The sequence below is a fragment of the Solanum lycopersicum genome, chromosome 6, assembly GCF_036512215.1.
Source record: "Solanum lycopersicum chromosome 6, SLM_r2.1".
NCBI lineage: Eukaryota > Viridiplantae > Streptophyta > Magnoliopsida > Solanales > Solanaceae > Solanum > Solanum lycopersicum.
Window position 1 is genome coordinate 50,695,313 of NC_090805.1, and position 70,049 is coordinate 50,765,361.

At 31.6% G+C, this 70,049-nt stretch overlaps 9 protein-coding genes, 1 non-coding gene and 1 pseudogene across 15 annotated transcripts in view; 3 read left to right on the forward strand and 8 right to left on the reverse strand.

The window, feature by feature from the left end:
* The first annotated feature begins 542 nt into the window (after nt 1-542).
* LOC101245372 (uncharacterized) lies at nt 543-3,406 on the forward strand. Its single transcript, XM_004242433.5, has 5 exons — nt 543-1,520; nt 1,844-2,283; nt 2,746-2,939; nt 3,029-3,095; nt 3,178-3,406. The coding sequence occupies exons 1-5, from the start codon at nt 845-847 to the stop codon at nt 3,214-3,216; spliced, it is 1,416 nt and encodes a 471-aa protein (XP_004242481.1). The 5' UTR covers nt 543-844; the 3' UTR covers nt 3,217-3,406.
* A 2,506-nt stretch (nt 3,407-5,912) lies between these two features.
* Nucleotides 5,913-15,791, reverse strand: LOC101245071 (B3 domain-containing transcription repressor VAL1-like). Of its 6 annotated transcripts, none has more exons than XM_026031764.2 (15): nt 15,736-15,791; nt 15,378-15,481; nt 15,153-15,273; nt 14,032-14,113; nt 13,815-13,931; nt 9,938-10,548; nt 9,753-9,849; nt 9,441-9,615; nt 9,195-9,271; nt 9,027-9,104; nt 8,683-8,907; nt 8,517-8,566; nt 8,141-8,254; nt 7,680-7,747; nt 5,913-6,897 (listed from the first exon to the last, which is right to left on the reverse strand). In XM_026031764.2, the coding sequence occupies exons 3-15, from the start codon at nt 15,263-15,265 to the stop codon at nt 6,167-6,169; spliced, it is 2,538 nt and encodes an 845-aa protein (XP_025887549.1). In that variant the 5' UTR covers nt 15,266-15,273; nt 15,378-15,481; nt 15,736-15,791; the 3' UTR covers nt 5,913-6,166. The 6 variants fall into 6 exon arrangements, with proteins under 6 accessions (XP_025887549.1, XP_010323114.1, XP_025887548.1 ...); XM_010324812.4 differs by having other exon boundaries at nt 15,153-15,286; XM_026031763.2 differs by having other exon boundaries at nt 15,623-15,791.
* Nucleotides 15,792-21,131: 5,340 nt separating this feature from the next.
* LOC101267321 (scarecrow-like protein 30) lies at nt 21,132-23,375 on the reverse strand. Its single transcript, XM_004242499.5, has one exon. It carries the CDS (start codon nt 23,235-23,237, stop codon nt 21,210-21,212), a length of 2,028 nt encoding a protein of 675 aa, XP_004242547.3. The 5' UTR covers nt 23,238-23,375; the 3' UTR covers nt 21,132-21,209.
* A 2,565-nt stretch (nt 23,376-25,940) lies between these two features.
* Nucleotides 25,941-29,601, reverse strand: LOC101244196 (trans-cinnamate 4-monooxygenase C4H2). Its single transcript, XM_069299501.1, has 3 exons — nt 28,704-29,601; nt 27,844-27,977; nt 25,941-26,783 (listed from the first exon to the last, which is right to left on the reverse strand). The coding sequence occupies exons 1-3, from the start codon at nt 29,486-29,488 to the stop codon at nt 26,185-26,187; spliced, it is 1,518 nt and encodes a 505-aa protein (XP_069155602.1). The 5' UTR covers nt 29,489-29,601; the 3' UTR covers nt 25,941-26,184.
* Nucleotides 29,602-32,656: 3,055 nt separating this feature from the next.
* On the reverse strand, nt 32,657-35,833 carry LOC101244496 (trans-cinnamate 4-monooxygenase C4H2). Its single transcript, XM_069298854.1, has 3 exons — nt 34,775-35,833; nt 34,127-34,260; nt 32,657-33,425 (listed from the first exon to the last, which is right to left on the reverse strand). The coding sequence occupies exons 1-3, from the start codon at nt 35,614-35,616 to the stop codon at nt 32,827-32,829; spliced, it is 1,575 nt and encodes a 524-aa protein (XP_069154955.1). The 5' UTR covers nt 35,617-35,833; the 3' UTR covers nt 32,657-32,826.
* Nucleotides 35,834-40,824: 4,991 nt separating this feature from the next.
* On the forward strand, nt 40,825-45,453 carry LOC101267034 (chaperone protein ClpB1-like; annotated as a pseudogene).
* A 145-nt stretch (nt 45,454-45,598) lies between these two features.
* TRNAR-CCU (transfer RNA arginine (anticodon CCU)) lies at nt 45,599-45,671 on the forward strand. Its single transcript has one exon. It is a non-coding gene; the product is annotated as a tRNA-Arg (tRNA).
* A 297-nt stretch (nt 45,672-45,968) lies between these two features.
* On the reverse strand, nt 45,969-51,745 carry LOC101244780 (protein NETWORKED 4B). The gene is made up of 2 exons (XM_004242431.5): nt 51,228-51,745; nt 45,969-46,955 (listed from the first exon to the last, which is right to left on the reverse strand). The coding sequence occupies exons 1-2, from the start codon at nt 51,328-51,330 to the stop codon at nt 46,096-46,098; spliced, it is 963 nt and encodes a 320-aa protein (XP_004242479.1). The 5' UTR covers nt 51,331-51,745; the 3' UTR covers nt 45,969-46,095.
* Nucleotides 51,746-53,253: 1,508 nt separating this feature from the next.
* LOC101243901 (eukaryotic translation initiation factor 2 subunit beta) lies at nt 53,254-59,098 on the reverse strand. Its single transcript, NM_001309904.1, has 10 exons — nt 59,032-59,098; nt 58,216-58,268; nt 57,151-57,259; nt 56,894-56,946; nt 56,394-56,448; nt 56,229-56,317; nt 55,582-55,727; nt 54,427-54,569; nt 54,182-54,267; nt 53,254-53,518 (listed from the first exon to the last, which is right to left on the reverse strand). Exons 2-10 carry the CDS (start codon nt 58,252-58,254, stop codon nt 53,441-53,443), a joined length of 798 nt encoding a protein of 265 aa, NP_001296833.1. The 5' UTR covers nt 58,255-58,268; nt 59,032-59,098; the 3' UTR covers nt 53,254-53,440.
* Nucleotides 59,099-65,357: 6,259 nt separating this feature from the next.
* Nucleotides 65,358-66,826, reverse strand: PTI6 (pathogenesis-related genes transcriptional activator PTI6). The gene is given in 1 exon segment (NM_001247062.2): nt 65,358-66,826. A coding segment is annotated over 1 exon segment (747 nt). The 5' UTR covers nt 66,441-66,826; the 3' UTR covers nt 65,358-65,693.
* Nucleotides 66,827-68,980: 2,154 nt separating this feature from the next.
* The window catches only part of UBC3 (ubiquitin conjugating enzyme), a 4,502-nt gene continuing 3,433 nt past the window's right edge, over nt 68,981-70,049 (reverse strand). The window contains exon 6 of the mRNA NM_001247318.2: nt 68,981-69,475. Coding sequence (NP_001234247.1) covers nt 69,332-69,475 — 144 coding nt within the window. The 3' untranslated portion in view covers nt 68,981-69,331. The remainder of the gene's footprint in view (nt 69,476-70,049) is intronic.

The following is a 70,049-nucleotide window of genomic DNA, read 5'->3' on the forward strand; positions in this document are numbered from 1 at the left end:
CCAACTTAGAAAAGCCAAGTAAATGGTTCTTGTTTATTAGTTAAATTAATTAATCAAAATAAATTAATTTATATTTATTTATTGAAAATTTAAGTCTAAAAAAATTGATTAAGTATAAAGATAAAATTACATTATTTTTAAATTCAAGTATAAAATAAAAACATGACATATAAAATGAACTAAAGAATTACAAATAACAACCATCCAAAAGGTGTTAAAATAATATTTAAAAAGAATGAGAATATTTAAATATTCTGTTATTCTTCTACTAGTTAACTAACTGTTCGTATACAGAAAATCAAATATATTTAATTATATAAATTAAGTGTTATCATTATAATTTATTTCAATTGTAGTTTATAGAAAATATTTTTTTTATCATGATTCGATATATAATTAGGCATTTTCAATATTTAATTAGTTATTTTATATATTTTTATATAAAATATATTTATGTTTGTATAAAATGATAGAAAAATATATATATAAATATATATATTTATATTTTCGTTATATACACTTATAATTATATATATATAAATATCATTATACAAATTACCAGATGAATTTACATAAACGTAATATAAAATTAAATGTTTGTGGCGTATAAAATATTCTGTTACAAATTACGAAACAGCGTAGTCAGGACTCGACGATTCTATTTGAAATTTGAATCAAACGAAGGAGCCCTATATATAATCGTAGCATCGCCGGAGTATATTGTTCAGAGCATTTATGCAACCGGCGAAGAAACCGAGGATCACCTGGCCCGACCCGAATATTGATTTCTTAAGGAACCCTAGCAATAGCTACGAAGGATTTTGGGTTTTTAGGGTTCCAGTTCATGCTTTTACGAATGGATATCGACACTGATATTTCTCATTGGATTCTCGAATTCATCCTCCGGCAACCGCTCGACGACAGCGTTCTTAACGGCTTCATTCACGTTCTTCCACTTCCAAACGACAAGCCGAATCTAAAAAAGGCGCTGCTTATCCGAAAAATCGAATCTGAGATTTCTAACGGTTCAGTTAATGAGAAAATCCTCGATTTTCTGGAGCTGATTGAGGAACTAAATCATCAAGATGGGATTGAAGCTTCAGAGGTTATGAAAGCTGCGTATTGTGCGGTGGCAGTGGAGTGTACGGTGAAGTTTCTGAATAGTGAAGGGACAGGAGGTGATAAAGGTAAGTATTTTGACGCAGTAAGGAGGATATGGAAAAGGAAAATCAATTTAACGGAGAAAATAGAGAATGTAGGGTTTGTATCGGAAGAGTTATGGAATTGGAGGGATGAAATAGAGGCGGCTTTATGGGATGATAAGTGTTCTTACAGTGTGATAATGAAGAGTAAAGCCGTAGTTGCTGTTGAGTCGGTTAAGTTTTTTGTTAGAGAAGCTAAAGAGAGAACGGGGTCTCCTTTTCTTGATGTTGTGGCGGAAGCTTACCAGTCTGATGAGACAATGAAGACACTTTTTGGAGGGTTGAACAAAGAAGGAGCTCGCCGGGAAAATAACAGAGGTAGTGTGTTATTAAACTCTATGATAAGATCAAAATTTGGATGATAAATTTGTACCTATTATCTGCTTATTTCTCCAGTCCATGAATGATGACCAAATTCTGTATGTTGGTGTTAAATGCTGAATTATGTGTGTTTTATCTGTAGTTAATATGGGCACTCTTGATTAGATATTATAAAGGGGAGTACTTTTGACATTTCTTAGTAAGACCATTATCAGTTTATCCTTATTAAGGGGTAAAGGGTTAACTTTTGACATTTTGCTTGCTGAACTCGTATAAATCTCATGAGTTTTATGTTTAGATGATTGTTTTTCTGCTTGCAGAAGTGTCCAAAGGAACTGCATTGCGCAGGAAGAAGCATGTTGCTTTCAAACGCACCAGAGAAGGTGTCAGGATCAATGATTCTATTGAGTTAGAACTTAAGGCATCTGGTGGAGGTGGACAGGATGGTTTACCCTCTTCCGCCGAAATACAGAAAGCAGAGAAAGCACTTAAATTGAGTTCATTGGAGCTGCGTGCTATGGTAAAGGATCCTCTACCTGAGGCACTACGTTATGCTGAGACTCTGTCTCATTTGGCAAGGGATAATATGGGTCATCAGCCTGCTGGGAATCGCAGTGACAGAGCCCCTCCTCCAATGTACTCCAGTAGCAGATTGTTTCAAGCTAGTGGGGACAAATGTGAGGCGCAGCATAATTTTCATCAAAGTGCTGCATCCAAGCCAGACCAAGTGAACCAAAACACTACTGCCAATCCAATTGAGGTATATGCATCAAAAAAAAATTTTGCCTCCACCTGCTTAAAAATACACAGTCAAATGCTCTGCTTCTTGGCATGTATTGATGCACAATGCTCTTTAGTATGCTCTTGAGTGTATAGTAACTTGAAGTCTTCAATGCAAGATAGTATTTGTTTATCCTCAAAATCAAAGCTTTACTAGCCTAGTCACTAAATGATTATTTGTAACCAAATCCGCAAAACTTTTTGCCAAGTCAAGTAATGTAAATATTCTTTGTATAGTAGAGATTAGAGGGGTTAGATCAGATATTAGCTCTAGATTTGGTTTTGCCAAAGGAATATTATAGCATAAACATTAAAGCATATTATTGTTTGAAAAAAATTGTCCTAGGCACCCAAACTTTATTTGAGAAAAATATCCAAATTGAGGGAAACGAATTTGTAATTTTATGTGTGCTAATGGAAACAAACGCTGAATTGTATACAGTTGGATGATTTCCTAGACAAGTTAACTGAAGGATCACCATCACCAAGTAAAGCGAATAGGGCTACATTACCTACGCCAAAGACGGTGAGAGTTTCTCCCCTGAAGAAGTATGAATATAAAAAGATCACCACAAGGAGAAAGGTTACGAAATGGAGTTCGCTGGAAGAAGAAACTTTGAGAGCTGGTGTACAGCAGTATGAAGCATCTCTTACTTCCTCTGATTTTAAAGAAATAACGACACAAGGTTTAGTGCTCTAATTGTTTTCCTTTTTTTTTTTTGTAGGTATGGTATTGGAAACTGGAAGTTCATCTTAAACACTTATCCTAACATATTTTCAGCGAGGACAGCAGTAAGTGTTTTTTGATACTACTACTATTTATAGACTGGTCTTATATTACTCCTACTTATGAAGTCTAAACAATTTTGTGCAGGTTGACTTGAAGGACAAGTGGAGAAACTTGATATCGTAGGTATTTATTTTGAAGAAATTTCGCTCTTGTATGAGAGCCTTTTGTTTTCTTAAGCAGAGGTATGGCCTTGTATATTTTTTTGTATCATGTAAATGTCAAGCTTCCTGTGTATTTTGTTAGATACGTAAACTTCAGATGAATGTTATTGTACATCATGTCTTTGTGGAGAAAGACATATTTACTCTAGAAATAGTTGCTTTTTTAGGTCCCTTGTATGACTGATTTAAATCAGTGGATACAAATTGCAAGCTAAAGGATAGTAGTTAATGGTAAAACACAACAAAAACTGTCACCTTTTTTGGCGAGTTTCATACCTCAACCCTCTATTGTTCTATTTACCTGTCTAAACCATCATTTTTTCGCGAGTTTCTCTTAGTACCAATACACATCTTGATGCGGAATTGGCCTAATGCATTTTGTGCTTTATTATCAATGGTGTTTTAAGGGATGAGAACAATTGATAGTTAAGGTATGAAATCCGCGAAAAAGTAATAGTTCGTGTTTTCTGTTTTTAATTATTAGTTCTTTCAAATTATTTGTACATGTTTTGTGACTATCATCTATCACAAGCTTTCCTGTCGGTTGAGATCAAATATTTGGCCAATTCATCACGGAGATGCATTTTAATACAAAAAGAAGTGATGGTTTAGGCTAATAAAGAAAATAATGGATAGTTGAGATATAAAACTCGCAAAAAGGATAAAGTTTAGATGCGATCTTTAGTCATTAAATCTTTCAAATATTAATAATTGATGTTAACTTAATAACGTTAATTTGTTTCAGCTGTTGTCTGAAGTTGATTTTGAAGCAGCCAAAATCCAAAAACCTTGTAAATTTCAGCTAGTATTTTTCAAATAGGGCTATTAAAATGGTTATTATTGCATTTCGTTGAGCTGTTCACTCAATTTATCTGTGTGGTTTTTAAAAGTTAGTCTCAAATTGTCATTTTAGAAGTTAAAGACAACTTCTCTCATTTATATAAGATTACAAACACCTCCCTAAAACAAATAATGAAATTTGCACTAATAATATAAATGCCTTTAAATTGTATTTAACAACTATAGTAAATATAAGTATAATCAATACTTAATATAAATGTCGTTAAAGGCTTTAGCGATGACATTAACTCAATTATTGTTGAAAAATTTTGTGGTCGCTAATAGAAAAACCTATTACAACTACATGTCTTTTTTATTGTAGTTGATCAATCGAGTAAATATTTAATGAAGAGAGGATGTATCTTAAGAAATAAATAATAATCATAAAAGAAGCTTTCAAATAAATGTTTTCTAAAGGAACGTGTAAAAGAGAAATATGATAAATTATTTAAGACGAAAGAAATATCAATCACTTTTTTCCTTTAAAATGGTGAATTTGGCATAGGGAGATTTTTCCTCCACTTTAAACGTCTTCTCCCTACGTATTCAAGGCACTAATAAGCAGATAGAGTAGAAGAGAAGGCTCAGAACTAGGTTGACTGAAGTTGTCAACGACAAGAAGAGCGGAAAGCAAGTTAGAAACTTAACGAAGTAGATGTCATGTGCTCTATCAATCTAGTCTCAGCCACTCCAGCAAGTGAGCGAGTGAGACTGATGAAACCAAGGTACACCGAAGACAAAGCAATTCATTGCATAAATCTTCCTCTGACTCGATTTATGTGACATCATTTGACTTGACATAAAGTTTAAGGAGAACTTCTAAAAATTTGGTTTTGTCTACTATATTAATTAGAATTATGATTGATATCCTCGAGGCGCTTTTCCTTAAGAGACGGGATAAGAAAGAGAGAGAGCTCTGTCTAAAATATTCCTTGATTATTTGTGTGAGAGTGAATGTAACTATAAATCGTTTCATTAGGACAAATAAGAAATTTTAAAGTCAAATATAATTATAAAAACACAACATTCTTTTTTTACACAGACTTAAAAAATAAACATGTCACGTAAATTGAAACATAACAAATACTATTTGGAGCTAGGTGCGTATCAACGGATTTTGTCTAATTTTATATACTATTTATCAATTTTTGATTTGTGAACACACTAATGTGATTATCAAACCACTAAGATATTTATTATCTATTGTCAATTAAGTGATTTTGATCCTTAATAGTTTGATCGATAATCAACAATACAATGCTCATATAATCATGTATACAAGATATTCATAAAATAGAAATAGAAGCAACAATATGTATACAAAATAGTCATAAAATAGAAATAGCAGTAAGAATATAAATTTAAGACCGTATTATTCAAATTTGTTCTCATTGCGATAATAACATTAACTTGCATGCCTTTTGTCACAGTCAAATCTAATAAAATCTAAAATTAAAAAGAGAGGATGTCGCAATAGAAAGACTAAATTGAGTAGCCATGGTCAAAATTAATACTAAAATTTAGGAAATAAAGTTGGTATAATGTCAAAGTCATTGTTATATAATTAGGAATGAAATAGTAATTTTAATATAATCATATAGGATTATCAACCAAAATCATAAAATCGAAAACCGAACCAATAACCCACTAAATTTTTTTTTTAGAAAGAATAACCAAAACCGAGTTTTTCTCCGTCCGATTCATCGGTTAAAACCAAGTTTTGCACACCCCTATAATTAGAGCCCATAAACTTTAAATCTTGGATCCGCCATATCAGAAGATAAAATATTGGTGCAACCTAAAAAGAAGTAAATGATGTGACAAACATCCCTGAACTTTGGTAGTTTTTCCTTGATAAAGTACACATTAGGTAAAATAACAAAAGTACATTTTCCAGCAGAAGGTACAAGTGAAGGAATTTAAGACACAACAGACTCCTTCAACTGTGAGTATGTGTATAACACCTCAACAATGAGGTTGTGAACAACACTATATATCTTAACAAAAGGCTCATATAATATAACTGGAAAAAACACAAAAGAAATTACCAAACTGAAGGGTAGAGACTTAATTTACGCTTTGGCGCCTTTACCCCCTGATTCAACATCTGCAGTTTTCCCGAATCCATTATCAGGATGGTGCCCTTCACTCTCACTGGCAGCTTGTGACAGTAAAGAGTTGCCCAAGCTCTCGAGCCTATTCTGCGTTAGATACTCCAGGGGTAGGTTGGTAGCATTAACAAGGGAGGTCATGCTCATTCCAGCAGTGGCCTCAGCTAGCATGTCGTCATCACGGTTTGGATGGCAGTTCAGGTCCAACTGACCCTTCCCAGGTCCGAACTCCTCCACTTGATCCCCGTTTGAATTCCTTTCATTGTCAGAGTGATTCATGTGTTCATTCTCGGAATGATTCATTTGAAGCAACTCTACTCCACTCGTCATCCCGTCTGTTTCTGATTCATCTTTAGGAGGGACCTGATCTTTTGCCTGTGCAAGTTCTGCTTCTCGTTCTGATTGTTTTTTCTTCTTACGCAACATGAGTGTTTTAAAACGACGTTTCACAGTCAAACAGACATTGCACTTACACGTGGGGTGGTGCTTGCCCTTCCCACTTGGAGGCTGAATGCACACAATGCAAGTGCAACCAGCGCGATGCCGAGGATGTTTTGTTGTGGCTCCAACTGATGGCTCTCCCATGTCGCCAATGCTATCTCCCATGTCACTTGCAGCAACTGTTGCCAAGGCATCTAGGCCAGAAGACTCTAAATCTTCATTGTTTTCTACAAGTTTTCGCCTCTTAGGATCTGGAATGAGGAGACACTAATAGTGAGTTGACTCAGATTATCTAAACAAAGGTAAGCATAATTCATGTGTTTCAAGTTATGAAGTGTTTCATACACGAATTACAATGCATCTACTATTTTCAAAATTAATTAGACACATTCATCATAAAGCCCTTCATAAGTCGGGTGGCAACAAAGAAGCTCTCGAACTTGCTGGAATTCCGAAGGAACATCAATGTAACACATTTTATTGGGCAGCTCTTTAGGATGTTAGGAGGCGTGAGATATGGATTGCGCAATTAAAATATCACACTAAGAAAAAAAAAAAAAAACTTCCCCACCAATCATAGTGAAACAGATTTCCTAAAGTGTAATACTTTGAGCAGATGAACATCATGGTATAAATGAAAAGTCGATTTCCTAGAATCAGGAGAGAGAAGCGTAGCAGAAATTCCTTCACCTCACTTTTTTGAAATGTCTTTTATTTTTTAAAAAATAAACCTTAAAGCTTCAAAATGAACCATCAATTCCTGACAGAAAGGTGTATTTTGTATATGCAAGTAAACGGAAAAGTGAGTTCTTAAACTTGCAATAAACGTGACCTTTTAGCACATTCATACCTTAATTCTACCAGCAATAAACCCATTTAAATCACATGTTGTTATTCTTGTCCCCCCCCCCCCCCCCCCACACACACACATATATATATATCCTTGTAAAGATTGTGTTATTAACAAAGAATCAGCAGGTAAAAGAAGAGGAGGGAAGATTTCTGTTAAATAATGAGAAAAGATATCCAATACCCTTGCCAACTCGAAGGAGAGCTTCCAGTTCCCTCGGACTAATCTCATCAGGAGCAGCACAAGAGCATCTGTAATAAAGTTTGCAGAAAAAGGTAAGAAGCAGTCATTCTTCAGAGAGTATCTATTAAATAGCACAAAATTTGTATAGGCCAATTCCCATAGAACACACAGGCACACATGAAACAAAGCAAATGCATCTGAAAACACGATGCATTCATCTAACACAAATGTATCTTTAGTTTGTACAGACTACCAATATCACAGTAGGAAGCCACTAAATTCGGTAGAGTGGAATTACACCCATGTTTATGGTTTACCTACCAAGAGAGAGACCACTACATGGGTAAAAAGCAAATTTTCTTTTTCTTTTAGCTATGTGATATCTTAAAAATGAAAAAGATATAACTAGTCTAGCCTCAACGTGAATCTGAAGTAGGAGATCAAAGGAACCAGATATACACCTTCTTGAGTCCCAAATATTGTCAGAACAAGTCCACTTTGCAGGAAGGAGAATGTGCAGCGGCAATCTACGCCATTTAGAACAGCTGTCACATTGAGCCCATTGCTCCTGATCCCTGTGCAACGGTACAACACAGATCAGCATTGAAGTCCAACAAAAACAAAATATCAGACAGATAGCAACCAAACATTTCTCGTAAGTGTAGTTTTGATATGACCAGCTAAGGCAAAGGTGAAAACATATTACCAAATCACAATAGATCTTACAGCTTTTTTGCGTTTTTTGCTTTTGATAACATTGGTATGCACAAGTTAATCCATTGACATGATAGAGAACTACAAATAAGTTTCACTAGGTACATTTAGTCTTTCCCTTACCCGGAAGATCGAGCAGTAAATATCGTCCTCTTTCCAAAGACTGGTGCTTCCTATTGAGGAAGAAAAAAAAGAGGATTAAACTTGATTGACTCTATGAAAAGCGAACAATATAGCATTAGAAGTAAAGAGACCATTTTTGTGGCTTCCGTATTTTGGTTGCACTTACTTCATATTCCTCAAATTCACAGTCCTCAACCACAACAATGTTAGGCTTGGCAGTTGGAGATGGCCTTAGCAATTCTTGTATTTCTTCCCAGGTGATTCTAAGTTCCATAGCATCATCAGCATGCATAAGAAGCCTCCTATTTTTGGACCCAATGTTTCGTGCCTTTTTCTTCTCTGACATCGGCACTTGCCGGTTCATAGTATCATCGCTTGTCCTGCCTCCATTCTTTTCAAGGTTTGACGGCAAAAAGAATTCACATTACGGAAAGAGCAAATTCAAATGCTGCAAGCATGTGACAATACCAGCTTTGCAAAAAGACCTAGAAGGCTAGAGTAAAAACTCACCGGGAAGTTATCAGCCATGCCAGGAAATGAAGTTTCTCCAGAGCCATTGCCACTGGGAAGGTTAGGCGTTTGAGGATCCTGTTTTGCATACAAAAAGAGGGAAATAAACTCACTTCACTAATCAGGAAAAGAGCGCTGACTATAGCAAACAATGTTTCTGTAGATAACCTGCATGTCAACATTGTTTGTTGCCTTCCGAAATCCCATAACAAGCTTTCCTCCAGGATCTATTCGACTGAATATCACTACAACAGAAGACCATAATTAGTATTTCTATCTGAAAATCATAATCACTATCAAATACAGAATCAATTGATGACCAAACTAAAGGAAAGACAGCGAGTCTGATAACTAGCCATTCTGCCAGAGATGAAAAAATATCTCTTTTTATAAGATGAAAGCATGGATATTTACCAGTATCACCAGCTTGCAATTGCATATTCTGTATACAAGGGGTAACACCCTCCAAAACATACATCCGGCTGTTGTTATTGGGCCAAAATCGAAATTGAAATGTCCACTCTTTACCCTTAATATCCTGAATCCTTATAGGTAGACCCTCTGATTGGTTAATTGGAGGGAAGTATGCCTGCATAGGAATTGGCATTGATTAAGCAGAAAAGGTGCATCGCAAGCTAACCATTCGAGGCCATACAGATAACAGGCAAGATATCATATTGTCTAAACTTCACAAAGAAGATAAAAATCTGAAGAAGTAACTATTACTTCAGCACATGCTTTGGGAAGCACCAGACGCCCTATTCGTCCGGCATCACTGGCACTTAGGACCTTCTCAAACAATGGTACAATAGTAGACTTTAAGCTGAGATTCAAGTTAAAGTAAAACAAAATAGGAGCAATACACAACTCAAAGATAATAGCAACCAAAAACAATATGTTATCAAGGATACTCTCCAGCTATTTGCTCCAACTCCTGGTCTGTAATCCGAGGCCAGTATCGAGGCAGTAACTGACTGCGTCCACCACGCCCTTCAGCAGGTGGCCTTGCAATCCGTGCTTGTGAAACCATTCCTTTGACTGATTCAGAACCTGAGGTGGGACTAGGTTTGGGGGGCTTGGGCAATATATGGCGTGCCCTTTGGCCCTGTTGGAAGGGAGAAGTTTTGCTTTGTTCCCTTCCTTCAACATCTCCACCAAGAAAAGGCTGTCCTGAACTTGAAGTACCAATTGGAGTACTTAGACAAAAATTTAGAGACGGCTGATTGATCGAATCATACATATCTTTAACACCTTGACTTGGTCTCTCATTATCGGGTTTGCCAAAGAGAGAAGCCCCAATGTTCTGCTGATTCAAATTCGAAAAGCATGTGCCGACATTACCAATAGGAAGCATTGGATCTTGTTTCTTGTCATTCCTCTGCGTATGAAAGAGTTGACCAGGCTCATTGGTCTGCATAAACCTTCTTCGTTCAAAGTCATTCTCATCTATTTTATTCTCAATGCCCAGTGGCTTTGCACTCTTAGATCCCAAGTTGCCAATAGGAAAATCATCACCAGGTATCTGCAAAAGCATTTATAAGATGATTAAGACTCAAATTATGTCAACTAACAATCAGCTACATTTGTCAAAGAGAATACTTTCGGGGAATGCAACAATTAGTAAAATACCACGTGAATGGGCATACACATTCAAAGCACACGTAAAACGAACTCCGATTAGATAAGTGAATTAAAAGAAAGAGAAAATTCATTCATCAATATCTTGAATTTGTTTGTTTCTTTCAGGGATTAGGTTTTGGCTTTCTGGTGGGATTGTCTTTCAATGTTGCAAGGGCACAATATAGACGCCAGATATATAGTTATAATACCGCCAGAAAACAAAAAAACACATAGAATGTATGCTTTAAGTGAAAAAGCTGCATCAATTACCGAATTACTATGTGAAGGGTAAAAAGTGATATACTATAAAAAGTGATATACTAAGGTTACAATTCACTCTGGATGGTTACTCAGTACTCCAGCATGGGGCCAAACTGCGATTAACCTAACTCTTCTCCCATAATGGAGAGAAATTATTTTGACCCTGCATTTTAGATACTAACCCATATCTTTAAAATATTATTTAGAAAGTTTTCTTAAAATATGACAAGCAAAGATAAGACAGTGTATTCAAATATGCCAAGTAAGCTTGCCAAGAAGAGCACATATCAAGAATGGCAAGTGAACGTCTGAATATCAAATAATCAAATGTCAAAGCACAGAAGAAAATGTAAAAAGGAAAAAAGAGAGCAACCTGTTGTGTCTGTGTAGCATGGAAATGACACTTGCATGGACACAATACAGACACAAGACTGCCTAATTCTAAGAGACCTAGAAACCAAGATACATAGACCATTTCTCTCAAGTGCAAAAGCTGTCTCATTTGCAGAATTACTATGTCAAGTTTTGAAAGTAATATAATGCAGTGGCCGTCCGAATTTTCACCATTGATGGTTATTAGCATGAAAGTAAACTGCCATTGGCTTCACTCTTCTCCCATTATTGGAGAGCTAATTTTGACCCTGTTATTTTAACTACATCCACAAATCTTTAAAATAACCAACTACTAATACTACTAAAGCTTCATTTTTAACTACAAACCTCTCTATAATGGCGTTGTTTGCCTCAATATCTCTTGGTTGCTATAGTGAAATGTTGTTATAGAAAGTTAAATATAATGTAACATGAAAAATCAATTCCAAAACAATCTTGGCCGTTATAGTGAAATGTTGGTATAGGGTCAAAGGATGGTTGCTATAGAGAAGTTCGACGGTAGTTGGATCGCTCTATAGTGGAATATATAATCGCACTTTTTGCTTTGCTTCATTTGCAAGAATTATTCCAATAATTCAATAACTTGAGATTCTCTACCTCTTACTACATACACATCTCTACACAAACTGAACCTAATTATTATAACTAGAAGCGAGCGATCATGAGTAAAATAATTTTTTTTAAGTACATGACAACTAAAAATAGAGAATATATGCCAATTAAAAAGTAAGCTTGCCAAGAGAGGGCAAAAGATAAATTTGACAAGTTAATATGTATGATACTAAACGTCAATAAAACACAAAGAAGTTTATATAAAAAAGAGGTTGATTTATTGATTGATTAGAGAAACAGAAATAAATAAAGGAAAGTATGTACATATGTTATATAACTATACAAATATCTTGACCCATCTACCTTTCTATTTACAATTTTCTTTGACCATTTCCTTTAACAAAATATTTTTTCATCCAAAATTTTAATGTGTAAATGAACAATTCTAGATTTTCAATATCATTTCTTTACTGCAATGAACCTTAAAACCAAGTAACCAACCACAATCACCAATTTAATTTTTTGATCCATTCCAATAAGTTTGACATTTTTCCATTGATGAAAAGTATTCTTCCTTTAATAATTTATATTAGTAATCCTATGCCAATTTTTGTACAACCTTCCATTTTGGTGTATTCAAAAATATTTCACACCATTCTACTAATAAATATTATTTTATACAATTTTCACAAGTTCCTAGAATTCAAAATCTATTCACCTATCAAGTTTATGAGACGTGAATTTTCTCTCTTAATCATATCTTAAACTTCTTATCCAACCAAATGGTGTCACCTAAATTAAAAGGAGTAAAATACCACTATTATTTATTATTTCACGTCTTTGAAACCACTACTTAATCGTTACATTCCAAATTATTATTATAAACACTTCTTTATTAACCATGCTATAATAATCTTAAACATTTTATCTTAATATCTATACGAGTCAAAGTATGTATGAGAATTTTTGACAAACTACTTCATTTTACTCATTTGAGTTATATTTTTTACATGCTCTAAAGTTCTCATACAATTTTTTCTTTTTTTAATCCCTAAACTAATCAAATATGATAAAGTAAATAAATAGAGCAAAACATGTGAACGAGGCATAACCATTTTACAAAGCTCAAGGACTTCAAGCTATTTTAGGTTCATCTCCCTAAAAATGAGGTTATCAGCATATTTCGTGTTCACACATCCTCATATTGAGTTATTGCAGTAAAAAGTATTGGAGGGAAATTCACTGTTCCTCCTTCTCCATAAGCGTATTTATTTTATTCATAAAATAAATTGCACTAAAATGTTTTAAAATACTAAAATTTTAGGGAGCACAAAGATGTTAAGTCGTTTACATTTTCTAATTTGAGCGAAAACTATGAAGTGTGGAAGCATTTGGCTTTCTAGAGAAGGCCCCTTCAAAACATATCCATTTTCTTTGTTTCCATAAAGTCCATCCTATACATAATGCTCCTTTAAGACAACAAGGATCTACTACTCTAAAGTTAAAATGATTTTTTAAGGATGTTAAAGTATACTCATCAGCACAAAAAGCTGGCTGGTAACCAAATTTACATAAAAAGATCCAACGGATTAATTTGTCCTTTTCTACTTACAAGGATATATGATATACTTGACCAAGTTACTGTTAAGCATTAGCTATCCAAGTACAATGATGAAAATGAATATGGTGCTGAGAGATTATATAAGCATAAAAATTATCTTATTGATCCAGAACAGGAGGGAGAGAGGCAGCGATACTGATGTTTTAGGTACACTTCACAACTAACTGCATACACTATGCAAACCCTACCCCTGCCTTGGGAGGTCGACTGGTAGAGAGGTTATTTCAGATAGGCCCTCGGCTCAAAGGAAAACATATAAAAAAGAAATAACGGATTTGAAGAAATCATGGCAATTACTACAAAAATGAATAAACAATTTTTTTTAAAAAAATAAAGGATACCTGTATTGGCCTGATGGAATGACCATCCAAATGATGTGCACATTTTATACATGTAACACCTCCGTAATCCAAGTACTCATACAAATATTTTGAGGCAATGCACCCACAGTGTATAGGCTGCCAGACCAAATGAAGACAGAATCAAAAAAACTAGTTGACCATGCAAGTCTAGTATAGTTGACCATGCAAATAAAGTACATGAGATTCAGTGACCTACCTTTCTACAAGTTCTGCATTCCCTCCAACCAGATTCATCCGGGTGGAATGTTTCACAGAAAACGAAATTCTCAAAAGCAGATCTACAGACAAAAAATAAGGAGAAATCACAAAACTTTCATTTACTGATTGCATGATTAACTAATAAATAGCTAGGCAGAAATATCATATAAATTACAAGTCAACTATAAGTCAAGACTGATGAAAAGGCTCTTACTTTGTGATGCTTGTATAAAGAAGAGCAAAGAAAAAAAATTAACGATAGCAATATGAGTCTGGAACAACAACAGTGTCATACAAGGGAGCTCTAATAAAGAAGTTGAATTTCCAACAATAAGAACTTATACTATGATTTTCTTTTCTATAATGTAAGGTAACAACTATAACAACTTATACTTCTGACTTCAAGAACCAAAAAGAACCACATTAAGTCATCAACAACCAAAAAGTTGACAAAGATGCTGACATACCATTTTACATGGGAAGACCAGTAAAAAACAACAAAGCAAGAAACTACTACAGCCTCAAACGATGGGCTATTTTGTGCAAGTTATTATCTTGGAACTCGTTGCATCTAACTATAAACGCCTTAGTGTTTTAAGATATAACATGGAAACATCAAGAAAAACTCATTTCTCTTCCAAAACTAATGAAAGATCTCATCTTTATTTCCATTGACCACTAATTCATCAAGTAAAACTCATTTTTCTTTTGATAAAAGCTTGAAAATGAGAACATAAAGGTCCTTTGAATTCTAATCTTCCTTCTTCTTCCTCCAAATTAACACTTCCATACTTCGCGAAATACACATAGAAGACCAAACTATTACACGTAATAAGTAATCACAGTATGCACTAACAAAAGGTGGAGGATACTCACTCTTGAAGGAGAAACCAATATGCCACAAATGTGATATTTGACTAAAAACCCAAAATTTAGGAACAATCCCATAATGCAACAATCAGAATTTCTCCACAACAAGAAAATATAAATTGCCCCCCTCTATTTCAGGGAGATCCACAAAAAACCCATATCCCCAAACTACCCTTTACATCAGAAAAATCAACACAGATATATAGCAAAAACAGCTAAAATTAATGTAGTACAAGATAAATTCATTACCCGCAGTTGTAGCAAAGCTTAGCAAATCCACCGGATTTGAATCCCCATCCTTTCTTCCACTCAACCGACGTCGTTGCACGACATAGCTCATTCATGCAAATCATTGACCCCATTTTTCCCCCTAAAAATCAAACCTTTAACAACAAATCTTTCAAATCAACACAAACCCTAAAAAACCCATCAAGAAAACAATAAACCCAGATCAAATAATCAAAAAAAAAATACCTTCAGTATCAAATGTAACGAATACCCAGATGAAAAATCAACCTTAGCATGAGCACATAACTTACACAAAATCTTGAACTGAATCAAAATGGGTCAAACACACACTGTAGAAAAAATAAATAAAAAATTAAACGGTGGTGGTCGGTGGTTGGTCGGTGGTTTCCGATGAAGATATAAAAAAAAACAGAGCAGATAAAGATTCAATTTTGCAGAGAATTTTAGAGAGAGAAAACAAAAAAAATTACAGATTTTTAGAGAGAGAAAGTTGAATGTGTGCATGCAGAGTCTACATAGCAAAGAAGATGAAGAAGAAAAATGAAAAATGGATACACAAAATGCATGCACGACAGACACCCACCGCAAGGTCTTCTTCTATACTTTACAGAAAATTTTCCTTTTTTCTTTTTTTCATACAAATTTAAAATAAATTAATTCTTCTTTTTATTTATTAAAAAAAAAAATTATTTATTTTTCGGACAGTGATACGATTGACCCCCTATAGTTTCGTGAATTCCCATGTCCCCCTTTTGATATTTATGACGTCAAATATAATTTTTTTTATTATAAGAAATCAAGATTTACTGTTTTATTCTATACTTTGAATAAAATATTACCAGGTCAGGTAAATTTCGAATGAATCTAGGAAAAAAAAGTGATATTTTTACTGATATAATATAATGTGGAAAAGATTGTTATAAAATTATGAAAAGTTTGGTTTTGTAATTCACTTTGAATGTTATTACGTGGAAAATTACATTAAAAATGTATTATTTTTTTATTGATAAATTTTTTTATTCTATTTTTGATTATGTTTATTTTAAATCGAGGATTTATAAAAAAAAATTGTATTAAGTTATGTGTGTTATACTTGTGATTTTGCTGGAGTTTTTGTTGAATTAATTTGTAGGTTATCATATATATATATATATGAGATCATTTTGTGATGATGATATAGTGTGTCGAATTCTTTTTCACTATTATGATATTTATATTGCTAAAAGATTATCAACCATGTTATTATAAAGGTAAAATTAAAAAGTTAAAAGTGAATTTTTAAATATCAAAATGTGTCTGTTTAACACATTGAAAAGGGATAAATATCATATAGTGAATTTTATTTAATTTTCTAATTATTTATTTAAAAATTAAATTAGTATTAAGCTAAATAAGTCAAGTCGCGTGTATGTCAGTCAAAACAAAATTTAATTATTAACAATTTTGATAACCACAAATATATCTTTTCAAAAATATTTATGACATGAAATAAAGTTGACTACTGTCATATTTGTTGACGTGTAAGATAATTATAGATAAATTTAATACGTACTAATTAAAAGTACGATATTTAACATTTTATATATTATATAATAAATTAAAATTTATTGATAGTGTAGAAATTTTTGTATCTTAATTATTGTTTATATAATTTCAATCCTTCTATTTATGTATGAATGTTGATTACAATGTGATAGTAAAATCGTTAGAGTAGTTATATTAACTTTGACTGATTAATTAATTTAACACTAAATTTGGCATCAAAGGAAAATATACTCTTGAAGTTTTCATGGTTTTCTTCCCACCAAACGCACCCTAAATGTCAACTCTTTGCAAGTTCTATTTTTATTTGTTTTACATAATTTATATATGATCATTGAGATTATGTTGAGCATTTAAGCTTTAATTAGTTTATATTGTAGGGGGAGTAATAATTTAGATATATTTGTATGAGTCAAACGTAGAAAATATTGAAATAATTTTGAAGAATCTTTAACTAGTCAATTATTAGTTTGTTGATGTTTATATGTTTTTGACTTGATCGTATCATATATTACTTTTGTTTGTCATCAAATAACTATAATTATTGAAAAATAAAAAAAAAAATTTAGTGGAATGTTTATATTTTAAAACTATTTGTAAATAATCTCAAAGTATATATTGAATAGAAATTTTATCATTTCTCACCTATATATATGTACATAACCTCAATAATAATATACTAAGCGACTAAGGTATGCTTTAGGGATTAACACATAAAAATTAAAGTTTGATTTGAGTCAATTAAAAGCTTACAATATATTATTTATGTTTATATGTTTTTGACGGATAAAACTTATATATACATATTTCCAATTATATTAACGAGTGAGGTATTCTATGTGGAATAAATATCAACCTAATTTGATGGTTCGATTGTTTGACCCATCTAATAAATTATAAAAGTTTCAATCAAACTTTAAATAATTGACTCATCTATTAAGAAGAAAGAAGATATCGATAAAGTTATCTTTACTCGTTTGAATTCCATTCAAATCGAAACTTTTATATTGATTGACTTTCGATTTTAATTTATAACTTACCTACTATTTTATATATTTAAAAACATTTAGTATCAATGGAATTTTCACTTTTCAATATTAAAATAAAAAAATTCAACGATCTTTTCTTTAACTGGACTTGATCCGGATTGAACTGATTATATATAATAGAAACAAAGTTACCCAGATCACAGAATCGAGCCCAATATAAATTCAGCTCCTAATAAATAAGAAAACGTAAGACAAAAGAATCAGGCCCAAGAGTCGTTACTCGGCCCTGAATACAACATATTAGATAGAGAGTATTCAGGCGCTTCAATTTTTTTTTTTGAGTTCTTAATATCATTCAACGTGATTCATTAAGTTTTTCTAATTGAAGGTACTATTACCTTAGAAACCTAATGTCTCTAGTTGAGGAGCTTGGACCTTGAATCCTCAATCCTTAGTAATAATCTTTTTGATAAAATCGATCAATTAATCTATCTATTAATTTTGATCAAATTTTAAATAAGTACCCCACTTATTCAGAATAATAATAATAATAATGAAGAATTTGATCAAGAATTACGGTTCAATTAATAACTTACCTAACATGTACCTATTTTTTTTCTTGCATAAATACATTAGGTTAGAATAAAGGTAAGAAACGAGAATTGATAGTTTTGTCATATAAATTAAAATAATAATATATCTTCGTGAAAGGTGCATGACTTACTAAATTATATAATAATAATAATAATAATAATAATAATAATAGGCATGTATGCATGTTAATTTTTAGGTTTATATAGGAGTAACATTTATTTTATTTATATTTATATTTACTAGGGTTTGGTTTATCATGCATGGTACGCACGATACGATTATTTAGGAGAATGACATATCACTCATTTTGTTACATTATGTTTGCAACATGTATTCATGTCTACCTTCTATAGGTTCTACTAAATTTGGTAAAAAATAAACAGCGCGATAAAATTAATTTATAAAAATATGATTCACTTATTATTAAATTAAATAAAAATTATTTCGTTCAGTATTATAAATACTTAAATTTTCAATTTTAACGAATTTTTTAATCTCTCTTGATTTGCTAAATTAAATGAGCGAAACTAAATATTTATTTTTACTATGTAGGGAGGCCACGTGTAATATGTCTATATACCATAAATGATGTTTATCCTCATTTCATTTTTCACCTCATGGGAGTAGTAAATTAGGGCAAGAAAAATAAATATTTGGTCCCATTATTTTCTGTTTTATTGCCAAAAAAAGGACAATAAGACTAGTAGTGCTCTCCATATTTACGAAATTGAATGTGTTTGTTTTTTTAGTAAAATCCAAGTATGAGGTTTGATGAATTTCCTATGCATGAATTATTACTATTATTTTTGTTTTGCTTGCATGTGTATGGTTTATTGGTAATAGATTTGGCAAAATAATAAGTGTAGGGAAAAAGACAATTTAATAGCCTGCCAAAAGTTATTCATGTGCATGGCATGATAACTAATTCCTACTTCTAAACCTAACTTTATAATATATTTTTTTACTTACATTAAATATCTATCTATCCCATTGTGAAATATTCATCAACAGGACTAGGTTAAGATAACTTGAACACGTTTTTGCGTGCATATGAACTGACGTAGACGTAGAGTGTGATGAGATGATTGAGATTTCTTCCTTTTTAATAAAAGGTTTTGAGCGAGATTAAATATTTAAAAATTAAAAAAAATTATTGAAAGTGTCATCTCCCTCTAAAAAAGATAAATTTTATAATGCGTGAACTCAAATTCAGTTAAACCTAATAAAAGATGAAAGTGAGTCCTTGTTCATTCTGTATTCTTGTATTTATAAGGGGAATTTACAACATAAAAGATTAGTAAAAGAAAATACTAAATAGAGTTCTACTACGATACCAATTATATAATTAAATTTTCTAATAAAGAAAAGAAATAAATAGTATAATTTTCCGTAATCAATATTTACTAAAATAGTATATATCTAACAGGTAGGATTTAGGAAAGAGTGAATAGACTTCGCAACGGCAAAAAAAGTTGGTTAATTGTCCAAAACTTTCGTAAAGTAAATTGATCAGAAATCTAAAATATTTGAAAGATATCAAATGTAATTTTCTATGTTCGAAAATCTTTTTTTCTAAATGTGCACGAGCTAAAATCCTTACGTCAATAAGATAAAATAAGAGATACTTCCTGGAAGAAAATTGCAAAATTAAAGTTCAAAAAAAAAGAAAGAAAATGAAGCAATAATTGCCGACATTTTCATATATATATATATATATATATATATATATATATTAGGAAAATAATAATATATTTCGTCGATGACAAGGGTGTTTACGACAGCATGAAAGTTGTTTAGGACAAAAGCAAAATATTAAATAATTTGTATTTTTGATAATATTATATTAAACAATATTCAAAAATTTATTTATTAATTGATTAAATTTCGAAGAAATGAAGTATAAGGTGAAAAAAATCGTAAAAAGATATTACAGAAAGTTGAAATAAGATGAGATCTAATAACGGGCTCTGCAGAGTGGGCTTGGATTTGCTCATGGGCTGATGATGAGCCCATATTTCAGTCCAGGCCCAAATTAGTGAGTAATTTTCTCATCTTTTATTAATACATGATTAATTTTTGTATTGATTTTTTATTTTCGTCCCTCAAAGCAAATAACTTCTTCACGGGACATAAATTTATAATTTTGCATCATAAATTCATAATATTCCATAAGTTATGTCTTAAACCCTTACAGAATTATAGCCCGCTAGACATAAATTCTATTTTTAAGGACAAAAATTAAAGATCAGTTCATCCAATTAAATGTTAGCTAACAAGCCAATTTATGAATCACTTAATATTTCATGAGTACATAGATCATGATAAGTATGCCTTGCTTTCATTTAAAAAAAAGTTCCTCTAGTGTTTCGTTCCTGTTTTGAAGCCTCGATTAATTTGGATTCACGCATTAGTAAAATTAGAGTAAGTGCATAAATTGGTACTTTTTTTGCTACTTACTTTCTTTTATCATTATGTTTTGTTAGGGACTTAGTTGGGATTGTTTTGAAGGTCTAAGTCAACCAAGTCCATAAACAAATAAACTTACGGCTAATAAAAAAATAAGACAGAATAACTGTTACAATATATTAAAAATGTATTTGTTAAAATTCGTTATTTCTCAATTTCAGTTTATGTGACACAATTGTTACGTGACTTACATGTTAGTATACTCTCTGCTTCAGATCTGATGTTAGCCACATTGTTTATGTTTTAAAGTCAGTTTTTCCCTCTATTTCTCCGCTGTATGATGTGTTTTAAATTTAGAATATGGGCAACTATGCTTATTTGTAATATATTTTACGTCGTACCAAGTTTATGTCAGAGTTTTGATGGCCATATGGTCACAGTATTACTATTTGGAAAATAAAATAAGACGATATATTTATTGAATTTCAATTGATTTATGTTTTTTACGAGAAATGAATGCAAGATTTTACTTATGAATAGGCTCCCAAACTGAGAGTGCATACATAATTCTTCCTTTCCAGCCTTGCAACATCCAATTGCTATCTTCATCCACCAGAAAATCCCCGTGATAGAACATTTTCACCTTGGTTTTTACTTCCTTGACGATGTCTTGATCCAATGGAAGTTGTCTAAACCCCGCTATCTGATTCCTCATTGACCATTTCTTGTAACTTTCAGGCCTCTCCACTCTCTCCGCCCCTTCACTAGCTATAACGTTCATGATATCTCTTCCGAATACTTCCTGCTCAAACATCATCCTTCCTTCATCTTCTCGTGGCATTGTGGCCTCAAACATGTCAAATTGGGACGAGAAATGGAATAATGCCTCTCGAAATCTTGTAGTAAAGAAAGATGCATTGTACATAGCGTTGACGATCCCATGGACAAAGTAATGAGGATTTATCTCCTTGATCAAGTTGAGAACAGCATCTCTTGGATTTTTGTTGTTGTGTGTTACTTCTACTGTTTCATCAAGGACATTCTTCAGCCTGTACAAACAATTCACCACGACGATTTCATCTCTATCGATATCCAAATCTTCTACTTTAATCTCATCCCATTTCTTAGCTATTGCTTTATACTCAAATGGAACATCAAATCTCTTGCAATACTCCTTCAAACGTCGCCCTGTCTCCTCAACTCTCTCCGCTGGTCGAAAACCTGGCTGAGGGAAATCTATTCCTGTGATCTTAAGCTTTGGAGGTCCCCCGGGCCTTAGGGAAATCCCGTGTATTATACAAGGCCATTGAAATCCATATAGAATACCAAAATCTATTATATGAACCCTCGACGATTCACTTGTTAGCTTCGCGATAGACTTGTTGGCGAATATGTTTGACATCCTCTTGAATGGACAAGCAGTGATGTAGACCTGATAAGCTTTTAAGAAATCTGCAGCTGATATTTTCTTACTTGTGATCCATGTTGTATCTCCGCCAGCAAAACGAGCTTCCAGGGCATTGGCAAAGCAATAGGCCAATCTTGAAGTAGCATCACCAAAAGGTGAAGAATGTTCCCTAATTTTATTGAGTACCTCTATGAATGTTTTGGTGTTGTAGCTTGCTGCAGCCTCCGCGCAACGCGTTAGGAGGCTTGTAAGATCTACTACTTCATTCGTCTTAACGCCTTTTTTGCTTCCGCGAGGCCTTCCACGTTTAGACTGCTTTATATGAGAGCTCTTTTGTTTATCCCATGCTGCATTATCCCATGCTGTTGCTGATTTTGATCGATTTTCGTAAAACGAAGGATTCAAACCCGGGCAGAGAAGCGCCTTATCATAGTGCTCCTCTGTTTTTCCATCCTCTGTTCCATTGCTAGCCAACTGCTTCGATTTTCGCCCTTTTGAACTCTCACTATTTTCATCGCGAGTATGCTTTTTGTTTTCATTTTCGCCCTTCTGATGATAATTGATAGCATTCGATGTATCGCCATTGACAACACTAATACCATCACCAACACCATGACAGATAGTATTAGTGTTATAAAAAAACGAAAATTGGTCATTATCTAAATCAGAATTGAAAGTTGTCTCAGCAAACTGATGATTCACAGCATCGCAGTAATCGTCTTGAAATCGATTACCACTATCATCAACGAAATCGCGATGAATTGTAGGTGGATTCAACGCGTCATAAAACGATTTCTCAGCTGCTTGAAGAGCTATGCAATCTTGAAACATACATGGCCTATTTTCTAAATCTTCTTGATCTTCCATAAGCATCTGATGTATATACTTAAAAACTCCATCGAAGTAATCTCCTTGGACTACTGTACGATCACTACCACTTCCAATAACAACCTCTTCCTCCGATGATCGTCTGCTCGAAAAGCAGACAACATCGTTATCACCTCCACCACCACAACAATGACCAAATTCAAATCCATCAGATGATCTATGATCACCTGGGAAATGGGAGCTAGTATTCATCATAGAAAAAATATTTTTTTTTGAGAGAGATTGTGAAGTGGATGTTGATTCTTGATAAACACACATATATATTACTCAACTATATAAATCGATCTGTCTTATTTTATACGAGTTTAGTTTAATTTAACTGATAAATATTTGTTTGATTAAATATTTTAAAATTAAATTGTTAATTAATATAAAAATAAAAATTAATTTAAAAAAAAGAACGAGTAGTATAAATCGGAGAAAAGTAGTACTTATACAAATTTTTTTATTATTATATATAAGAGAGAATAATATATACTCCAGTTGTCTTCAACGGGTGATACTGGAATTATATCTTTTTTTTGATTCTTTAAAGTGGCTGATAAAGTTTTAACTTTCTTTTTTCTATACATTTTTTAATTTGCCACTTGGGACTTTACAATTGGTCTATATCATATGGATGATAAAATTGCTTCTTTCCTTCTTTGCCACTTGGGTCTTTTCCTTTGGTTGATCATATACTTTTTTTCTCAATCCGATTCAATTTATATGAGGTAATTTAAATTTTTTTATAAATACTACGCTTATGATAAATCAAATTTTTAAATAAAAGAGTACGCATTTATAGCATGATCAAATATTTACTGATTTTAAAATGTTTTTTTTATCGTTAAAAATAAAAGTACCACATAAAATGAAATGGAGAAAATAACTTTCACGAATAACTTTTATCTCTGATAAGAATATACTTTATTTGTCTTTACACATTTTGGTGGATTTAGGCAATTTGTAGCTAAGACAAATTTGTCTCCAAAAGGGGCACTTATTAGGTTTTTCTTGTGTTTGAAACGTGTAAGTATTATGAAACTTATATGTACCTTATGTGAGCATCGTATTTTCTTTTGTGTATTCTTTTTTATATTTATTTTATTTAAATCTTCAAAAGCTCATACTATCCTAGCTAGAATCTTTTCAAAGTATAACTTTTGCTAATTTTAGTCAAACTTTGTTTCTCATATATATTTTTTTCTTTAAATAATAAATTATAAAGAAAATATAATTAAGATATTAGTGTAGACAGGCTAGCTGGTACATGCTTATAAGTAGACTTGAAATGGACAAAACTCGAAAACATACAAAGTTATGAGCCTATACATGGGAAATAGAACATGATTTTTTTATTTTTTTATATTTTTGTCAATCTTCATAAAAGTTGATAATATATTTTGTAAACATGCTAGCTGGGGCTAACCTTGGAAAAAGAGAAATTCCAAAATATAAAGGAACAATAGTCGAAATGAAAAGAAGATAGAGGAAACCGACTGTAATTCAAATGCTATTTATAGAACGATGCGATACGAATTTAGATGTTAAAGTTTATATTTTGTATAATAATTTTAAATTATATGTTGTTTCGTATATCTTCGTAAGTTGATTTCATAGAAAATACACTATATGCTATATATATTATTTTTGTTAAAGGAAAATATTTTTTAAAAATAATCCTTAATTAATTTTAAATATAATTATTTTTAAATAACTTTCGATCGTTATAAATATATCATATTAAAACAAATATAATACGTAAATAGGATTTAGGTGAATTGAGGGGACAAAGAGGGTTGGGTGGGTGGGGACAAGACTACATGGCTGGACACATTTTTGTAAATCTCGAAATCAATTATTGTTGCCACTCCATTCAGTTCCTTAACATGTGACTTCCTGTCTGGTTCCTTAGGACCGGTCAGGTGTTACTCGTCGATAAGGTATAAAATATAATAATTTTGAGATATAATATAAAATTATTTTATTAGAAATATCAGGTAAATAATAAAATTTATGTTACTATTTATATTACAGTGATCAAATAAGTTAATTATATACTCTGAAATTAGTTATTGCCAATCAAAGGATACTTTATAATGCTATCTATTGATTCAAAAATAGTATTTCCCTATTCAACAATAATTGTTCACTATTGATTTAACATATTTTTTAAGAAATTATAAATAAAATGGTACTTTATACCCCTTTTCGGTTTGTGCAATCTCTATGATAAAGTATGAGAAATCCAATGCAAATTACGAGGGATTAAAGTTGATTGGACTATAGTAGATGATAATGCAAAAAACCAATGTACAAATTTGAGTTGAGTTTTATGATCACTCAATTTCTATTATAATTATTTTAGAAAGTCATTTATTTTGTTTTAAAAAATATGACTTTCTCAATTAATATAAATTAGGTAAATGACAAGTTATTAATGGTGACTTTTTGTCTACTAGATGCATAGAGATCCATGGTTAGATAAACAATAATGTAACTTAAACCAAATGGAACAAACATGTTCATCGTCCACCAACTCTTTTAACTAATACTCCTTCCGTCTTATTTTATATGATGATATTTAATTGTTATGAAATTTAATAAAAAATAATAATTAAACATAAAATGGTCTTTATCACGACATAGAAACATACTTAACTATGTAAGTTAAATTTGATAATGTCATTTAGATATGGGGCAACGTACCTAACTTAGGTTAGGTGAAAAGAATAAAAAATCGAAGACAAATCAAACAGATCTTTTATTTTCATTACCAAATAGAGAATTAAGTGAACAGAAGACCCACCTGGTACAACTGTGTTTTACGTGTATTCGATATTTATGTCAAATTAAAAAAAAAACTTTGTGACGTATGCATTATTAAATAAACTTTAAGCATTAATTATTGTTAAATAACATGTATTTCAAAATCGATCCTCCTCAATGCCTGCTCATCCAATGAGAATGGAATGACAATTTTAGCCCAAACAATGCAATTAATTCTTCAATAATGATCTTACAGGAAAATCCATGTTCAACTATTGTACATCAAGAGAACATCATTATTTTCAGATAAATGTAAATCTTGTAATGAATTTGAGTCCAAGAAGAAAAATGTTTTTTTTCTATAAAACTTACAAGGTTTTCCCTTTTCAATCAAAATAACAACCATACTTCTATCAGTTTTCTTAGAACCCCTCAACTGATAGTATTACAAAGTTTAGAATGATCTTGGTTTCATCACAATGGTGGAATGCTTCAAAATGTGGAGACTGAACTGTCCACCTTTCTCCGAGGTGTCGAGCTTCGACTGCCCTGGAGGAGGCAACATCTCAAAGTTCTGCACCAAACGTCCAATGGTGATGCCAAGAATTGGCAATGCAAGGATAATTCCGGGGCAACTCCTCCTGCCAACACCGAAAGGAAGAAATCTGAAGTCGTTGCCATTGGCTTCAACGTGTTTCTCCTCTTCCAAGAACCTCTCAGGTCTGAACTCTTCAGGTTTCTTCCAGTGGGCGGGGTTGTTAGCTAGCCACCAAGCGTTAACTAAGATTTTGCTCTCAGCTGGAATATCGTATCCAGCAAGCTTTGCATCATGAAGGTTCATGTGTGGGACTAAAAGAGGAATTGCCATCCGGAGTCTAAGAGTCTCCTTGATCACAGCCTGAAGGTATGGAAGCTTGGGCATGTCTGGCTCACTCACTTGCACTCCTGGTCCAAGAACTGTATCAATCTCGTCTCGGAGTTTCTTTTGGATGTGAGGGTGGTTGACTAGTTCCGCGATACCCCACTCAATTGACCACAATGTTGTTTCGATTGCTGTTCATGACAAGAATTAAGCATATCAGCTGAATAATCAACTAACCAAGAAGTTTATGAACAGATATAAACAACTAAACGTGCTTCAACGATTCTAAATGCTAGTTTTATTCGAGATCGTCCTCATCAAAGCTCAGAGGTAATTCCAAGATCTACAATTAGTGAGTTCAAAATGAGTATGATTTCTTCATATATATATAAGAGATCCTTCTTTGATATGCATGCACTACAGACCAAAAGCAGTGAGTTCAGTAAAACTCAGAAACCTGCGTAAATCCATTTTTGTTGATCTTTTAGTTCATTACTCCACTATCATGATCATAATTAACATGAATTGTCGTCACAAGTCATTACTCAAGGAAAGTTAGATGCCTTGAAATGTGCACCAACAACCCTGCTCTACCTAACCCTCACCAAGAAATTGGCAAGTACACCAACCATATCAAACTGTTACCTATCCACTTATTTGGAACTTCTCACCTACTACCTCTAATTAAATAACAGAATAAATCGGAAAAGGGATCCATCAGGCTTTCGGCATTCCGGAAACTTCCCCACTGCTGCCCCTCAAAGGAATCTGGGCCATGTATCAGTCCTAGTGCAGTTAATCATCCTCTAAGACCAGCTATTCATCATCCCCGTGCAAAGTGATTGTCTCACTAACTAGCTGACCACACGCGAGCCCCTTGGGTGGATTCTTCCTTTTCTTTAGCAATTGTTTCAGTTGCTGTTCCCCACCCAAATGCATTCACTTATAAATTACTTTTCTTAGTTTCTGACTAGGATGATTAAAAATCATGTAACAACTGATAATAAGTTACTTAAACTTTGGTGCAAATCCAAATACCGTACAAAAACAAAATATGTGGAGGTTGACATTGTTATTCTTGGTTTACCAGTCAAACACACCATTCTGTTACTCTTATCCAAAAGGAACTCACAAGGATAGATACCAAACCAAGTATTGTTAAAAAGTTATTTTTCAACATTTTCACAAGGAGAATCCCATACTTTAAACCAAACTAGAACAAAGTATATCGAGAGTCATTTTGAAACATACCAGCAACATTAATGTTCTCAACAATGTAAAGAACGTTATCCTCGTTGATCTCTCCTTTCTGTTGAGCATCAAGAATGTGATCAATGGCACATTTTAGAGCATTGCTGTCCATGCTCTTGGTATTGGCAAGTTTCCTGCACAAAGCAATAAAAATGTTACAAACTAATCATAACTCAAAGCACTTCATCTAGCCAGACCTTACAGCATTAGGAATTTCCAACACTTCACCATGTGGTAAAGGGGGCGTTTGGTTTCTGCAAATCCTTTCAAAAGCTCTAATTATTCTAGTCAAAATCTAGTAAGAAAATGGTCCGTAAGCTTAATTCAAGCTCAAAAGCTAGCTCAATTGCTCAAGATCATATGAAGAGTTCAATTACACCATCCAAAACCAAATGGGACTTCCAACACCCTGCACACACAGACCTACCATCTAGAGCATAGACAACACATATAGGACTCAACATTGGGTAAACAAAGAATTAGAATAGCTTGGCTCAAATACCATGATAAGAAAGTATAAGATATAGAGCCTAACTAAACCCGAAAGTTATCTCATCACCCCTCATATAGAATTGTCCCAAGTCATATAGAAGTCCAGTCACACCATCTCTCATTGATGCAGGACTGAGTAAAGTTTGGTTCTTTACATTGATCCTATATCCTAGACAATAAAAACAACACTTTGTGATGTGATCCCCACATTCAAAGATCTTTACCAACAAAACACCTACTTTATAAAAGAGACTGAGTAAAGATTGGTTCTTTACATTGATCCTATGTCCTACACATTTACATCAAGAGAATAAAACTAGGGAAAATCAATAACTGAGCATAAAGGACATAAAGTGAAGTGAACTTACTTTCTTTCATCAACAAAGTAGTCTTTGAATAGTTTCAACCTCTTCTCCTTAACCTCCTTACAAATCTTCAAGTAACCCCTCAAGAAAGGCCTCAAAATTGGGATAAAATCACCATAGTTGTACTCAAAGCTCTGAGCCAATCTACTCCTCTCACCATTCAAAGCCCTAAGCTTAACAAAAAGGGGATCATCTTCACTCTCAAATCTCCTATCAAACATAATCCTAAACATGTTATTATACATCATAAGCTGCAATCTTTTCCTCAAAACAATCCCATTTGTAGCAGATTCAGGGTTTTTCTTCACATCCTCAACTACACTGGCAGCCTCAGACTCCCACCCACCTCTATACTGCTGCACCACCTTATTAGTAAAAAAGGGTACAGTCATAATCCTCCTCATTTTCCTCCAGTGCTCACCATACACTGTAAAAACCATATCTTGACCCTTCCCTGTAAAAATATCAAAAACAACATTTCTTGTTCTTGAACCAAATTCAACCCCTTGTGTGTGTAAAACTTCTTTAGCTAATTCAGGAGATGACACAACAGCTAAGTTCCTTTGCCCCATTCTAAGCAAGAACACATCACCAAATTTTTTAGCATACTCAGTAAGGTTTCTATGGTTCAAATCATCACCAACTTGAAGCCAATTCCCAAAAATTGGAACTGGAATTGGACCTGGGGGTAGTTTAAATCGCTTGGAGCGAAGTTTAGAGATAATAATAGCGATTAAAATGGCAAAGAAAAGACCTATTAAGGTCTTCTCCAGTAAGAGAAGATCCATTTTTTTGACAATAAATGTGTGTTGTTTTTGAGCGAAGTTAAAAGAAAAGAAATGTTTTGATACTGAATGAGAAAAAACTGAGTATTTATAGAGGAGAAAGATGGGGGTTAGGTGAAGAGTTAACGGCGTTAAGTTTAACGGGTGGTAGATGGGGTTAGGTAGAGGAAAGAGAGAGGGGGTGGGGTGGGTTGGTGGAGCTCATAAAAAGACTTTTGCTAAGTGCATACATCATTTAATGTTTGATTAATTTAATTATCAAGATAAGATTGAATTTAGGAATTACCTAATTATTATATGTATAAATAAATTATAATTTGCATAAAAGGAAAATAATCTCACTAAGATTTTATATAATTAATTTATAAATTCAATGTATTATTATTTTAATTCTATTTGAGCATGATTTGAAATTGAAATTTTATTTGAATATGTAGTTTCTGATATGTCTTCTTTCAATTTCTCACTATTTTCTCAAGTTCTTGTGTTGGATTTGACACATGACACAGGTTAAATTTATCGGTTAAGATTTAATTGATCAAAGAAAATTCCTAATAATAGTTTAGATAATAAATCACCTATCTACCTATTTTTATGACAATATTTTTTATTTGTATGATATTTCAAACTCTTAAACATACATAATTTTACAAAAAAAAACTTAGGGTATTTAAAAAATCAATACCTAAACGATTCTTTTATCATTGTCTATCTACGTCAAGCCTTCAAAAATTACGGGAGTAGGAAATAACTTGATTATTTTTAAAAACAATAAGTATTATAAATTATTTTATTTTTAATTTATTTAATAAAAACGACAAGTAAAATAAACGATAGAAAATATCTTGACCAAAACAAGGGACAAAGCTAGTACAAAATCTAATGAATTCGTCATTGACATTCAGTTTCTTTAAATTGAGTGAAAAAATTGGCCTTCTTTTGATAAGTTTATACGGAAATAAAAATATAAGTTTCACCATCCAAAATTTAAAAGATACATACTCAATTTTCAATTATTTTTAAATTGAGTGAATCAATTGAATTTCTCATTCAAGTGTATCAAAAGAGACGAATTGTCACCATCCAAAACTTAAAAAGGATTTGTCATCGACATTCAAAAAACCTTTTAATTTTGAGTGTTTTTTTAAGCTATATAATTTATGTAATATAATTTTATTGATATAAAACTTAAATTATTTATTTGATATTTATGATTCAAAATAGTTTATGATTATTTCTTGGCAATCCATCATTTCATTAAGGATTAAAATAAAATTTTAAAATTCAATTGCTTTCAATTATAGTGAATTCACATTCTTTTTTAGATAAATTAAAAATCTTTAACATCTTTCAAGTGATTGTTTTTCAACTCTAACATTACAAGTAAAATTGTGGCAAATGTGTTATACACGCACCATTTCATTGTCGTATCAGCGTCACCTCATTGCCACATCAAAAACTACTCAAATTTTGAGTTTTTTTTTAAAATTTGTTTTGTTTTTTTTATTTAAACAATTTTAGAAAGGTAAAAATAGAAAAAAATTGAGGATTAATTCAAAATTATAAAAATAAAGTCAAGCTCTAACAGATTCAAAACTAGAAAACACATTCAATTTTTAAAACACATTATCAAAATAAATAAATAATACAAATAAAATAAGTAATTTAAGATGAAAAAATTATAAATTTTTTAATTAAAAAAAGTTTCAAGTTCATCGTAATCAATAAACCCTTCCATAAGTAAGATCTTGAAGCAACAATTAGTTAGATTTTTTCATTTTTTCTTATTCATCACTTCTAAGAATAAGCTAGACTAATTTGAAATGAAGTAACAGGTACGGTGTTTCGAAGAAGAAGAAAGACGATGGCGGAGAGGGAAGCTTGAAGAAGAAGAAAGATGGGTGGCAGTGAGATTTGAAATACGAGAAAGAGGGGTGCGGGTGGGGGGTTCGAAGAACGAAAAGGGTAGGATTGTTGGTGGATAAAGGTGATGGGGTGTGAGATGGAAGATGAAACCTTATTGGTTGGAAAGAAAAAAAAATGCCTATTTATTTTTTATTTTTAATTTTCACTCACTTTTAAATTTTTTATTTACCACATTAGTTATTTGGGTGAATGTTAATTCACTTGAAATGAGATTAGGAAGTAAGTAATTATTATAAAATTAAAGTATAAAGTAAATTTAACGAAATTTTTTAAAGAATATTTGTATATTTTCTCTATTTAGATGCTTAATTATGACTTATTTTCTATTATTAAACACACGATAAAATGTTTGTATTAGTTACTTTCGATTGAAAAATATTTATCCGTATTCACAAACGTCTATTGAATACTTGAATTAATCACATGTCATTTTTAATTCTACATTGCAATCTCAATTGAAAGCAATCTTTGAATTTTTTTAAAATATTTTTTGGTCAGAAAAGATAAATTATTTTATTAATTAAATAATAATAATTTTAGTACTAGGGGTGAAGACTTGGTCCTGCGCTTAGGAACCAGAAATATTAGCGTCTATTTTGCCTTCTCCCTTTCAAAATTTGAATCGTCGAAAATGTTTCATAAAAATATATTATCATGTGTTTAAATGCTTGATTAAAAATTTGAAACAAATTATAGTTTGAGTATTTAAATAAATTTTTACTTCCAAATTTAGAAAGTTATCGATACATTGATGGTGATTAGTCTTCACTAGAGAGCCATGGTTAGATGAATAATTATGTAATTTAACCAATGGTAATAGGAGACGTTGAGACATCAATATCGTTCTTTTATAAAGTACCACAACAATGTAATACCTAACAAGATTAGTTTATTTTAATAATGTTCAATTAAAAATTAGGTAAAGAATAAATAAGATTTAAATGCACACATTTAATTTCATAGACCTGATCAAATCGACTGTGGACCAAGAGACACCAACTACTTTAACATATTCAATGTTGCATTATATTTAAGTTAAGTGAACTCATATTATAACACATTTAATTATACGATTAAGTAGCATGTATTTACATACTAAATCGATTATTTGATGAATAATAAATAACTATAATTTGGTGTAAATACAGTAACTTCAGCCTCCCTACCCCTTCCTCAATGTAAGCAAAGAAATTAGTAGGTGATCGAAAAGTGTCGTGATAATATAAGAAATCAACTCGTAAGTAATTTTCGTCAAAATAATGCAATTGTCAGAAAGCCAAATTACCATTGTACATCATATAGGTAAAACTTATAATGAATCTAGTCTAATAAGACTTTTATGAAAAACATAAAAGAGAAGAAAATTTTCTGAACAAACAAACAACAGTCATAATTAACTGATAGTATTACAAAGTTTAGAAAGATCTTGGTTTCATCACAATGGTGGAATGCTTCAAAATGTGGAGACTGAACTGTCCACCTTTCTCCGAGGTGTCGAGCTTCGACTGCCCTGGAGGAGGCAACATCTCAAAGTTCTGCACCAAACGTCCAATGGTGATGCCAAGAATTGGCAATGCAAGGATAATTCCGGGGCAACTCCTCCTGCCAACACCGAAAGGAAGAAATCTGAAGTCGTTGCCATTGGCTTCAACGTGTTTCTCCTCTTCCAAGAACCTCTCAGGTCTGAACTCTTCAGGTTTCTTCCAGTGGGCGGGGTTGTTAGCTAGCCACCAAGCGTTAACTAAGATTTTGCTCTCAGCTGGAATATCGTATCCAGCAAGCTTTGCATCATGAAGGTTCATGTGTGGGACTAAAAGAGGAATTGCCATCCGGAGTCTAAGAGTCTCCTTGATCACAGCCTGAAGGTATGGAAGCTTGGGCATGTCTGGCTCACTCACTTGCACTCCTGGTCCAAGAACTGTATCAATCTCGTCTCGGAGTTTCTTTTGGATGTGAGGGTGGTTGACTAGTTCCGCGATACCCCACTCAATTGACCACAATGTTGTTTCGATTGCTGTTCATGACAAGAATTAAGCATATCAGCTGAATAATCAACTAACCAAGAAGTTTATATGAACAAACAAGACATGTTTCAATGGTTCTCGATGGTAGGACATGTGACTTCTCAAGTTTAAGACCTCATCAAAGCTCACGTATTACTTACTACAAGGCGATACAATCAATAAAACAACTTTAGGAAGAGGCATTTCCAAGATCTACCACTAGTGAGTTCAGAATGTGTGTGATCTCATTACAAATGTATATATAATGAACTCATTTTTCATATGTATGCACACTTTGAACCAAAAGTAATGAATTCAGTAAAACCCAAATAACCCGATTGTATCCAACTTTGTTTGGAACTTTAACTCTTATAGTAGTATAAGATTTGTGGTACTTATTTCCCCTTCAATCTTGGAAACTACATGTTCTACTTGTATGTAAACATAACATCTTATTCACCACAAGAAATTGGTATGTGGTAGCCCCCAGGGCCCAGGCACCAACCAGTCCTTGTCATCATTAAAGCAGTTAAATCTTGGGGCCCTTATTTGGTAACTCTCAACTACTACTTTTGAGAAAAAATATATAAATTTGGAATTGGATTTTCATTCACTTATAAATTACCTTATACTAACCAGGATGCAATCACTTAAACCAAACTAGAACAAATTATACTCTAGAGAATCAAATATATGTTATTTCTAAACATACCAGCAACATTAATGTTCTCAACGATGTAAAGAACGTTATCCTCGTTGATCTCTCCCTTCTGTTGAGCTTCAAGAATGTGATCAATTGCACATTTTAGAGCATTGCTGTCCATACTCTTGGTATTTGCAAGCTTCCTGTGTAAAGCAATAAAAATGTTACAAACTAAAACACAAGGTCCACCATCAAAAGCTACCTAATAGTACCTCAAAGCACTTTAACTATCACTCAATCATACATGATTCTTAGTGGCCAATTCTGGAATTCAACTAAAAATTTGATAAACATCAAAAAGTTATCAACTTTTTTACTCCAAATCACTCACTATTCTTGCCACTGCAAGCTAGGGCACTGTAGGCCACCGTTACGACAAACCTCTAATTGCCACAGGAGAATTGCAAACAGCCAATTTTTGAAATATCAATTATCACTTTGAAAACAGAAAACTTTTAAAATTTAACCATCGGGTCAAATGGACCTACTATTCTGAAATGTAATGCCAACTAGTACTTCCTTTTCTTTTCCGATTTGATCCATACTGTTCCAAGATTTAGTCAAACACCCCTTACAACTAAACTAAACTAATAAATAAAACTGATATGATCAAATTGAGCATAAATGGATTAACAAGAGAAAAAAAAGTGAACTTACTTTCTTTCATCAACAAAGTAGTCTTTGAATAGCTTCAACCTCTTCTCCTTAACCTCCTTACAAATCTTCAAGTAACCCCTCAAGAAAGGCCTCAAAATTGGGATAAAATCACCATAGTTGTACTCAAAGCTCTGTGCCAATCTACTCCTCTCACCATTCAAAGCCCTAAGCTTAACAAAAAGGGGATCATCTTCACTCTCAAATCTCCTATCAAACATAATCCTAAACATGTTATTATACATCATAAGCTGCAATCTTTTCCTCAAAACAATCCCATTTGTAGCAGATTCAGGGTTTTTCTTCACATCCTCAACTACACTGGCAGCCTCAGACTCCCACCCCCCTCTATACTGCTGCACAACTTTGTTAGTGAAAAAGGGTACAGTCATAATCCTCCTCATTTTCCTCCAGTGCTCACCATACACTGTAAAAACCATATCTTGACCCTTCCCTGTAAAAATATCAAAAACAACATTTCTTGTTCTTGAACCAAATTCAACCCCTTGTGTGTGTAAAACTTCTTTAGCTAATTCAGGGGATGACACAACAGCTAAGTTCCTTTGCCCCATTCTTAGCAAGAACACATCACCAAATTTTTTAGCATACTCAGTAAGGTTTCTATGGTTCAAATCATCACCAACTTGAAGCCAATTCCCAAAAATTGGAACTGGAATTGGACCTGGGGGTAGTTTGAATCGCTTGGAACGAAGTTTAGAGATGATAATAGCGATTAAAATGGCAAAGAAAAGACCTATTAAGGTCTTCTCCAGCAAGAGAAGATCCATTTTTTTTTTGAGTTCTTTTGATGAAAAATGGGTATTTTTGTACTGCTGAAGCTTCATGAATGTTAAATGTGAGGATTTATAGGAGGGAAACAGAGGAGTTAGGTGAAGAGAGTTAACGGCGTTAAGTTTAACGGCGTGAGAAAATGGATGGTGGATGGGGTTAGGTAGGTAGAGGAAAGAGAGATGAATGAGGGCGTGTGTTTGGTGAAGAAGAAGAATTCACTAGATCCATATAACATTAATATTGGTTAAACTTTTTTTTTTTTTTTGGGTGAGATTGAATTATGGCGGTTTCTTATCATATAATATAGTCATTTTTATGTTATTAAAATAATATATAACTCAAAAAATAATTGAATTAATGTAATAGGTGATATTTCATGAGAGTGATCGGGATTAGATTCTCCTTTTATGATCTTTTAGTAGAGCTAACCACATATGATTTATCTAATTCACTTAACATCTTATTTGATTTGCTAGTCTTTTTTGCAACTCGATATTATATTTATTTTAGAGCACGATTAAATTTGAATACATGTCGAACAACTTCACATTATTAGGAGGTAAAACATTGAATTAAGATGACTCTAAGGATATTCAAATTCAAGACATTTGATTTAGGGCGAAAAAAAATTTACCACTCAAATGATAAAGGAGATATATAAAACGGAAAAAAAATGTCGAAGGGGTCAAATCACCTTAGGTTATCGAAGAGTTGTTTGGTGCTCTCGTTACTGGACTTAACCCAACACCTTACGGCACGAGTTAACAATACTCATGCACCACCTATACCCGCACTCCGAATGACACCCCTCTCTTTCGAGAGGATTGCAACATGTCAAGCTTTGATAAGATTTTTTACTTTTCATTGAACCCATTCACATGCTCCAATCGCTTGTGCGGGTTCCCATCGACTCTTTTGAGATGCATTACGTCATGTACTTCGTTAAACTTCAACCACAATAGTTGATTTACAAGTTACTGTATATATAAATGAATTTACGCGCTATATTTAAAAAAAACTAATGATTATGAAATTTTCAAATAATTCTATACTAACAAAATATTATTGTGAGAATTAAATAGTTTGTTTTTTTTAAATTTGATTTCGTAACATAATTTGCAAATGTTGATTTTTGTATTTTTAATTAATAGTAATATCTTATAATATTTCAAAATTAACTCTTTTTATTTTTTATTTTAGAGTAGTATAAAAGAGAGATAATGGTAGTATGGTACCAGGTCATGTGATAACAAATCATTCATGATCCCTCTAAGTCGTTCGATAATATTAGATTAATTGAATTTTAAATCATCCAGTATCAAATCAGCAAATGGAAGCCACCTCATTATTGACAAAATAATTGAAATGCACGTAGTGATTATCGTATAATAATCTTTCTATTTTCTCTGAAAATATTTAAACGATCACTATAAAATATTGAATAAGAATAATAATACGATAAATGAATACATGAAACAAATAATTTAATCATGTCTACAATTTGCAATTTATTTATTCTTTTGAAGTAGTCTAAGTACTGTATTTTAATCAGTCACAGTAGATTTAAAATTTTAGTGATCTGATATTATAATTTACCAACTAATTAGTTACTTAAAATACTAATAAAGTTGCTATCTGTAACTTAGTTGGTGAGGTCTGTAACTCCAATAATTGATTAGTAAAATAATTAATCATGATTAGGTTGAAGTTTTCATTTATTTTTTTTCAAGTGATTATGACTTGAACAATTCAAACAAGTAATTGTAATCAACAAATAACTTATTTTTAGAAGTCTATGCCAAGCACGTAAGTATTATTTATCTAAAATAACAAATTTAATCATATACTTGGTTCTAAACATGTTTAGAACAAATCCATTAAATTATTTCAGATTCTCATACTCCAAAAAATCTGCCCATATATTTGGCTAATTTTTTTTTTGCTCGAAAAAACATTAGAAAAATAATGCTTGAAAAAGGTTATTTACTTATTTATTATTTTTAATTAATGAATTAAGGATTAGGAGTATTCTTCGTCAGCATATTTCTATGCCAAATATAGTTTTGGTATATATTTTTATGTTTTATCCTTTAGAGATTTTTGTATTTGACTGCTTTATATAGGTAAAAAATGATATAAAAGCGCAATAGATATCATAATAATTTATAATTTGAAATATAAAAATAAATTATTTAACTTTTGAAATTTTATCTATACAATATAAAGTGGAATGAAGGGAGTAATATATATTATGTAAAATTACATAAAATATATTACTGTAAATCACAATAATTAACAATTTAAATATTTAAAATTTTTATAAAAAATAGTTGACTTTTGATTCACATAAATTAGGATTAAAAAATAATATATATTATGTGAATATAGTTAAAATGCATTATAAGTTAGAATAAAAAATAACTTAATATATATATTCAAAAACATATAAAATTATTTAAATCTCAAATTCTAATTGTCAGTGTCATAAGTTACAATAAATAATAACTTAATATATATATTTAAAAACATTTAAAGTTATTTAAATCTCAAATTCTAATTGTCAGTGTCATATAGAAATAACATATATTAGTATATAAAAATCATGTAAAATATACCATCAATAATCATAGTGATAATTAACCATTTGAATTCAAAATCTCTTGAATTTTGAACCTTCTTAACCTATTGGCAAACTCCTAATTCTAGGTTCAAAATTATATGTACTTATTAAATTTTTAACTTAACAAGAAATTTTGCTAGTTTAGACGCTAATTATTTAAATATATATTAAATTGTTAATTTTTAATATCATGAATTTTATCTAATTTTGTGGCATTAGATAATATATCTTAAAATATAAGAGTTAAATTAGGTGTAATTTGTTATAGATACATAACATTCAAGTAGATATGCATGTATCAAGGATATATAAACAAATTCGGTCTGCAACCTTGAAATCTCGTTAGTTTAGGTGTTAAATAATTAGAGACACTTTAATTTATTATGAATGTTACAGGATTATGGTGCAGTAAGATACATCCAGAATTCGGATACATGTGTCTCAGATGCATGATGCCAAAATTAGGTGTAATTGTTCAAGATACATTGCATCTAATTGGAGTCGCATTTATTTGAAATACATAGACAAATATCTCTCGCCTTTCTTGTTTCTCACTCGTCTCGTTTGACACTCTCCTATGAGTCTAGTAATACCAGATAAATATAAATCACACAACATACATATATACATATACATTAATCTAGTGTGATCGTATGAATTTGGGATAAATAAATAATTTTTTTATGATCTCGCTCACATCTCTCCTTCTTTTAATATATCTAATAGTAAAAATATATATATGTAAGTATATCTTTCTCAATATATGATCTCGCTCACCTCTCTCCTTCATGAATGTATGTTTAATAAGATAATTTTTTCGATTTTAAAAAAAAATACCTTATACCTATAAAATAGTGTCATTAAATTGCTTAGATGTTCGAGAACAACACTGCTTCTGTTTGTCCACATAACTTTGGGTACACTCATTAAATTCATGCATTTTGTTACTCGTATTATATATTATAGTGACGTGGAAATTTCCAAATACACAAAGTACAACTAACAATATATTTGGGTTCATCTCCGTCCCTTTATTTTAATGTATCGTCTTCGTTTATCAACCACAGATTTTCTCCTATTCGTCACACTAGCTATCATTAATGATCTCATATATGAGTTCAATATATTATATATGTACACTGTTCAAAAGACAACGCTCAATTTAATATGAAATTTAACAAATAAAATAAAAATTCAATTATATAATTTTAGACTAAAATCATGTTATATATATCAAAATATCCTGTAATTTTGATTTTTAGAAAACTGAAATTAAGTGTTGAAAAAAAAGATTTTTTTAAAATAAATTAAAAATAAAAGTAAGTTGCTCTTTTTTAGACGGAAGAAGTTGCTGTATATGTGACAAAAGAATTTATAATAAAATGACCACATGAGGTAACGTATGCTTTAAATCTATTTTAAAATTTATTGGAGGTTATATAATTTGAGTTTTAAAGTTTGAACATTCCATCATTAACTTACATTTGTAATATTCTACTTATTATATATATATATATATATATATATATACTCTTTATCAATTTCAGAATTTGACTTGTAGAGGTTTTTGCCATCTTTAATAGTCATTTATGTATATTTTTCTTGCAAAAATAAATTTAAATTCAAAGTGTTCAAACACAAAAATGTATGATGTTGATTTTTAGTCATAGAAGACTATATATATGCTTCTACATTTAACTTCATTAGATCTATAGAATTGGTCAAATATATAATAAGATGATAGAGAATATTATTGTCTAGAGAAATAACTTTGTGGACAAAGCGTACTATTATTTTCGTGTTTGAAATATTTCTAAGTTATGTTTGGAATATTATTCAAATTCAATATTATATTACGTATGATTTTGAATTTGTATTCGAGACTTGAAAACTTTAATAATGGTAAACAAATTTTTATGCATGTTATGTAAGTCGTGGTTGGTGGTGTTTGATAAAACTATGAACAAACTAATATTTTAATTTCTCCATGCATGTGTGATTGTACTTTTCTATTTCTTCAATTTCTCAAGTGTAATTAAAATTTTAATTTTTCTTATTTAGTTTTTCTTTTTTCTTTTTGAAGTCAAAGTTTGGTGCTTCATCACTTTCAAATAAAAAATGTCTTAAAATTAATAAACAAAAGGAAACAAATTTTTTTAGCACAACTTGAAAGGTCAACTTGAACATATTGATAACGGCCGTTAAGTTTGACGGATGAATTTTCTCATTATGGAGAGTTGGTGGATTTTATTAATGTTACTAATATTATATCATTTTATATTATATTATATTATATTACTGCAATTGGGCATCGATGTCAAAGTTATTATGTGGCTGCCACCTTTTTAGAGATCTGTCACATGTTATATTATATATCATAAATAAACCAGCAAACAAAAAGTTTATCTTTATGAACTACTATTGATTTAGGGGTCAAAGGACTTCTTCTTTAACTTATTTGCCACTTCTCTTTTAATTTATACGATGTTATTTAATTTGTCACAATTAAAAAGTTAAGTATATTTATATAAGTGTAAATTATTTTATTAAAAATAAAATAAATATTTTTAAATTTAATCATCATTAAATATAAAAATATATTACTCTTTATTAAAATAATTATAAAAAATATATCACGTAAATTTAAACAAAAAGAGTACTTTATTATTTTCAATTTATTACTATGTACATTATTTTTTTGTGTCGTTGTTACTATTTTTCTTGGTTATTTTTATATAATTTTTTTATTATTATAAGTGTTTTATCGATATTAATATGCTTATTTATACCGATTATCTATCCTAAAAATAATTAATACGTTAGCATCATTTCATAGACTCTATTATTATATTGATTTAAGGGTTAATGGTCTTGCTTTTGTTATTAGGTGAAAATTTTACTAGTTGATGGTAGGATTAATGGACTCCACTTTTCTATTTGGTTACTTTTCGCAATTATAGTGTTTTAAATGTTATCTTCTTCTCTCTATTTTTTTGAAAACAAAGAAAATAATAACCATATAAAAATAAATTATTTTCTGCTGTAAATGTGTCCCCATTTGAAAACCATCCACCAACTAATTAAATATGGGAAAGGAATTATTAAACCATATCACCAATTATATTATTAACTTTTTTTCTGTTTCGATTTATATGATACATATTTTTTTGTATCAGTTAAATAAAAAAGTTATTTTTTATTTAATAATAATTTAATTTTAAAATGTCAATATTATCTTTAATGAAATTATATATAGCAATATAAATACCTGAAATTTATTTTAAATTACAAATTTTAAAATTAAGACCCAAAAAAGAGTATATGTTTATCAACTTCCCTCGTTGAATGGCTATAATTTTTCAAACCATATTTCTATATTATAAAATTAAGAAAAGTTACTAAAGAGGACACGAATGTAAGGTTATATGTGGTAAGGAAATTAATTAAGAACCTACCATCCTGTTGTGCACACTAGAAAGCACAAAAGGCCCAGTGTGACTATGCCATCTTCAATCCAAACATCGAATTTTACGTTAAATTTGATGTCAGCACTAATTTTATTATAATCAATTCTAACTATCAAACTATATGCACAAAAAATCTTTTTCTTTCTCTTTATTAATATATTATTATTTCTTATTTCATTTATATTTTCTTATTTTATAAAATTATTTCTAAAACATTCACCATATATAATTCATATTATTTCCTTTCATAATCATTTAACATAAAATTATTATGTTTTGTTGTACTTTTTAAAATTGTTATGTATTTTATATTTTCATTTTTAATGTATGTCAATTACTACTTTATTGAATGTTTATTATTTTCGATTATTTCTAAGTACATTGTATATGTTTGTATTTTTAATTTTCGTGAAGATTACTTTTAGTTTATATCCAATTATAATTTATAGCAACATTAACATATATTCATTTATTTAAAAAGGTCATATATAGAAAAATTAATTTATAAAAAGCTAAAAGTTATGAAACTAAATAAATTTAGTAGAAGAATAAAGTAGGGAGAACAAAAAAGACTTTTTATTCATCTTGAAGTATATTCAATGTTTCATGGATCTTATTTACAATAATTTTCTAATTTGATCATTTCTTAGATTCTGGTGAATTGTATCGAATTCATTTTTCGATTTTAAAGCGAATAGTTACCTTATAAAACTTTTTCTTTTGACTTTAATTTAAGTTTAACTCATTAGATTCAGTAATATATTACTTACATAATATCTTGAATGAGGGAGAAGAAAAAGTTATCACAGAGCCGCTTTGATAAAAGGACTCCAACATTTACTATAATACAAATACGTTTATAACACTAAACTTCATATCTAAAAATAATATTGTAAAAATGTTACATTTAAAAAGTGTGAATTGGTGGTGTAACACTATTTACACACATTTGATTCTTTCTCTTAGAAGAACAAATCAATAGGAAGTCTCTTGTATTGAAAGACAGAGTAATTGATGATGAATAATCCTGAAAATTTTACTGACAAGACAAATGAGGCTGTTGGTGAGGCACATGAACTGGCTGTATCAGCAGGGAATGCTCAGTTGACACCTCTGCATATTGCTTTGGTTTTATTATCTGATCACAGTGGTATTTTCTGGCAAGCAATCGTAAATGCTGCTGGCATAGAAGATACAGCTAATGGTGTTCAAAGGGTGTTTAATCAAGCTAAGAAGAAAATCCCTTCTCAGTTACCACCACCTGATCAAGTTCCACCAAGTACTTCACTTAATAAGGTGCTGCTACGAGCACAATCGTTGCAGAAGTCTCGTGGTGATAGCCATTTGGCAGTTGATCTGTTGATTTTAGGCCTTCTGGAAGATTCACAAATTGTTCATCTTTTGAACGACTCTGGTCTTAGTGCAGCAGGAGTGAAATCAGAAGTTGAGAAACTTAGAGGAAAAGATGGAAAGGATGTGGAAAGTGCGACCACATTCCAAGCTCTTAACACCTATGGTCGTGATCTCGTGGAACAAGCAGGAAAACTTGATCCTGTGATTGGTAGGGATGAAGAAATTCGAAGAGTGATTCGGATTCTATCGAGGAGGACAAAGAACAATCCGGTGCTTATTGGTGAGCCTGGTGTTGGTAAAACAGCTGTAGTTGAAGGGCTAGCACAAAGGATTGTTCGAGGCGATGTTCCAAGTAATTTGGCTGATGTCAGGGTGATCGCATTGGATATGGGAGCACTCATTGCTGGAACAAAGTACAGAGGTGAATTTGAAGAGAGGTTGAAGGATGTTCTCAAGGAAGTGGAAGATGCACAAGGGAAAGTAACTCTCTTCATTGATGAGATACACTTGGTTTTAGGTGCTGGTAGGATTGAAGGGTCAATGGATGCTGCTAATTTGTTCAAGCCAATGCTTGCTAGGGGCCAATTAAGGTGCATTGGTGCAACAACTCTGGAAGAGTATAGCAAGTATGTGGAGAAGGATGCTGCATTTGAAAGGCGTTTCCAGCAGGTATATGTCGCTGAGCCTAGCATTCCCGATACTATAAGTATCCTTAGAGGGTTGAAGGAGAAGTATGAAGGCCATCATGGTGTCAAAATTCAGGATAGGGCTCTTGTTATTGCAGCTCAGCTTTCATCTCGATACATTACTGGTCGACATTTGCCTGATAAGGCTATTGACTTAGTTGATGAGGCTAGTGCAAATGTGAGGGTTCAGCTTGATAGTCAGCCAGAAGAAATAGATAATCTTGAAAGGAAGAGGATTCAGCTACAAGTTGAACACCATGCTCTTGAAAAGGAAAAAGATAAGGCTAGCAAAGCTCGACTTGTTGAAGTGAGGAAAGAGCTTGATGATTCGAGGGACAAACTCCAGCCTTTGATGATGAGGTATAACAAGGAGAAGGAACGGATTGATGAGCTACGAAGGCTTAAGCAAAAGCGCGATGCACTGACCTATGCTTTACAAGACGCTGAAAGGAGATATGATCTTGCCAGAGCAGCAGATCTTAGATATGGTGCCATCCAAGATGTGGAAGCTGCAATAGCAAATCTTGAGAGTAGCACAGATGAGAGTAGAATGTTAACAGAGACTGTTGGACCCGATCAGATTGCGGAAGTAGTTAGTCGCTGGACTGGAATTCCTGTCTCTAGGCTTGGGCAGAATGAGAAGGAGAAATTGATTGGTCTTGCTGATAGATTGCACCAAAGAGTTGTGGGTCAAGATGAAGCTGTTAAAGCTGTTACTGAGGCTGTGTTGAGGTCTAGAGCTGGATTAGGAAGGCCACAACAACCAACTGGTTCATTCCTTTTCTTGGGGCCAACTGGTGTTGGAAAGACAGAACTTGCTAAAGCTCTTGCTGAGCAGCTCTTTGATGATGACAAATTGATGGTCAGAATCGACATGTCCGAATACATGGAGCAACATTCTGTTGCCAGGTTGATTGGTGCTCCACCAGGTTATGTTGGACATGAGGAAGGAGGACAACTTACCAAAGCTGTAAGGAGGCGACCTTACAGTGTTGTGCTTTTCGACGAAGTTGAAAAAGCTCATCCAACTGTGTTCAACGCCTTGCTTCAAGTGTTGGATGATGGTAGATTAACTGATGGTCAAGGTCGTACTGTTGATTTCACCAACACTGTGATCATTATGACCTCAAATTTGGGAGCGGAGTATCTCTTGTCAGGTACCCGCGAAATGGTCATGCAGGATGTGAGGAAGCAATTTAAGCCTGAGTTACTGAACAGGCTCGATGAGGTTCTAGTGTTTGATCCTTTATCACACGATCAGTTGAGGCAAGTCTGCCGTCACCAACTGAAAGATGTGGCAGGCCGTTTAGCTGAGAGGGGTATTGCATTGGGCGTTACTGAGGCCGCATTAGATGTCGTACTTGCACAAAGCTATGATCCGGTGTACGGTGCAAGGCCTATTAGGAGGTGGTTGGAGAAGAAAGTTGTAACGGAGTTATCAAAGATGCTTGTCAAGGAGGAAATTAATGAGAATTCCACCGTGTACATAGATGCCAGACGTGGCGACAAAGATCTAACTTATAGGGTGCATGGAGAATAATGGAGGGCTTGTGAATGCTGCTGCTCAAGCACTGAAGGATTGAACAAATAGAGATGATGAAAGAGGGACAGGTTGAATAACACCATGAAACTTGAATATATATGACTTTGTTACTTTTGTTTAAAATCTCCAATTAAGAAGTGAATGTATCTTCACAGATTCTGCTGATTTTGCTCATGTAACTTGAAAATGTCTAAATAGAAAACTGTATTATTTATTTTTTACTATACCGTTTCAATAATGGGTTCACGAGATCGAAAAAAACTCTGATTTCTCCTTGCTATATCGGTAAAGCGCATCTTACAGGATCGTGCATCTTACCATAACGCTCTTGACGAACTGAAGTTTAATGCAGAGGGTAAAAACAAAGCGCCTGTAGCTCAGTGGATAGAGCGTCTGTTTCCTAAGCAGAAAGTCGTAGGTTCGACCCCTACCTGGCGCGTTGTTGATTATTTATTTTATAATTAAATAAAATGGAATATGTGCTGCGTTCTTTCTTAAAAAATAATTTCTATGATGCATTTTTTTAGAATTTTTGGAATATATGCTATATTTGAACGAGTGTTTATGGAAACAAACTTCTATGCTCTCCGATGCAAGAAAATTTCGCGTTTATTATATTGGCTCTAGCTTAACTAATGGTTCTTAGGTTTATTTATTTAAAAACAACCTCTCTACTACGATATCTATCTTTACTCCAATAATGGAAATGAAGGCTCTACTTCTATTCTCTCTGTTCTAATAGACAACGGCCTCTTTTATATGATTCATAATGTTCATTTATCGGATACAATTTCTCTACCTTCACGACATTCATTTGAAAAAACAAGTGGAAAAACAAAATTAAATCAACACATTACTCATGGTTAATCATTTTGGTGCAAAGGCTTTGCTGACTCAGGGTCATCATGAAGCATTGCAACTCTGACTTTCAACTGATCTCTCTCTGCCTTTACTGCTTCAAGGATTTTGTTCAATTCTTGGACATAATTGTTCTTCTTGACAATGCTTGCCTTTAGTCGCTCAACTTCAGTCTCTGCTTCTATTTTCTCTGCTCTAGCTTGAATAAGAGCCTCCTCTAATGATTCGCACGGTTCATTTGTATATAATCCTCTGCTAGTTTCAGGCTGAATCTCCAAGTTTGATGATACCGATTCTTTTTTCACATTACTAAATTCCCCATGCCTCAAAGTTTCACCCTGCAGATTTGAAACACCTTCCAGCTCTTTGTAAAGCTTCTCTATCATATCGCGCAGTTCAGCCTCCAACTCATCATCAGACCCTTCATAATCATTGTCACTCTGTGTATCTGAGTCTTGTACGAACTCCGCCAACTTACACTTATACATGACAGTTGGAATTTTACTAATTTTTCCTTTGATGTGATGATTAATCCCTTTATCAGAAACACCTCGTTTTAGTTGCTTAGAGCCTTTGTACTCATGATGATTTGGCTGCTTAGAGCTAGGGAATTTAGATAAAGGAAGCGCAGAGGTTTTGAATGAAGTAACATTGGATTGTGATGGAATAAGATCTGAATTAGGAATGTAGTTCAGAAGCTCTGTTGCCCCGTCATTATGGCGCTCAGCCAATGAACAGTATATCTTGTAGCATTTTACAACAAGGTTCATTAATTCTTTTTTACTCTCAGAATACTTTATATCAAATGACTCTGCATTTGAATCTTCAATCATTTTCAGCATCCTTGAAACATTCCGGTTCATCTCTGAAATATCAAAGTCATTTTCTATATTCACCCTACAATTCTAACTAAGTCTAATGCAAATTGCAAAGATATAACATTCAAAAGACAAACAAGGGGTTTCATGTAATGGCCTTTAATGACTTTAACCTTCACAATCCCTTTCTGCTTCAAAAATATTCACCATCTTTTGGAGTGATTATAGAAATTAGTTAAAATATAACAACTTTTTTTAGCTCTTATTTGTTATATGAGGGCTGAAGAGGAGAACTGTTTCAAAGATAAGATTCTTTAACTATTCTAAAACTAATCTTGTTGAATATTCTGGTACTGTTATGGAAAACAGCTTCAAAGGCAAACAGAAGAAAGTCACGAAAAAGAAACTTATGAAATAGAAAAATCAAATTCAACAAGTAGTGGAGTCAAATTCAAAAATTTAAAGGTTAAAGGACAGGACTCAAAGCAGGAAGGACAAAGTGATGTCCAAGCTAATCTTGTTGATGGTAATGAAGTGATTGTTGCTGTAGTCATTGAGGCAAATCTGGTGACTAACAAAACTTATTGGGTACTAGACACAGGCGCCTCAAGGCATTTCTGTGCCAATAAAAATTTATTTCATGACTTTGAGGAGTCCACTGATGAAGATTGTGTTTACATGGATAACTCCACTATTATTGAAGTTATGGATAGAGGAAATGTTTTACTTAAATTAGACACTATTCTTGAACAATGTTTTGTATGTTCCTTCCCTCCATAGATACTTAATTTCCAGAGCCCTTTCAACAAAGTAGGCCTTAAACTTGTTTTTCAAACTGATAAAATAATTATTTCTCGTGGAGAAGACTTTGTTGGGAAGAAATATCTTCTTAGTGGAGGATTATTTATGTTAGGAAAAAAGGTGTGATATACCCCTCAACTTTGTCATTTAGAGCTGATATACCCCTTGTTATGAAAGTGGCTCATATATACCCCTACTTGTAAACAAATGGCTCACATATACCCTTTTCCTCTAACGGAAATAAAAAAATAATAATTTTCAATCTAAATTTTTATTATTTTTTTCTACAAAATATAATCCCATATTAGTAAATTTAATCCTTGTCAAACATATTTTTTTTGACTTTTTTTTGTTTCAATGACTAATTTATAATTATTATTTTGGTAATCAAATTTATTTATGTTTCACTAATATTCTTGTAAAACTTATTGTAGATGACCAAATTTTTTTTCGAATACGAAATTAAATTACAATACACACAAAAAATAGTTTAATTTTTTTTAAACTAAGGAATGAAAGAAAAAAATAAAATAAGAATAAGAAACTCAAATAATAAAAGAAGTCAAAAAATAATTTATGTATGAAAAAAATTAAAATATACCTTGAACTTTTATAGAAGAATCATATATACCACTAAATAATTTTTTAAAAAAAATTATAAGTAATAAATATAAATTTAAAACTAATTATTTAAAATTCCGTTAAATGAATGGTATATGTGTGTCATTTTGTAACGGCGGGGGTATATGTGAGTCGTTTGTATAACGGTAAGGGTATATATGAGCCACTTTTATAACGAGGGGTATATCAGCTCCAAATGACAAAGTTGAGGAGTATATCAGACCCTTTTCCCTTTATATTAAACATTGTTTAAGTGATTGTCAATAGTCAAAGTATTTCAAATAATGTTTATATTTTTGAGTCTATAAATTTGTAGGGTGGTAGATTAGGTCATGTTAATATTTCTTCCATTAAAAGACTTAGAAAAATAAAATTAATTCTTATGATAAAAACAGAAGAGTTTTCTAAATGTCAGATGTTTATAGAAGCAAAGGAAATACACTGAAAGTAAATAAGTATTCCCACAACTCCCAAACAGTGAAAATAGACAGTAGTGGATTGAAGAGTTTGAAAAAATTATGTCTGTGTGTTCTTTTTTGCTTGTAAATGACTAATACTATGGAAGATAAAACTGGAAGAGAATTATATTTTTCTTTTATAAAAAGTTATAACTCAAATATGGTAAAAAATCATGGCAAAATTTTAATAAATTCTTCAAAAATGATGATTTTGAAATTTCACTAATATTTATAGTTAAGTGGCTTTTGAAGTAAAATCAAAATTAAGTCACTTTTAAGTAAAACATTTAGGGTTGTTTGATATAAAGACTAATAATCAGACATTTCTAATGTACATATTTCATTAAGTGTTTGATTCATTGTTTTCAATCTAATCTTGTATTAGGTTTAGAACTCTACATAAAAAAATTCTTTTTCCTATTATACCCTTAAGTTTTTATGGAATATTTTATTTCGTGTAATTGGGTCAAGGTTGATGATAACATGGGGACAATATTATATTTTTGTGGCCTTCAAACTAATTAGGAGAAGAATAATTTTGTCATCATTTTTGCTATTTTCTCACTTGAATTATTTGAGAATAAAACTCTACAAAAATCTTCTTTACAATTAAACTTTAAATTTTTGTAGGATTTTTTTATTTTATTTGATAAGTCAAGTTAAATATTAAAATATATATAAAAGAATTGTTCTTAATTTTGAGGTGTCGTGCCACTACGAAGGTTCTAGATAGCACGGCGTATTTCTAATTTTTTGTTAGACAAAAGATTACCTTAAACTTTAAATATATTTAAGCCTACTTAAATTGTTCAAATACTTGAAGCTTATTTTTAAATAAATAAATAAATAAATAGTTCAAGTGATCAATCATCTAACTGCATTTAAAAAGAAAAAGAAATCAAAAAGACAAAAATCAACTCAATATAGCAAACCATACATGGAGAAAAAAAATGTTAGTTTGTGAAATCATGAAATTACACTGAATGGATTTAATTTAATCATGGGATTATTCTAATTAGGGGTGTCAAATGGGCGGGTTGAATTGAAATCGAAAAAGAGCAATTTTTACATATAGCAAATAAAAAATTCATATTTGTATGCTATAACAAAGTTTGCATAATTGCGCTCCATAGTAAACATAGAAACTATATAATTCGCTATACATATACAGTTGAAGCAAATTGTATAAAACGAAGTGTATAAAACAAGAAAGAGAAGGAAACTTGGAAAACGAAGTGTATAAAATGAATTGTATTATTATAAGTGTATAGAACAATTATATACAATTTGAATTTGTATAAAATGAGAAAGAGAGAAAGACAAAAGTGACCTGACAAGGAATATACAATTGAATCGAATTGTATAAAACGAGAAAGAGAGAAATTAGATACAATTTGAAAATTATATAAAACGAGAAAGAGAGATAGACAAAAGAAAGTGGGCAGGGTAGTATTTTTATTGTATAATTATAAGTGTATAGGACGAAAATATATGTAATTACATGTGTTTATACAATTTTCTCACGCTTTATACAAACAGAAACACAATTTATACATTTTGCTTCTGTTTGTATAAGTGAGAAAGGCGAGGGTGGCGAGCGAGATCTGGAAAAAGGGACAGAGGGGAACAAAAATATATGTATTGATACAATTTTCTCTGCTTTATACAATTAGAAACAATTTTTATACACTTCTGTTTGTATAAAAAGAGAGGAAGCGAGAGCGAGACTAGAGGAGAGTGGCGAGCGAGATATTTGGGAGAGAGACGCCTGGCAATTTTTTGCAAACGTTTGCTATGGAGCACAATTAAATCAAACCCTAGCTACTCCATTTATTTTAGGTTATTAGTTTTGCTATTATATACAATTTTCTCTTGAAAATATTACAATGGTTGAATAGAAATGGGGTTGGGTCTTGACCCGCCCAAGTTAACTTTGGGCTTAAATGGGCTAAAAAAGGGTTGGGTCTTGACCCGCCCAGCGTTATTAATTTCAGTAATTTAACATATTGATATTTAACTTTTATAATCACAATTTGAATTTTCGCTCAAGAATTTTTTGTTAAAAAAAAAAAGAAACAAACTGATAGATAAGTCCTAAAAGATATTAAATAGATAATAATTCATACTTTCAATATAAGAACATATCTTAATAAAAAAATTTAAAACGAATTGAAATTGGAGATTGAATTGGGCGAATTACGTATGTTTGAATTCATTTTTGACACCCCTAATTCTAATCTAATACTGCCTCGAGTTCTTATAGTGAAATGACTTTTAAAGTAAAAATGATAGTTGAGTAAATTTTTATGATAAAACTCCTTAGTTGAGTGATCCGAAAGATATTAACTCATGTATGGATCTATCACAACAGAAGATATTAGCAGTGGCAATTAATAGATAAATAAGGAGTAGTAAAAAATCGATAAAAATTTAACTTACCATCAAGATTCTGTTGAAGCCACTTGGAGTTGCTGTTTTTGGGTCCTAAGAAGCAATCCAACCAACTGAGACGCTGTGATTTCTTTGATTCCATCTTTATCATAAAGCACTTCTACTTAACTCTCTCTGTAATGTTGTTTAGTACTACACTTCCATTCATCCACTTATCGGAATATATACGATTAATTATGCGTTTAGATATATATGATAATAATTGTCACAGTCGATCCATTACAAAGTTATATATATATATATGCATAAGTAAATACATAAAATTAATTTATTTTCGACTATCTAATTTAATGAGAAAAGATTGAAGCTTTTGAAAGATGTTACCTTCAAGTTTGTCTTGAAGCTTTTAATATTGAAGGAAACTAACTGAAAACTATTCGATTTACATATATCTATATATATATATTTGGAAAAGCATCAAAATTGGCCTTAAACTATTAAAAGGAGCTCTTAAGTTCTGAGTCTCCAGCAACGTGTTTTAGACTTCCTCTTGGACTTGAATATATATGTCTTTTTTAAAAAAAAAATTATTTAATGCATATGAGATTTGCATTAATTAGTCATACCGTATGTCACATACGATGACGACATATGGGAGCAATAAATGTCAAAAATATGAATGCATGCATGTGGGTTGTTTAATTGGTACGTTTTTGTTGATTTTTCAACATGACTATACTTCACAACTCTAAAGAAACATTATTGAAAATTTTGAAAGATGCTGCTACCTTTAAGTTTGTCTTGAACCTTAGGAAACTGACCAGTGACTGAGATCAAAATTATTCGTCAACTATTCGAAATAGCTCTCTCCAACAACGTGTTAAAGACTTTTCTATTGGACTTGGTTGTTTTTGGTTTGTAAAATTTATTTACGAGGAGGGTACATGCGATGGCATTAATTAGACGTACGAAATCAGATGGGAGGCATAAATTTTTACTTTTTACAAATATGAATGCATGCATATGATGGTTGTTGAATTGGCACATTATCATTGATTTTCCAACATGACTTTTCTTCAGAACTCCATTATTAAGTGTGTGATGAAGATAGAGAAGTTATTTTCCGCTGACTCTTAACTCAAATCGTCAAATAAACACTATTATAAAGTCATTTTAAAGTATGAATCATAGTTTGGATAATTCTGAGTCTCACAAACAGATTTATAAAAACTCTATTGGACTTGATTAAATCAGTCTGTCGTTAAGTATTAAGAAAGGGTCAAAAATATCTTTCAACTAGTCGAAATAGCAACGTGTTAAGACTTTCTCTTGGACTTGAATATATGTGTCATTTTTTATTGATAAGGGTATATGCGTTTGCAATAATTAGACAGTAAATGTGAAACGTTTATCGGACGTCGGTGGTTGAATTGGTAGGTTTCATTGATGTTTCATCTTCTGACTGACTATTCTTCACAACTCTATTATCAAGCCATCAGCTATAACATGGTTAGTGTGATCCCACGAGTCAATTTGAAGAAGATAGTAGAAAAATTATGATTGAATTGGTACGTTTCACTGGTTTTCATCTTCACAATTCTATGGACATAGTAGAAAAATTATTTTCAATAAATCTCAAACTCTATTATCAAGTTAATTTTTATTTTCAATTTCTATTTTAAAATGTTTTTTCTTAATCTAAAAGCTTTATCAACCAACCTCAACTTTGAGAGGAAAAAAAAAGAAGAGGATTTTCACCAAGGAAAACATTTAGGCCACAAACAGGCTCATAATTCGTTAATTTGTCTAAACATTCTTCACAGGAACAAGTGAAAGAAGAAATCAACTTTCTACCTTAAAATTATGGATGTTTTATTAATGCTCATCAAAAGTTACATTTCATAGTTTCATAACCGAAGTGACCTCTGGATGCAAATCACTACAAAGATTACGTGATCATCTACTGCACACAAAAGGCTAATATTTGCGGCCCATTGCAGAAAGAGAGACTAACATTATATTCGGCCATTGCATGTGCAACAAGATTAGCAGTTGAATATAAGAGGAAAACAAGTATAAGCCACATTTTATAGAAATAAACAAGATAACATATCCCAACAAAGTAAATCTAAACCAACTTTCTTCATAAGCAAAGTCGCACCAAACTTCAATATGTCTCCTCAGGTTAAACACAAAGCAAAACATACAAAACTCCAACGTACTCTATTATGACAAGATATTCAATCCCCAAGCCGTATGTATCAGGTCCCAGCTTTCCGACGTCCAACACGAGCAACGAAACCAGCCTTGATAGGAGCAACTGATCTTCCAGAGCCACACTGCAAGAAAATAAACAAAACGAAAACTAGTTGGAAAAATCCAAACAATTCTTAAAAGTGATCCACTAAATAAGAAAGCAGCCATTTTCCTCTTTTCTTTGAGGTAAATAGCAGGCAGGATTGAAAGAGATACGGAATACTAAAGCCTTCTTGTTTTTTGATTGGTTAAGAGATGGGAATACTAAAGCATTCTCGAGGGTAGAACAGATAGCACATGATCAAAAAAGCATAAACAACTCATTCAAGAAAAGCAACCCAGTATAACTTCATCAAAAAAAATAAAATGCAACCCAGTATAAATAAATGAAATATAAAGGGCAGGCCTGAGATCTCATATTACTAAGATATATGATCTGGCAATTGAAACTTCACATTTTGTCAGAGGATGTCCCAGAAATAGAGCCTAGAATCTAGAAGCACCAGCACTTGCTCAACAAAAGCCCAATGAGAGAACTCTATACACCCCACTCACCCTGCACCGCATGGATTCAAAGGAAACAACCTAAAAGTACCTAGACAGTGACCTGCCACAAAGTCTTATTCTCTATTTGTCTGATGGAAGAAAAATTGGAGCACAAGTTACAAAGATATGCTTTTACATTCACAAAGTGAAAGTTGAATGCAGATAATTAATGGATATCGTGCATCTATTTGAATAAATACCTTCTCGCATCGGAGGAAGAAAAGACGGTTCTCTTTTGAAAGGATAGTATCTGGACTTTTACAGCCATTGCAAATGACATACTCATCTGAAAGAAAATGATCATTGCCGAGAAAAGGCTGTTAGATCGTAGGATGCAGAAGCGCATACAAAGCACTATTTACAAATATATAAAAACAGAAAGAATGCCATCTCCAAATAGCTGCAGCCTGCATATATAGATCAGGGAATGATAACAGGAACTTACTGACATATCGGCGGAGGATTCCTTCAAAATTCTTAGGAGCAAATCTTCCCTTGATGACCAATCTTTGCTGCCCGTCAAGTGATCCACTAGTCCCCATTTCAGCCAGCAAGAAAGTCATAACATGCTCAGGCTGCCTATGCATCCTGTAAATAGGAAACAATTAATCAAGCAGTGCAATCAGGTATTAACATACAGAAAGATAAACTGACCAAAACTCACAGGGAATCCAATGATAACCTTTCATTAGTGATACCACTATGACACATTACTATCGATCATGAGACATTATACAGCATGACAGTTTCGGAGACCAACTTCAATCAAAAATTAGATTTTAAGCCATGATCAGTTTTGTAAAATCAAACTAAGCACCTAAAAGCTCAATCAATCATAATAAACTAACTATATTCTTCAATTTCACACCTTGATATTCACACCAAATACAATTGTGTGAAACAAATTTCAGATAGAGAAAGAGCCAGTAGCTAGAGGTACACACAAGCTACTTCAGTGCAGCAATATTCCATCATATAAACAGTTTGATGTTTGAGCCAGCTTGAGTATTTATGATTCACGGAGTGGTTTCCCACAGAAATTGATAATTTCAGAGTACACAAGATTCCATATATATTTGGTGTTTGAGCCAACTTGGGTTATTATAAATGCATTGCTTGGTTTTCCACAGTAATTTATAATTTCCAGTAGCGGTTATTAGATTGAAAGCCAAACAAAGTATACACATATTTCTGTAGCGTCACATAGTGGTGTTCCAAGTTTTAAGGTTCCACTTTCTATAGATAAGAAGATGTTACAGCACTGGTCCGAAAACAAAATTGGCACTATTGAGTTAATACCTGTCTCAGGAACGCAGTAGCAGGGTTATCTAAGTTAGTGAAATCATTTTGGCAAATAAATATGCAGGTTTCTACAAAAAATTCATATTTTAACTAAGTTAAGACAACTAATGTCAATTCTTAGCCAAGTAAGGCAGAGCCATGTAAAACAAGACTATTTATATTGGGATGGGTGAATATGGTAGTCACTACTCATCACTAGCAATTCCAAGTTGTGAGGAAATTGGCAAACACAGTACTTGTCGATAACAGTAATTGATGCAAAGGCTACAATAAAGAAAACCAAGTGAAAAGAACTTACGTCTTGCAAAGATCCATGAAATTCACAAACACAGTTTTCTTTGTGCCTTCACGAAGAACTTGAGGGGGCCTCATAACAGTCCTTCGCCTATCTCCAGCAAGCTCGGGATTGTTCTCACGGAGAATATTGAATACTCTGCCCAGAAGCTGCAGAGTCAAAAAGCGAAATTCAATTGTCATTTTAAAAAAGCCTAAAATCAAACAAATAGTGTGCATCAGGAAACAAGAATCAGAATTACGCTACTAGTTCCATATAGCAAATAAAGCAGGCAACCTATGCACGAAGAAGTACAATGGAACCACTTTGGCAATATAGTCCTAGAGTCTAGATTAGCACAGATTCCTTACATTAGAACTGTATACAAATGATAGGGTTATTTAGTCATCCATCAAAGAGTTTACATAAGCATAAGATAACCATCGAAGTACGAAACATTTGACAACTTTTTGAAACGTATGTGACTTGGTTACACAAACTACACAAGGTTTTTAATTGTATGCCTGGACTGATTCTGTGAGGTTGTAGTGATGCATTATTACTCAGCTCAAGTCCATGTGAGGGTAGCTACATATTATCTTGGACAATCGAGTGCATTCTAAAATCTCTTATCAGGTATATGCAGAAAATACAAAGAATTAAGAAAATACCTCCTCATATTCATAATCTCGATCAGTTCCCTCCCAAGGTAACTGTTGTAGGACAATTTCTCCAGCTTCTTCATCATCTCCGGGTTGATCTAGAAGAAGAGAGCAGGTTAAATCTCAAAAATTGCCACTATTAAACTCAACAAAGCTGAAAATTGATGAACTCACCATCTACATCCTCACCGATACTTTCTTTTTCATCACTCAGGAGATCAGAGTGTCCCTGCACAGTTTTAAAATGGTTTGTGATGGGTCATGACAATGGATCTCAAGAAAATACTCCTAATGTCTTGTATTATTGAGTGAATCACACTAAAACATAATGAGGTCATAAGTTTAAGCCTTTGACTATTTCTGTAGCATTTAAACCCTCGTGAAATCTTATTCTGATAAAACTGACCGTATTATGTGTCAGGGGAGTTCAAAAAAATGGGTTTCTTGAGATACATAAGAAAGAAAAAAAAATAAGCTTCCCTTAATCATCTCTTCACTCCCACCCTCTTTTTCTGTACCCTCTACGTGTAAACATTCATGTTCCTATTGCACCATTTAGTCCTCCACCAGTGTCCTCTTCCAGGAGAGGTTGGAGCCAGAAAATAGATGAGGGGGCAAGGTATTCATGGATAATTCAATCAAAACAAATTCATGTCGAATTGAACAAAACTAACCGGCTTCTTCTTTTTCTTTTTACCAGAAAACGTAGCCTCAAGGCCCTCAGAAACTGCAAAGAAAACAATTGAGAGAAATCACATTCAAGTTTCAGATGTTCTTCAGTAGTCTCTCTTCAGATGGTGTGTACATGTGAGAGAATGCATCTTTTTGGGGATTTTGGGGAGGGGGCAAGATTGACTATGCAATTATACACTACCATCTCTCTTAAGGTTATGGAGAAAATTAGGTGAAACCAGGTTTTACAACTAAATACCAGATAAATTCTCAGTTTTTTCAGCCAAGCTATCAACAGAGTCATCTGCCGGATCTTGAATTACAACCTTCTTCTTTTTCTTCTTTTTTGTAGGATCAAAAGGTGCTATCTGTAAATGTATAGAAAGAGACGGAAAAGATAATGAAACCAATGTAGCAACCACACAAAATAGGCTCCGTGTGATATCAACAACAATCAATTTGAAAATCGAGGTAAAACCAATCAACTATTTCGTGTTGTTCAATTGAATTTAACTGAAGAGGTAAGCGACCAACACCATTTCTATCTACAGTTTGATGACAACAATGGCTACAACCTAAGGGGTACCAAATAATCCCTCCCCTGCAAATACACCCCTAGAAAAAGCATAAGAGACTCCATGCTAATGGGGCCACAAGAGGAGCTCCATAGAAGCACAACTACTAGTTTTTTAGATATTTTTGCAATTAAACCAACCAACACAACTTAGGTTGCAAGTGAATCCTGTGGCATTACTGTTAACATTAAATTGTGTAGTTCAGTGATCCTATTAACAAATATCCTAGATATCAGAATGTTGGAAGCCAAAGCAGACACTGTTTGAAGAGATGATGTGAACAACGGACATCAGGAAACCTTAGCACTTTGTCCTGACAACTAAAATATAAAAATTCTCAAGGACTTAAGTTATAAAATGCCGACATTGTAAAGTTTAATACTGTCTATAAACTTCAATCATTTATATAAGGTTTCTTACCATCTTTTCAGGTAACAAATCTCTGTCTATTATAAACCATTACTTATTGGTTGGCTTTTAAAATTGTCTAAGCATTCTTTGCAAAAAAAAATAAAATAAACTCAATCCTTAATTAGGGATTCTTATTTAGTGTGCCTTTTTGTAGGTTAAAACTCTTCAAGAAGTATACACACTGCCTGGCACTTAAATTCAGGAATTATCATTCTCATAGTCATGCACAAACAAAAAGAAATTACCAAGAGATCATGAAAACCAATATAGCAAATACCGAAAACTTCAAACAACAATACTCTAAAGAGGAACACAGGCAGAGGAAAAGCTGAACTTACATCAGCTACCAACTCGTTTTGATTCTCTTCTTCAGCCATGATTGCACTAAGATCTACACCAATACGAACCAACAAATTAGTTCACACACAAAACAATAATATGGAGTAATATCAGCCACCTAAACCCTAAATCCTTGTAACTTTTTCAGATGCGCAAAAACCTTAAAAACTAATGCAGACTATCACAATCATCCAAAAATATATAACATCAAAAAATAGCTCCAGGAATTCACCTTTTTTCAGATAAATCCTCACAGGCAAAAACAATGAATGTAATGAGTATTGTTTTATCGCACATAAACCCTAATTCCTTGTAAGTAACTTCTATAGATGCTGGAAAATACATAAAAACTAATTCAATCTATCACAATACTCTAAAATAGAATAAATTGTAACAATAGCTCCAGATTTGCCTTGTATCGAATAAATTCACTCAGGCGAAAGACAAAACATGATTGTAATGTGTATTATTAATCGCACTAAACCCTAATTCCTCATAAGTAACTTATCTAGATGCTAAAAATAACATAAAAACTAACGCAAACCATCACAATACTCTAAAAATAGAGAAAAATCGTAAAGTAGCTCCAGAAATTCACATTGCTTCACATAAATTCAAACATACATAAAAAAGGAACATGAATATAATATGTATTATAACTCGCACATAAACCCTAAATCGTTCTAATTAGCTATTCTAGATGCTCAAAAATACATAAAAGTTAATCCAAACTATCACAATCAACAAAAATGGAGAAAATCATAACAATATCTCCAGAAATTCACCTTGTTTCAGATAAGAGATGAGAAGCTAACCTTTCAATCGGATGATTCGTTTATCTTCGCGGCCGATGGAAATGCACGCTTTCTCTGTGTGGATACTATTGGGAGAGTAGTGTTTCTATTGCCCTTATAAATATCTCAGTTTTGGGCTTACTTACTTGGGCCGCAAGGCTGTTCGATACCATTTGGGCCGCAAAGCTGTTCGAATTGAAATAAGGGAAATTTTTCAAAATGTCAATATTTTAGCATTTAAGAGGGCTCATTAGTAACACTTTCAATATTTAGTAATAATGTCAAATTTTAGTTTGTTATGTATCTTATTTATGTTTTTATTATTTATTTTTATTTAAAAAATATAATTATTTAATAACAAAAGGGAGAAAATCAAGGGAGAGAATATTTCAAAAAAAGTAAGGATCCTTAATTTTCTCATCAGTTACATTTTCAAATAAAATTTAAATTTTATTCTTTTTTTTCTCTCCAGAATTTTTACCTTTTTAAAATTATATTCATTTCACAATATATTCTATTTATATTTATTATAGTTTTTTATTAGTTTGTATTCATTCCAATAGGTATGCCGAATTTATCTATATAGTCATTTAAGAAATATATTTGTATTTTCATATATTTTTTTCCCTATATAGTTAATTTTTCATCAAAAATCTTGTACGTATTCATCTCAATATGTATTTTATTTGTATTTCTATTTATTCTAGTTTTTATTTAGAATTTTGTATAATAATATATAAAATGCAAAAAATTAGTACGATGAAAAAGTGAATGAAATATAAAATTGAAAAGGAATAATTGAATATTTGGTGTACTCATTCTTAAATAAAATACATAACTAGTTGACATACCTTTAGAATATAATACAAATTAGAAAAAAATGTCAAATTCAGAAACAATGCAACATAATTTTTGAATGAATACAAAAAATACATACTGACTAAAATAGTATCAAAATTCAATATATACTTTCAAATTTATGAATACAAAAAACAATAAAACTATGAAATACAAAAATAAATACTAAGTGTGGTACATTGACATAACTATAAAAAAAACATAATACAAAATGAATTAAATATATGAAATACGATTCCAAATCTATGGATATAAAATACAATAAAATAATGAAATACAAAAATACATACGTCATGTAAAACAACAACAAAATTCAATATATACTTCCAAATCTATGAATACAAAAAACATCAAAACTATGAAATATACACAATCAAACTCATATAATGTGTTATATTGACATAACTAACACAAAAAAAAAATAGAACACAAAATACAATAAATATATGAAATACAAAAATAAATACTAACTATAACACAATAAAAATTCCATATACACTTCCAAACGCATTGTAACATGAATTTTTTTTAATCTTAAAAATTACTAAACAAATTAAACTAACATGCAAGACACAGAACATGTAAAAAAAAAAAACCTCTTCTCCAATAAATTGGTCTTTTTCAACTTCATGGTTATGAATTTGTGTGGGAGATAGAAAATATTAGTAATATCATGATAATTATTTATTTTCAAAATAATGACATTTTTGACATGTTTACTAATATTATTAAAGTATGGATATTATCACTAAATAAGTTGGTTTTTTTGACTAGTTAGCTAAATTTTCCTTGAAATAAATAAAAAAAGATAAAAACATATAAGTTGAAAATAATAATTTCATGTTATCACTATTTAATTAGTAGAAAAAAGAAATAACAAAGTCACTTTTAAAATTATATCAGTATTAATTTGTGTTTGCTATAGACACTTATTTCTACTTTAGCTTTAGAAATTATATAAGTATTAATTTGTGTTTGCTATAAACACTTATTTCTATTTAGCTTTTAAGTAATTGCGTGTGTATAAGAATTTAAAGGGTATGAAACTTAATCAAAATTTAATATATAAGTATATTAGAAAATTAAATTTGTAATCTATTGATTTATCATCGTATAAATACAGAATAATTTACTTAAACATAAAAATTGTAAATTGTAATTTTATCCCACATCACTTCAAGTGCATATTATTAATTTCACAAAAATCTTTAATCAACTCTTTTTTTTTTATTCGTCACTCATTATTTTTGTTAAAAAGCTAATTGCAAGTGAAATGTGTATAAGATGCCTTAGTTGTTGATTTAGAAAAAGATAATACTTCATCTATTCCATATTAAATGATAACTTTTTTTCTAGCATATGATTAAACAAAAACTATATTTATATATTAAAAAAATCATTATCTTTCTTTTGCATGTTACACTTTCTACTGGCTGACCTAGGGCATAAAACATACCATTTGAAAAAGAAAGATGAGATTTAGGGGAATAGAATACAGAAACAAATTTACGATATCATATATTTATATTAAATTATATACTTGTCGTAATAAATTAAATTTGATTTCGTATATATATTGAGTGCGAGTAAATATTAGACCAGTCTTGCGTGTATATTGCATGTTTTCATGTCTATATCAGTTGAATATATATAGAAGACGACATTATGACTTAAAAAAAGTCATACAAATATGGCTTCCTTAAACTTAACGTGCTTTGCTTTGTGGAAAAGTTTGAATTGTTTTACTTGAAAAAGACACAGAGAAGACTCTTGTAGGAAACTACAAAGTCTTTATAGAGTTGTAATTTGTCTTGAATCTAATCATCAATATACACACCATGCTAGTTGAATTTTGTGAATCATATAAATTTTTTTTTTTTTTTTGTTTTGACTAAAATGCATGTCTAAACACAATATCACATTTCAAAAATTATAAATTCATAAAAAGAGAAATTCAATTTTTTATGTTTCAATTTCAAAATCTATAGACAAGCAATAGCTTTAACTTCATTAATGTATAGCTAAATTCAATCACTTTTACCTAAAATTCAAACATAAATAATTAAACTTTAACCATATGAAGTTTGAAACGTTATAAATAATGATATACCCCATAAAAATTACGACAACTTCTCTTCTTTCTTTTCCGTCATTAGTGGAAAGGTTAACAATGAGATATGACATAGATAAGTCAGAATTTTATTATTATTATTATTATTCATGTATCAATTTAATTTACTTTTACTTTAGAAAAATATTTTTTTTTTCAATATAAATATTCGACCTCGATCACATCAGATACAATAAAATGGGCAAGATAGAACCACCCAAAACACTAATCTTGTCAAGCCTCTTGGGTTCTAGAATGATTACACATATCCATATATTGATCTGATGACTGATCCAATTGATATTTCCTTGTTTTGAATCTTTTTTAGTAACTTTTTGTTGAAGGTGGCTCAATAGGGCACATAATTATTGTCTGTTGGTGTCTATATGAATGGGTCATATGCATCATGTATTATATTTTAAATGATTTAAAGTAAATTTAAGATTTAAAGTTAAAGTATTTAAATAATTAGTCCACTAGTAACTTTTTATGATAGAAATTGATCCCCCACAATTTTAACTTCAAGTACTTTGACCCATGCATGTTTAACTTAATCTAAATACTTTACCGCAAACGTTATCTGCTTCAATCTATATTTTTACTTGTCTCGTAATTACTTTTGATGGTTTCAATCTATTTCTATATTGTCTCATAATTACTTTGACTGCTTCAATATTTAAGCGTTCATTAGAATTTTTAGAATCCACTTTATCCGGAATTCTAGTTTGCGTTGGAAAAATAATTTTTTTTCTAATAAGATATTTTAAATATCTCATTATTAATTATTCGTAAAGAGATTAAGAAATCAAATATCATCTTTCTGAAGTGATCATTTTGGAATGTCACAAGTCATTAACATTAAGGACATTCTCAAAACGACCAAGATATTAAATATTGTTTTTCTTAAAAACTATTAGTGAATATTCATAAAAATTAAATATATCGAAAGAAATTTAGTCCAAATCTTCATACAATAACAATCCTCAAAATACTAACAAATTTTAAAATAAAAAAAAATGAATAAACAAGCTTATAATAATCACAAATAATCATCACTAAAATATATATTTTAATTGTAATTGTATTCAACTTTCATCACTTTAAAATTTATCAAAAATATCATATCAAACGAAATAATATCTGGTCAAAGAAGTGCTTAAACAAAAGTAAGAAAAAATAATGATTGCATTATTGGTTTAGTGTATATATAATATATATCCTCATGTTTTTCTTATGACAATTATTTGATTAAATAAAATCCACTCCACAATAATATAATAGAAACTTTAATTTTCTAAAATAAAGGAATATACAGTTAATATGAAGTGGATTTGCCAAAAGAAGGGACACATCTAAAAGTGACAATTTCCTTAATTTCTGATCATATTATATCATACTGATAAAAAAATTTAAAATTAAAAATATCAATTGATCAGTCAACTAAGAAACCGACTATACTTATTTTGATAAATTATTATATTACCCGTCTATTATCATTATTATAGGTCCCTATAATTTGCTGCGCCATAGTAAAAAGTCACAGTCTCAATTCTATTATAATAAATTCCACTTTCACAATCTTTTGCGATAAGTTAAATGAGTGTTTCACTCGTTGTTTGTCAAGCACGTTAAGGTAGAGTGTATCAAAAACGCTTTAAAATATAAATTAGAGATGTATATTTATAAGGCGTAGATTTTAAAATATGAAGTAAAAGTCTCAAGCATAAAAATGTAAATTTTTTATGTAAAAATATATAATCATACATTTTTAATTTTTAAATATTTTTTTTACTATAAATCATATTTTTATTATTAGTGTAATGATGTTTTTCAAATATCAATTATAATATTGTTTTTCTGCATTATTAATTATTAATACTTATCCAAAATAAAAATTAAAAATCATTAAAAGATTTAGTTTTGCTTATTGTATTAATAATAAAACTGTAAAACTAAATATACGTGAGAGATGAGACTACGTTTCCTGTCTCTGGGCTTACGCCTCGTCCTGTACGGTATAAAACGTTTCGCCTCACGCCCCGATTTTAAAAAATATTGGTTCCACTTTCACACTTAATTTGAAATTTTGAACTTGTACCTTGAGAATGAAAAAAATCCTAGTGAGAACGTCATCTTCTGCATAAGCTTTGTGGTGAGTAATTCGAATTTAATCAGGACATTAATATAGAGTAGTGGACTTTAGAAAATAAAATCGAAAACATGCTATAATATATTATATTGTTAAAAAAAATTATATTATCCATTTATATAAAATTAAAATTAAATCCAATTGTAATAAGTGGAAAACTTAAGTGGAAGGCGGCTATATATATAGTTGCTTTCGGATCAATTTGGTCACCAACCAATAGACCCTACTAAATCCTATTTCTTCGTATTTATCTTCTTTTTCCAACTTTTTAATTTATTCAATTATTTTTTTTCTTTCATATATTCTCAATTTCAAAATACGTGGTGCTTTTATTAATAAAATTACTATTGTTTTTGATACACACGTTTGACATCATCAAAAATTACTTTTAACTTATTTTTAGAATTGAGTAATTTTCTTACTAAATATATCTATTATTCAAGTCAAAAATACAACTTATTTTAAAATGGAAATGTTAAATTTTTTTTATTTGTGGAATTTCTATCACTCCTTAGCCGCCCTGACTTTGTGGTTGTGCTATAATATTGAAAATTCAACATCTATTTGTTAGTAGCTACGTGTCACACATATATAGCTTGAAAAATGAAATATTTAAATAAAATGGTAACATTGAATAATATTGATGTCGTTTCGAAGGGGACATCCAATAAAAAAATATTTAAATATATTTAGTAAATAAAAATATTTTTAAAAAATTTAACATCAACGTATGAATTTGAAGGAGTTAGAATTGATTGTAATGAGTAATATCATTAATTTCTTCTATTTACATTAAATAAAAGACAGCAAATTCTTAATTTTAAAGAGTGTATCTTATGGTCAACTTTTTTCCACATACATTGACAAAGTAGCAAGTTTTTAAAATTCTTTAGTTACTAGAAAGATTAAATATTACTATTGTAAAAATAATAATAATGATTATGTTTTAGATCTCAAACAAAATAAATTCAATTTTTAAATTTTCAAAAATCTTTCTCGTCTTTTTAGATTAGCACATTGCTCTCACAATATATTATTTAATATAGTAGCTTTGTTAGCTATTTATAATTTTATATAGAGCTAAAAACAATTTATTTTTGGTTCAAATTTTTTACACGTTCAAAAGAAAATAAGTGCACATAATTATAACATTAAAGCTCAAGAAGCATCATGTTAAACAATCTAAAGAGGTATAATATCATTTTTTTTTCTTTACAAATAAAATTTATATTTTCAATAGAATTTTGACTTTATATTTCCAACGTAAAAATAATAAATTATTTTTTTCAGAATCACAAAAACACACCTCAATCATAAAATACACACATCCCCCTTCACTCTCCTTATCTTCATCGTTAATTAATTCAATTTCACCATACAAAATTTTTCATATTACAATATTCACCCACAATTAACAGAAAAATAAAAACAAAAATCTCTCACAAAGTCTTCGTATGAATAGAGACTGCTAATCACTATATATATATTCCCGCCAAAAATGCCACGTCACTAGTCAACTAACCAGTGAACCCATTTGCAAAAATGGACGAAATAGCCCCTCGTACACTATCGAGCTTCAAGGGCAAAATCGTCAAAGTCAAATTCGCCGAATTCATCGCCGTAGTATTTCTCCGTCATAGCAAAATCCGGCAGCCGGAAAAGTGAATCAACGTCGAAACCAAAAGCATCCACTTCGCAGAACCCTAGATTGTCAAACGGCGCAAAATCATTGTCACAGAGAACTGAGGTGGGTGACAAAGCGACATCGTTTTCGCTTTTATCTCCACCGTCGGCAACAGACTCGGTTTCGGTTTCCGTAACCGTCACCGTTACCTCCGCCGTTGTTGATACCGGAAAATTGGTAACGGCGTCAGGACCTTTGAGCTTAACTGCAGCTTTATCGTAAACGACAGCTGCTTCTTCTGGGGTGTCATAAGTACCCAACCACACCCGTTTTCCCCCGGTCGGGTCCCGAATCTCTGCAGCCCAACGACCCCACGGTCTTTGACGAACGCCTCTAAACTTTTTCCGACGAGTGACGTCAGAATCCGGAGACACCGATCTTCGTTTTCTGTCGCCGATCGATTTGGTTGACGGCATAAGGTTGATCTCCGTCACGTGCCTCTTCACTCTCCGTACAGTATTCCGGCCTTCATCATCGGAAGAATCTGTAGCATCGGCATCTGTAAGTATAATCCTCACAACTCTTTGTAACTCTGAATTGGATTTTTCGTTATGCTCAGAAAAAACATGCTTGTTTGTAGTTACTATGTGTTGAGTGAATTTAATCACCGGAACTGAATTTTCCGTCATGGTATACCAAAAACTTAAAGTTACAGTTCGATTTAAAAGATATTTTTTTCAAAGAGCACAAAAAAAAATCATCATAAGCTCAAAAAGGAGTACTAAAACAATCAAGAACTGGTTGAAGTGAGTGAATAGTGACCAATATTATTGTATAAAAAGTTTTTAAGTGTGGAAAAAGTTGCAGTGATACAAATGATTTGAGAAACAAGTTGATGAGTGAACAAAGAAAAAGAGATTACTTTCTTTGTTGTTTTTGGCGGGAAGTAGATCTTTCTACCATATAATTAGAACAATATAATTAGAGGTATAAAGCCAAAAATAGGGAAGAAAAGAGAGGAAGTATAAACAGAGAAGGCAGGGGTTTAACACTCCGCTCAAGATATATAGTGCATGGGACAATAATGTACAGCTCTGAAAGGCCACATATACCACGCAGACAAAACAGGTTGGGGCCCCAATTTGGATCCGATTCCACACTGGGACATATACAATGTGAAGCACAACAAAATTTAAAATTTGGATGTAATAAATATAACTTAAAGTATACTATATACATACATGCTTTTGTTTATTACCACGTCAAGCTTCCCTTGAAAATGTAGATAAACACCCTTTACCTTTAATCTCGAGGAAGTATACATGTTTGAGTCATTAAAAAAAAGTTAAAAATATGGAAGTTTCTAGAGAAGAGTAAAAAAAAGAAACAACCTTCCCTGTCAGTCAGTTAGAGTCTTAAGTCAAAATAGGTTATTCGAGAAATTTTAATAATTCAATCGGTTATCTATATGAATTTTCGTGTTTTTACTTTAACATGATATGTTCTATATTCTATAGACAACTTCAATATTTTTAAGAGAAAGTTCGCAACTAGTAGAGAAGTGTTGTGCAAGTGGACTAAAAATGCAGGCAAATGGGTATAGGATCTTCTAGTCCTAATTAGTTTGACACGTATTTAAAGAATGTTTTAAAAATAATTTAGTTTTAAAATTCTCATTTATGTTTATTGACATAATTCTCATTAAGTCTTATTTCAAACAGTACATTCTAAAAGTCTTTTTATTTTTAAGTTATGTGTCCATTGAATAGTGTTACATAAATTTAAAACGGAAGAAGTAAAAATATTAGTTTTATACTTGACTAAAAACAAGAGGATCTTCTTTACAGCTGGTGATTTTAGACATGTCAAACATCCCCAGCCCCACACCCGGCAGCCCCGACTTTCTTTTCTTTGTATTTATATACACAGCAGAAAGTCTCTGGTCTTGCATATTGCTTTTTACCTAACTTTGCACAATGTTCTCTTGATTTTGGAATACGAAATTTCAAGGAAGCCCCCATTGGTGCTCTACGACTCTCTGAGGTTTCTATAATGAGCCAAGGTCCTACCTCTTTAATAGTTGGAAAAAGCTACAGTGAACTATGAAAAAAGACTCGTCTATATTCATATCTATTATTATTAAATGAGAAAAGACTTACTAGTTAATTGCAAATAGTATTACATTTGCAAAAATATTTTATATACGTAATCAATTATGATTCAACCATGCCATTAGTTATATCATCTTTTCAAACGGGAAAAGGCTTAAAGGATTCATGTCAGTCCACAAAAGTATTAAAGAAATTAGGAGGAAACTATTGCGAAGTTGACGCACCTTGTCTTTAACTGCAAATCCATGAGAAAGCTATTCTCTTTAGATAACAACTTTTTACCTAGCATATAATACAAATGAGTGTTTCACACAACTGACACGAGTTAAACGAAGCATCAAATGTCTGTTATCAAGAAAGGCGATCCAAGATATATCGAAACGTTTAACTTGAATAAGAAGCAAAAAGAAAAAAGGGCTGATAGCATGGCACGTGAATCTAATCTATAGGCTGAAAAGACTTGTTTGCTTGTAAACCAAGTGATAATCATTTGCACATATAGTTTTCTTTATTAACCCACTCTTGCATAATCATCCTAACCCCTTCTAATTTCAACTCAATTATACTAACAGACAAATTTCACCTCAAAATAATGCAACTCTTAACATCTGGAGCTTCCTAATTGCACCACCATACTTTCGACCTTTCTTGATAGTGATCCATACACAAGCTAAACTTTTATACAGAACAAACTACTCTTCCAAAAATAACTACTATTGGTTTATTGACACACTGCTGACCTCTTCACGAAATTGAGGGGATGCGTTAAGAAAATTAGCACAATAACGATTCCCAAGGTTCAGATAATGACCTCAGTGTGCATTAGAGTCAGTCGCCCTGACGTCCTGCAGACTGTGGTTCCCACTTTTCTAGAATCATCTGCTCAATCCATCACATTAACTAGCCTCAGCCGAATCGTCAGCACCTCTTGCAGCTGTCCTAAAACGACATGACCAAAAGCCTTGAATCCAGAGTCACCGATATCTCCAGGCACATGAAGGAAATAGTCAAATTTTAAGGACCAAAACACAAGGGAGAACTTATCTCATGGAAGACGGCAGCGAGCCATGGTTAGCTAGCTACACGGATTTTCAAGAACCTGCTTTGCACACAACTAATAATATAACAGATCACAGGAAAATGGTCTCATAAAGAGAAAAAGTTGCTGTTTAATCACTGGAATTTTCGCCACTCAAAAGATAGCACCCATACAAGAAACGTCAGGAAGGAGTAAAAATAAAATTACATTTCAGGTTCTCCCCTCACTAAAATTCAACAAATAGATATTCACATATTGAAAGATCTCGGTCTTGACAACTTTGACATGATCGGAGTCTACTTAAACTGATTTCCTTACCAACATTTTGTTCTTTCATCCAAAGCACAATGAAGATATTGCATCTAGGAGTGAAAGCAAAATGAAGTAATTGAAATTGAAAGTGTCTTAGACACACCCGAGGACAATGCCGTTATCCCATCGCATATTTTTGAGTCCAGCTACGAGCAGTGGTCTCGTATTTGGCCCTGTCAGTCTTGTACATATGAGCAATTTCTGGTACAAGTGGGTCGTCTGGGTTTGGATCTGTCAATAAAGAGCAAATGGACAACAGGACCTAAAACATAAAATAGCAGTGTGAGACAAAATCCAAATGACAATTGAAAAATAAGACATATAAACCAGAGACACTCTTCCCTCGCCTTTTTTCCAGAAGATTTAGTTGTGACTTGGTACATAAACTGATTTTCATCACATTTTGGATAGTTAAATAGAAACATGCTAAGAAGAGGACATCAAGAAAAGCAACTAACATAAATTTTTATTGAAAAAAAAAGAACATAAAATAGAAGAATCGAATTAGTTGATTATATGAGAGTTGTAGGAAAACCATTTCTGGAGCAAAAAGAGCAATCAAAAGTGGCAGGTATTGCTCAAAAGATTTTACTGCAGTAACAGCTCAATATTACCACTAAATTATCTCTCATTTAAATAAAAATCTGAACACCCAAACCTCAACTCAGCAACTCAATACAACAAACGCGTACAACAAAAGTTAGAAAATAAATCATCTGCTTCAACATCAACTAGAGGGAAAAGGGAAGACAGAAAGAGACAAAATTGCCACAAGTAGTTCACCTAATTTCTACCAAAGATTTAGCAGAAGCAAGTCAGAAGGACTAGTCATTACA

Coding starts and splice junctions, on each gene's coding strand:
- LOC101267321 (XM_004242499.5), bottom strand. CDS start 23,237: ATGTGTGTTTATCAAGAATCAACATCCACTTCACAATCTCTCTCAAAA.
- LOC101244780 (XM_004242431.5), bottom strand. CDS start 51,330: ATGATAAAGATGGAATCAAAGAAATCACAGCGTCTCAGTTGGTTGGAT. Junction 46,956..51,227: donor GCTTCAACAGAATCTTGATG/GTAAGTTAAATT, acceptor TTGATATTTCAG/AGATGAACCGGAATGTTTCA.
- LOC101243901 (NM_001309904.1), bottom strand. CDS start 58,254: ATGGCTGAAGAAGAGAATCAAAACGAGTTGGTAGCTGAT. Junction 56,947..57,150: donor AAAAACTGAGAATTTATCTG/GTATTTAGTTGT, acceptor TTTTCTTTGCAG/TTTCTGAGGGCCTTGAGGCT. Junction 54,268..54,426: donor AATCCTCCGCCGATATGTCA/GTAAGTTCCTGT, acceptor ATTTTCTTTCAG/ATGAGTATGTCATTTGCAAT.
- LOC101244196 (XM_069299501.1), bottom strand. CDS start 29,488: ATGGATCTTCTCTTACTGGAGAAGACCTTAATAGGTCTTTTCTTTGCC. Junction 27,978..28,703: donor TACTTTGTTGATGAAAGAAA/GTAAGTTCACTT, acceptor TGCTTTGTGCAG/GAAACTTGCCAATACCAAGA. Junction 26,784..27,843: donor TGAGAACATTAATGTTGCTG/GTATGTTTCAAA, acceptor TGTCATGAACAG/CAATCGAAACAACATTGTGG.
- LOC101245372 (XM_004242433.5), top strand. CDS start 845: ATGCTTTTACGAATGGATATCGACACTGATATTTCTCATTGGATTCTC. Junction 2,940..3,028: donor TTGAGAGCTGGTGTACAGCA/GTATGAAGCATC, acceptor TTTTTTTTGTAG/GTATGGTATTGGAAACTGGA. Junction 3,096..3,177: donor TATTTTCAGCGAGGACAGCA/GTAAGTGTTTTT, acceptor AATTTTGTGCAG/GTTGACTTGAAGGACAAGTG.
- LOC101245071 (XM_026031764.2), bottom strand. CDS start 15,265: ATGGGGTCAATGATTTGCATGAATGAGCTATGTCGTGCAACGACGTCG. Junction 9,850..9,937: donor TTGGAGCAAATAGCTGGAGA/GTATCCTTGATA, acceptor CTTGAATCTCAG/CTTAAAGTCTACTATTGTAC. Junction 9,616..9,752: donor TTCCCAAAGCATGTGCTGAA/GTAATAGTTACT, acceptor ATTCCTATGCAG/GCATACTTCCCTCCAATTAA.
- LOC101244496 (XM_069298854.1), bottom strand. CDS start 35,616: ATGAAGCTTCAGCAGTACAAAAATACCCATTTTTCATCAAAAGAACTC. Junction 34,261..34,774: donor TACTTTGTTGATGAAAGAAA/GTAAGTTCACTT, acceptor TGCTTTACACAG/GAAGCTTGCAAATACCAAGA. Junction 33,426..34,126: donor TGAGAACATTAATGTTGCTG/GTATGTTTAGAA, acceptor TGTCATGAACAG/CAATCGAAACAACATTGTGG.